The following is a 72,089-nucleotide window of genomic DNA, read 5'->3' as shown; positions in this document are numbered from 1 at the left end:
GACCAAGGATGCCATTGAAGCTCATGGTTGGGAAGTGCTGCCACACCCACCATACTCTCCAGATTTGGCACCAACGGATGTTCACCTCTTTCGATCTCTTTCAAATGCTATGCGGGGAGTTTCGTTCAATACTGATGCAGAATTGAGAGCTTGGTTGGATGACTTTTTCGAGTCTAAACCACGTGATTTCTACCGACGAGGTATTGAAAACCTTGTTGAACGTTGGCAAAACATTGTAAACAACACAGGAGAATACATTATTGATTAACTACTTGTATCTGTTTATTGAAAACTAACCTTTTAACACCTTCCTTAAAAAACGGCGGGAACTTAGTTGCCAATTTATCGTGTAGATGATGGCCTTGTCTCTTCCTCTACTCGACTATTACAAATTATGACAAGTTGCTAAACTATATTCACAAAGTTTCACGGGGAAACACTAATAGAGCAAACGTAATTTGTGGTTTGCTTGAATTCTGAAGAATAAATATTATGAAAATGACAGATTGTTAAAAAAAAAAAGCGAGCATTTTTTGAGAACTCTATATTTGAAACGTAGGTATAAAAACTGGGATGATATTAATTGTGCAAAAGCACTGGACGTTCTTTACATTAATGCTGCTACAAACAACTCCAGCCCTCTGAGAGCCAGGGCCTACCAAGTAACTTTTCTTCGGGTGACTCATGATCTGCGCGTCGAGTCCCATCGCTGATGTTTTTTTACTTTGGAGACCGGAGACCGCCACACGTTTCAAGTAGCTCCTCAATTGTCCTCACGATGCTGGGTCAACCTGAAATTTTGGGGCTTCCCACCGGGAGCAGGACCACTCGCTCCAAAGCTAGAGCGCTAACTACTATGCTACGCGTGGGGCCTCTTCACAGTAATAGGTATGCTTTCTTTTTAACCAAAGTATTTTTTTCTTTTCTAATATCATCTACCATCATAGTCACAATCAGCCCAAAGAACAGAAAAGTGCGTCTTTTTATCATTGTGGTGCCCATTTGCCTAGGAGTTTTAGGAGTTCTTAGTGCCTACAAATCCGCAACCATACTAGTTACTTTCTAAAACGAGAGCGTTATTAATACGTGCTTTGCACTACTTGAAGTACCAAACACTCGAAGACAGTTTCATATTACCAGCAGAGAAACCTTGCCATGGTTGTAAACACGATGGCTTGAAAAGAGCTCAAGCAGTCCTTCAAGACTTTGATGCGGCCTCTTCTTTTCATCTTTTCTCGAATTGGCCAGATCATAAATTCCAAACGCGAGGCGGCACACCCTCAAACTTGTTGTCCCTCAGCTTGAAGAGTAGACAAACAACCATTTTATGGTGCCTGTCCTCTGTCGAGCAATGATACATGACAGGAAATCGAGGAAAGTTGGATTCGCAAATACCTCGCTGTTCCTTGTCGGTGAATTCTGACTGATGGCTTGACAAGAATCGACACAGTTGTCCATTACGAGAAATCAACTTTGTTATGGTGGAATCTTTCATTTCACAGGAATTATGTTTTTCTTCCCTATTCGATTGCAATCTTGCTTGCACAACAATGAATGAACGACTGACTTGAAAGCGCGAGGCCCTGTGCGGTGGCATGCATCGCACACCCCTAACAGTGGCCCTGTATCGAGTGTATTTGCATGCAATATATTAAGTCGATTGCAGTTGGTTCTCCGGCGCAAGGCACAAATGGCTTTGCGTCCCTCTTCCAACTGAAAAAAAGGAGGCCCTCACAGATGGTAGAGACGTTGACGGCATTGTGAGGCTTGGAACAAACATCTACCTGTACCAACCAAGTCGCATTGGGACCGTTTAACCACTGTACCCACTCAAGAATTACGTCAAATTTTTTTTTCATCCACAGAATTCAATGTTTTATGTAATGTAAAAGTGGTTACAGCGTTAGGAAAGCACAAATAACGGAGATATTTAATACCAAAGAATGGCACACGTAAGTTAAAACATGCATTTTCGAAGCTTTTTGTTAGTAAAGACTGTTTGTATGTATACTAAAATAGTGAAAGAACATGCCGAAAATAACAATCAGTACCAAACCTAACCTAACTAAGTAAAATTATAGCTGCTGTTGTGGAAAGTCATTTTTGGTGCTATATTCACTTGCATGAAGCCTTCAGGCTGTTCTGCTTCACAGTAAAGTAACATGCTAAGGTAACAGACGTACTTTACTTCACAATAACACATTTCCGAGAGCCAAAATCACCTGAAAACGTTCATAAACAACAAAATCTTCATAAACCATGCAAGATATTTCACTTTCTCTAGGGAATACAGAGGGTCTTTTCAGGATCTTAAGAGACGTATAGGTATTGCCCAGGAACTCTCGACAGAATTATGGAAGCTATTGCACCGACAGGAAAGATTATCAGATGTCCTAACTTCACGGCATCAAAATCAACACAAGGATGTTCACAGAGACTAATTCTAGGTCCAGAATTGTGGAATCTAAGCTCGGAACAATCTCTAGAATATTAGGAAATATTTCATGATCAAAAGCACAAATAGACTAAGCAGACGATGTAATAATTGTAATATAAGATAATTCAAGAACAGAGTTGGAAAGGAAGTCCAGTATTGCGATAAACTCTTTTGAGGACTTGTGTGATATGGCGAAATTGATGATTGTCACCCAAGAGACCTACTTTATAATCTTGCAGTGTAAACACCCACAGATGAAACTCAAGGAGAAAATTTTTAGAAGAGCAAAGGATGCTAAATATCTAGGTGAGAAATTACGAGAAATGCAACGGTGACATGAATTATGTAACTTCAAAAGCTGAGTCTGTAATAAATAAATTGGTAGCAATAGGTTCAAATACATTCAAACGCCCTATGTCGCTTATAATCGACAACACAATTGTTTCTTTCTACGGACAAATCTGAGTAGACTACCTAAAATATACTAAAATAACCATCTATTTCACTCTGGACCCCTTAAAAAAGCTAATCCATAGAGCACAGCTGTCTCCTGCTAAAATAACCATATATTGTTAATATGAAACAGTGCAATTGTAGGTTCGGTTCTGTACCCGACTGAAATTCGCCCCTCCCAACAGTAATTTCTGGATCCGCCACTGGCCAACCATAGTGAATATGACAAAATTATCATACAGCATAATGGTACAATAGACAAAGAAACTGAGTCTCTACACTGAAGATTCCAGGTTCGAATTCCCATCTTGGCATGACTATTCCTGTGAATGAAGACCAACTGTTGGTACACATCATAAAACTAATTAAAGGATATAAACTACAAAAATAAGATAAAGTATCTCATGGGAAAATAAACTTTGACTCTTTAAACAAATGCACCAAAATAATACTCTAAAAATAACAAAAAAAAAAAAATTGCCATATAATGAAGGAACTAAAGAAGAACTCATTGTTCACAAAATTATCAAAGTATTTTCCAAAAATAATTGAAATCGTAAACTTATATGAATTAAGAAAGGAACTATTTTTTCCAAAATTCTCAGTCAAAATCTTACTGACTTGCAGAAAAAGCAATGAATGTAAAAACACAATTCGAAGAAACTTCCAAAATATTTCAAAAATGTTCAAATCTCAATATGTGTCCATAAATCAAGTATCAATCAACTTTTAGTGGGCATCTATGCAGAGGTGCGAACTTAAGATAAATTTGTGGGTGGCAAGATCGTCATAAACAATACTTTATATATGTAAATATACAAAAAATGTATCCTTCTACATTAATTGGGGGGGGGGGGGGAGAAATTGACTTGCACCCCTAAAGTCGGCACCTATGAATCTATGATAATATGCTAATGAAACCGAGGAATACTAGCGACTTGCTTCATTTTTGCCTGATTTTTTTTAGCACAACAACGACGTTTTGAAATTTGAAAAGAACAGCTTGTTCAAGGGAGATCAATAACATATATGGACGACTGGAGGATTTTTCCCATGGAGAGGGGTCGAGGTACATCCCCCCCCCCCTAATAGTGTTGCTCACTCTCTCTAAAAAAAATCCTTCAGTTTGAAGTTACCATGTCCCTGCAACGCTCTTATAATAATTAACATAAATGACCGTGACTGAAATGTACACTTTTAGATTGACATCCATTGTTTTAAGTCCACTTTATGCACATATAGGCTAATCAGGACTGGACATATGGTTTAAAGTGGGATCTGAACCACTATGTACCTCCACCGGCTATCGAACCCGGAGATCACTTGATTATAAGCCATAATCATTTGAGGTACAAAATTAAGTTATTAATCAAATGTCAAATATGTTGTATAGGTGACAACAATTGGTGAGTGTTCAGTTTGTGTGCATTAGGTAAAAGAAAGAAATCTCTACTATGCAACCTAAAGATCTACAATTTGAAAAGAAAAATAACACAATGAATATGAAATTATGTAGTCACTTTCTTGTAATTATCAATTCATTTTTTGGGACTGCTTCACTTATCTGAAAATATTCCGTTGCTTTCTTACCCCTCTTTTCATATGCGTTCGTTTTAAATAATACATAACCTACCTTCCGTCTGCCCAGATGCTGTGGTATCAAGACAAAACACTTAGTTATAAAATCCCTTGGGCCGCCTGTGCCCAACAACGAACTGTAACATTTCCTAGCGACTTTTTGTCCTCTTCGTAACAGCCTTAAAAAGTCTGAAATGGTATGTTTACTAGAACAAATATAACGAATTAACAAGGAAACTACCGTCACAATACAACTCGCGTTCAATAAATTCCAGAGAACGACCTGATGATACTTGAAAGCAACTGAAATTTTTGTTCCAATGCAACTTGAAGACAAGAGGAAGAACAAGTAGGCGAGCAACAAAACAGTGTATCAACAGTACAAAGGAAAACATATAATAGACTACTTGAAACACGAGAAGAAACAATTCTTGACAACAAATTCTGAAGAAATAAGGACAAGGGCCACTGACTGCCAACAGTATAGGAAAATAATCGCGGAATCTCTCTGAGAGTAGGGTAAATGCTTGCCTGTTATAAATACCAGGTAACCAACAAAGTTCATGCGGTTTTAGTACAAAGAAGAAAAGGTCCAAAACAAATGTGTTTACCTTATATTTATTCTGCAAAATATCCACCATCCGCTTCTACAACCTGCTCCCATCTGTGTACAAGCATGTAGATGCAATGTTTGAAAAAGTCTTTGTGTAGGGCCGCAAAAAACTGCACCACCGCGTTTTCAACCTCCTCGCGAGTTTGGAAATGTCGACTGCGCATATGGTTGTCCATAGACAAAAAAAGATGGTAGTCTGATGGAGCGATGTCCGGTGAATACGCTGGATGTGGCAGAAGTTCCCAGCCGAGAGAAGAAATCACCTCCAGGGTCATCTTTGCTGTATGCAGTTTAGCGTTGTCTTGGTGGAAAAGAACACGCTTCCTATTCACTAATGCAGGTTGTTTTTTTGCAAGCTGTTCGGCCACTCTTTGCAATTGCACGGAGTACACCTCTTTGTTGATGGTTTTACCACTTTCCAAGAACTCATAATGCACAATCCCAGCCGTAGTCCACCAGACACACAGCAGCACTTTCCGCTGATGAAGAGCAGGTTTTGCAGTTAAAGGTATGGTGTCATGTGACGATAGCCAATGGTATGAGCGTTTCTTGTTATCGTACATTACCCACTTTTCATCACACGTCAAAATGCGGTCCAAAATTGGACAGTTGTTGTTCCTAGTGAGCAAGGAAGCGCAAATGTTCAGTCGTTGGAGACGGTTCGCAGCAGTCAGCTCGTGCGGGACCCACTTACTCAGTTTCCATGATTTGCCAAGCTCATGCAAGTGCACACGAATTGTTTCAGCACTTACCGCAAATCGTTGAGCGAGTTCTTGACACGTTTGACTTGAATCCTCTTCAATTGCTGCCTTCAGTTGGTCCACATCGAGAGATTTCGGTCTGCCCGATCGAGGTTTGTCTGCCAGTGTCTCATCGCCACTCGAGAAGGTCTGAAACCACTTTTGCGCTGTCCGTTCACTAATTGTACCTTCTCCAAATGCTGCACATATTTTTCTTGCTGCTTCCGCTCCTTTTGTGCCCAACTTGTACTCATACAGTAAACACGCCCTGATTACTGCATTCGACACAGCCATGGTTCACTGCGAATACTTGCTCCCGAACTATCGACTGCGACCTGTTATCTACGTTAGCCGACGTGCCAAGGAATGAGCTTTCCGCCAATCACACATACATGTACCCCTGGCGGCTGAACTGCGTACTACCCCACGAAAACTACGGGCAGTTGTAACAACCGCATGAACTTTCTTGGTTACCTGGTAGTAACAGCAATCTCACTTCAGTACCTAACATTTGGAGTTCAATATGACAATGACATGACATAATATGACACTGTAAGAGGTAATGTTTTCGGTAGAATATAGGTTTTGGATAGGGGGTGCTGAAGAAAATTAAGGGGTGTGTAAGCACCCCTTCGTGCCCCTGCCCGCCAACACCTCCTGGGGAACTCCACTGAAAGTAGGCTATTTATTTTGGAGGGTCAATGCTGGTATAATATATATATATTTGCTTCCTTTATTTTCCACGTATTATTTTTTTCTCAAGAAAAGACATTGGTTGAAGTAGATGTCAGTCATGCCCAGCAGGAGATTCAGAGACATGTTTTGATAGGATGTGAAGCAAGCCTGGAATTGATCTGTGCATAGACAATCTCTGCTGTCATTCTTTTTTTGCCTATTGTGCCGAGAGTAGTGACTTGTGAATGTTCGTTATCTGTGACTGGAAATGGAGTGTTCTGTAGGACTTTTAACTGGAGAGGACTGACATAAATACACTTTTGGTAAGATTACCAAAGCCTTAATTAATCTTAACAAACTTAGTGTAAATTATAAAACACTTCTTAGGTCAAGACTACAGGTGGATGGCTTAGAGACAATATGCAAATACCCTTGAAAATAGTTTTTTATATGGTAGAATATGTTGTGATCTTCAGAAGTACCACTTTACTTTTTCTTTAAGTAAGGGAACTTTTAAAATCAATTTGCATCATATGGTAAGGCAAAAAAGTGTCAAGTAAGCCTTATACCAGCGTATCGTAGGCAAGGTGTTGGGTAGAAGTGACAAGTCTGCTATTATTATTAACATAGCAGGAAGCAGAGAAAGGAATGCTGAATAAGTAATTAGGCAAACGTCAGGTGATTGACTTGATAGGTGGTGATGGAATGTGAGGTGGAATCGAGAGAAAGTGGAGACAGTTGTCGAGTGAGTAAGATGGAGTGAGGATCGCAGATTGAGAGACAAGGGAAGTTGGGGGGCGATTATTGAACAGTGAATTCTGACAGGGAGGTCAGATGTGTAACAATTACCCTTATTGAAGGACAATCTGTGGGAATAATTATCATCCAAACGTGAGGCAAGTGATATCCTTTTTTTAACAATGTCCATATTGGTTCAGTCGTGGAGAGTACAAAATCCATTTATTATACATGTAAATTCTTTTGCCATTCCTTTGAACGAAACCTCTTGCACATCTCACATTTAGGCCAAGTGAGTGATAACCATCTGAAAGATAAATGATGATAGCTACGCCACCCAATAGAAGATTCTGGGTCTCTGGTTCGATCCCAACGCAGTATTAACATTGCGTTACGCCAGTTAAATCAATATGCCTGACATGTTGGAGTAAAATTTTCAAATCTGGAGAAAGTGACTCACTTAAATGCCAGAATGGAAATGATGTATTTGTGCCAACCCAAGAAAAACTAAAGGAAATGCATGAAGTCTGTTCTGTTTTTGATGTATCTTCTGTTTCAAAACTGAGGCTCATTGCAGAAAAACAGTGCTCAAACTATTCACATCATACAAGGAGTGCAAAGGAAACTGGAAAGTTCCTTTTCACAAAGTATTAAAACTGAAGAAAAGGAAGGCAAGTGTGATAATCCTTTGCATGGCCAGTACAATCATATAATGGAAAAGAAAAGAAAAATGTAACTTAGTGAAAAAAAACTGTACTTGTTTACTATCATTCGGACAGATTTTGTACATAGCCCCCACGAACCATTTCCGGTAAGGTTAGGTAGGGTCACGTATAGGTTACAATAGTTAAAAATTGGTTTCGAAAAAAATGTGTAGCCCCACACACCATTCTCACATAGCCTCACGAACCATTGACGTATAGCCCTACAGGTGTCCGAAGGATAGTAAACATTTACCAAGAAAACTAATGTTAAAAAGGTCCGAATCATCAGTTTGATTGCTACCACTTGGTCAAGAAAAAATATATGTGATGAACTGAAGGTTTCTGATAATTTACTTAAGAACTTAGTGAAAGAACAAAGAATTCTGCCTGATTTGACAAAGAGAATCAATAGGAAACTGGAGGTGACAACACCAACTGGTCATGGGTACCTAATAAATCAAACCTTTTGCCATGAGATTTCGCAGATTTTCAATTGTCATACCTTGTAATTTCAATTTCTGGTAAGTCAAGTATTAAAACCTTATGTTACTATATTTTCTGAGGCTTTATTTAACCCAAATTTAAAAAAGAAAAAGAAAAGACTAATTATTCTAAGTATGAGATGTAGTTTAACCTTACTTTGCAACGTCAGAAATTAGGTGACATACGTTACCTCATATTGACCAAAACGAGTTGAATCTAAAAGTTGAGATTTTTACTGTGAGTTAGGTTCATGCAGGGCTTCCTTTGTGCCAAATTTCAGAATTTTTCAAGAGGATCCATCTGAGATATTTAACCCCGAAAACTGTCAAAATTCAATGAACGGCCATGTTTGAGCCCATGCTGTAAAAAAGGGTTACATTTCTGAGCACTGATATTTTATATACAGACACCCTGCAGGCAGGTCTACACATGAAAATAAAATCAAGCCTTAGACTAAACCCCTTCATTGAAAAAAATCGGGCTTAAAAATCCATCTTTTTAACTATTGTTAGAATTTCCACCATAATTTTCGTACTTATGATGCAATTTTAAGCAAAACATACTTGAATATCATAGAAAGTATACTTCATTAGTTACAAAATGAATTTTGTTTCATGTCTCTAGCTCTAATAGTTTTTTAGATATTAAGGTTTCTGAAAAGTGCTACATGATCAAAAAAAGCCATGCGGCATGTTGGAAAAATGGCTGCCCCAGAAGAACTAAAGACAATATATTTTTTTGAACATTGGTTTTGATATCGAAAAACATGTACAAACCTATGTACTAAAAATGATTTTTTTCTAACATGGTCATGCAACCAATTATTTTAAAATTGGTTCATTTGGCATGGAATGACCCCTTCGCCTCATGAGACACACTTGGAAGCTTGAAAACTATTTTTTTTCAACGGCTGGATAGTGTTCAGTACTACCTTGGCATATCAGCACCTACCACTACATAAGATCCCATCCTAAATTCAATTTCCAAAGCTGTAGCATCTTCTTGGTTCAAATACTGACCGGGACTTGTCCTTTCATAGTAACAGCACTTATCTTTATCATTGTAATTGGTCACATGTGGCAGGAAAGTAATTTTAAAGAACATGTGAACATGTGTGTAAAAAAAAAATGCACTTACATTGGGCTCAGTAAAACTATCCAAGTTGTTTGTCTTCATCACTTGCACAACCACTCCTCAAATTCTGCCAAGATTAACAGCTTAGGTGATCAAAAGGTAGACTGCAGTTTTCAACTGAAAATACGGAAGGCATTTTTATTTTTATTCAAGGACTAATTCCTGGCCCAAGTTCACATTGCTTAATTCCGAACTAATCATGGTACACATGCAATTCTCTTCTTAACATGATATTTATACCTTTTAGTGTGTGTGTGTGCTTTCTGAAGTATAGGGATGGAAAAATCGGTACTATTATCGTATGAGGGAAACACCTACGAATTATATATTTCGGACTTCTTTACATTGCTAACGTGTTCTTTTCGAATGTGGAACATTTCCTAAAGTGAAATAATGCATATCAATGTCTATTTCTTACATTTACGAGTACTTACTGTTACTTGTTTCGAATCTGTAACACATTATGGCCGTGATAGCATACTGGTTTAGGGGGCGTTCTGAGTGTGTTTTGTCGATTTATGCAGTGTTGCAACCTCGTCCACCGGAAAATATCTACTTTCGTGCCCAGATCTGAAATTATCCTAATACGTCGCAAACCATTGATGTTAGCCTCACAAACCATTGACGGTAGCCCCACAAACCATTGACGTTAGCCCCAAAAACCATTCATGTTAGCCCCAAAAACCATTTTCCGTAAGGTTAGGGTAGGTTAGGTTACGCAAGCATAGTTTAAAAAAAAAAATTAAAAATACTCGACACGTCATGTTCTAGTGAAAACACGGCGAGGCTGAAACACTGGCTACGGGGTTGCATCATCTTAACACACGGAACATTGCACTCTTGTGCAGAAAGCAAATGGCGGGAGCAGAAACAGCATGTCGGACAGAGATTTTTTTCAGAAAACAACATGCATTCACATTAAAATGGATCAAATCTACATTCAGGAACTTCCACAACGCTAAAGAAAATGATTTCCGTAAGTACTTTCTCCTGTAAATTTGAAGGAATCCGTTTCCCTCATACGATAATGTTACCGAAAAATCATTAACCCAAAAATAAGCAGTAGGTAATTATCTGAAGTACGTGTTAACAAATAGAAATTGAACCACGTAAAAATTGCATGTGTACCACGATTAGTTCGTAATTAAACAATGCAAGCTTGTACCAGCTCCTATTTATGGAAATATGATTGACAGCACTAGTGTATGTAACGAACATCTTGTAATCCATGCGTAGAAAGAAATTGTAATGGATTTTTCCTTTAAAAGCAAAGAAACCCTGGCATATTCGTACTGTACAAGGATCTTGTTATGTAGACTACCAAGAGTTGACTTCCTGTCCGAATCAGTACATGTGTAAGTGTTGATATGCCACAATTTGCATTTTTGGTTTGCTTGATAACAGCTTGCTATAACATAAGTTTGATGGGTAATCCTGCACAATTGGGTTGTATTAATACGCATGCGCGAGATCCATGCATTTCGCGAGGCGGAAGATGTACAACGTTGCCAGATCTCTTTGCAGCGTCTTCGCTGCCATTAGGGGTGTGTAGGGGGCAGCACGCATATTAATGAGCAATTGCACATTCCAATATCTACCGGTATCGTGGGTATTTCTTGTTGCAGATTTTTGCGAGGTGGAAGATCTCCAACGTTGCCAGTTCTCTTCTTTTTGGCATCTTCGCTGTCATTAGGGGTGTGAGGGGAAGATTTTTTTGGGTCGGGACGGGAATTTTTTAAATCCCGATATTCCCTGCATTCGGGATGTGAAAAATTAGTCATTTCCGGAAAGGAAGGGATAGAAATTTCCCGAACAATTTCCGATAATTTTCACACACTTCATTTTAAAACGACCATTTGGCATTTCTCGACTGCTTATAATAACGAAAAGTCGGGAAATATTTTCCCGAATTCGGGATCGGAACGGGAAATTTTTTCCCCGATATCCGGGTCCCAACTTTTCAGGATCCCGCACACAGCATTTACATCATTTGAGGAATGTGCGGGATTCCGAAAAGTCGGGACTGGGATCGCGAATAAAATATCTCTACAATGTCACTATTCGAATTACGTTAATTCTTTCCAGATATCTCAGGGGAGGAAAGTGCCCCCCCCCTGCGGTCACCCATGCATAATGTGGACTTTAATCAATCAACCATGCATGCTAACGGGTAGATATTAGAATGTGCAATTGCTAATTAATGACGCATTAGCTTGGTGAATGCGAAACGAAAATATGCTGGCAGCACCCCTGTTCAATCCCTACGCTTTTGATGGCCAATTGTTCTCCCATTTAAATACATAGGGAATTTGATGCAGAGCGTGATTCTATTACATTCATCTTAACTTTAGAAATTATGTCAGATCATGATAGACGATTAATCAGTGCTGTGACACTAAGAATTTTAATGAGACAATTGTCAACAGAACAGACATCGGAACTCAAAAAAAGCCTTAAATTTTTCACAATTTAAGGCCGTACTAAAGGCAATTTTGTGGTAATTTTTCGCTTACAGATGGCAGCACCGTTTGCCATGGCTACCGAGAGCCATGTTGCCAGATCTCCGCGTAAATATAACCAAGGTAGATACATACAGGTTGGTCGATTAGGGTACTCGATGTGAGATGACGCCATATTGGTTAGAGGTGAGTTAGTGGATTAAAAAATAGTAGTAAATCAGGGAAATTGATAATCATGATATTTTAGTTATATGTTCTTCTTACAGAAATATGCAATATCATTATTGGAAGGTAGTAATAGTCGAAATATTAAAATAAAATCCGTTGTTTTATATTAAGTATTTGTTTTAATATTTAGAACGCAGAGAAGAAAATGCAATAATAAGTGTAGTTAAATATTAATATAAAATCCGTTGTTTTATGTTCAGTATTTATTTTAATATTCAGAACGCAGAGAAGAAAATACAATAATAAGTGTAGTTAATTCAAACACGAAACGGACCAAGTAAGGACAGTAATTGAAATAACTGAAAACATTTTGTGAACGCGTTTGAAGAGAATGCTGCGTTGACTCAGACACGTATCCAAGGGGGCGTTCAGGCGGCTAGAGCCCCCCCCCCCGAAAGTTTTCGGTTTACACTAGATAAAATGAGGCTTTTTGGTTTCTTGTGTGTGTGACGAAAATTTAAGGAGAGAAATAATTATCGAGGCAAGGTAAATTTTTCTACAACCCTGTAATTGATAATAGCACGTGTCCAAGGTGGGGATAAGGTGGGTCGACCCCCTCCCCAAGAAATGTTTCAGTTTACACTAGATAAAATTAGGTTTTTGGTTTCTTTAAAATGCGACAATTTAAGGAGAGATATAATTATCGGGGCAAGATAGAGAATGTTCCATAGCCATTTTATTGATAATAGCACGTATCCAAGGTGGAGATCAGGGGGTCGAGCCCCCGCAGGAAATCTATCAGTTTACACTGGATAAATTAGTTTTTTTGGCTTCTTGAATAATGTGACGATAATTTAAGGAGAGTAATTATCGAGGCAAGACGGAGAATGTTCTATAACCCTTTCATTGACAATATTGCACGCAAACGTTTCTTGCGCTTTCATTGTTGCCGTCGCAGCGAGAGCGATCATTGTGTAAAGATTTGTCATCATTTGGAAGCTGCACAACAAAGCGTGCCACGAGTAGGACTATTCTTTGTATTACTTATTCTTTGGAAAGCGGGAAAGGAAACGTTCTTAAGTAAGAGGTGGAGTCGAACTACTGGTAATATTAATGAAACGTTTTATCTGCGGAACATTCTAGAATATAATGAAGACATAAATACCTGGCTTCAATTTCTCGGTTGATCAGTACAACAGAATCTGTTAGTAATTCGAAAATGAAGAGGACTAGTGACACAATTTCCCGTAAACTACCGAAGTCTACTTCTAGTTCGTGTCCAAAGTTGAAGATATGGACGTCTGTGTAGTGTTGCCCACGGGACGAGACGGGACAGGCTTTTAAAAATTCGAGACGAGACGAGATGGATCATGTGTCCCGAGAACAAACGAATATTTTCGAGACGAGACAGCATTTCACAGCATTTCCACGAGACGAGACAGGCCAAAGTCTCGTCTCGTGGGCAACACTACGTCTGTGGAACTCTAGGAGACTCAGTGTAGTGCTAGTTCGGGGCATGAGCCGAAGAATTGAATTGAATTGATGTTTTAAGTCCACTTTATGCACAGTAAGGCTAATTGGGACTGGACCTACAGTTTAAAGTGGGATCCGAACCACTACGTGCCTCCACCGGGTATCGAACCCGGGACCATGAGCCGAAGAGATCGAAGGTCTAAAGTGAATATTTCAGGAGTACCGGATGTTGGGGCGGTTTATTAAGACATAAATAAGTTGCACAGATCAACTGTAATTTTATTTGTGCCCCAAAAGGACTTTTATTTAAGCCAACTGGGTTCGACACACACTCAAACACTTAACCACTACAAAGGGACAGCCGAAAATTATATGAATGTCGAGAAGAGAAAGCAGGAAGATGTTGCATATGTAGATATTTTAGCGGAATTTTCAGGCTCTGTCAGGACCCGAACCAGGGTCTCTGGCATTGGCGTAGCTACGAGGTGTGCCGGGTGTGCTTAGGCACACCCTAAAGGGCTGCTTTATCAAAGAGAATTAGAGACAGATATTTCAATAAGAGAGAAAATAAGCGGCAGTTTGTAAGGAGTTGAAAATGTCATTACTTGGTACAAACGTGTGCATTATCGCTGATGAAACTAGTGTCTATAGATTTTCGATTTTTTTATGTCATTGGAGAAAGAAGATATTTACTGCATTCTACTCTGTACTGCAGCGCCATTATTCTATACCTGTCACAAGCTGCACGTGTGAGAGAGAGCTTTCTCCAAGCTTACCCAAGTTAAAACTAAATTAAGAGCAACTCAGAAGCAGGATAGATTGGAAGCCCTGTTCTTGCTATTTGTGGAACAGGAAAAAGCTGTCTTTTATATTGATGTAAATGATGTTATTGAGGAGTTTGAGAACATTGTACCTTTTGACAGACGTCTCTTGTTATAGATGACGTGTATTTTAATGTATTTGTTTGTAACATTTATGAACATTTTGTGTGTGTGTAATTTCTATGCAATTTGATTTTTCTATTACATATATTCAGAAATTTTCAACACTGTCATTTAGTGAATTTATATTCCTTTACAAACATCAGTGCAGTTAAAGAGCAAATGATTGTGTTGCAAAATATGTTATTAGAAAGGTACAAGAACTCATTTTTTTTTTCTTTGTGCACACCCAAATATAAAGTTCTAGCTACGCCTATGGTCTCTGGCATGTCGTGCCGTTGCGCTCTACTGGCATACCTAGGATTTTCGAAAAGGGGGGGGGGTACGTATACTTTTTTCGGTAGTCAGTCCTCATTTTGCCATATTTGTCTGCCTTTGACGTTCATTTTTTTTTAGAAATACTGGGCCAAAGGAGGGTTATGACCCCCGTCACGCCACTGGAGATAAATGAGTGAGCATTTTATCATATTGAAGTCGAAACATTAGATGTGTTGGGAACGGAAGGGTTTTCACTGTGCATTAGCCTAATTGTTTCTCGATGCAGCTGTGTTCGAGAAGACTTCCTTTGTTTCGTGCCGATATATTATGACAAGACTGTGGAAGCTGTGTGACGGACAATTTTGAACACTTGCAAGTGCTTAGGCCTGAATATGAACAATTTGGTGGGTTTCAGCTGTTATAAGAGCTGCATACATGGGAAGACAAGACACATTAGTGGTGTTCAGGCTCGAATCAGGGAGAACTATTCGAGAACTATGTGCGTCCAGTTCGCAGCCCACAGTTTGAATCTCACATCGTCAAGTGGATTGTGTGAAGAGACTTGCTTTCGTTCGCTTGCTCCAGCGAAGTTCTTTTCTTGTGTATGTTGCGACCGTTCAAAATATTCTTGGGTAGAACGCAACGCAACGCACCGTGCTTTCATTGTTAAAATGCCATTTGCAATTCCGCACCCTGTATTAGTAAAATGAAATTAAAGATAAAACAAGTTTTCAATTTTTTTAATTATAAACATTGTTGGAAAATGCTTAAAAGTATTAATGTTAATTTTTCCACAAGGCCGTAAATTTCAGTTTCTTAATGTATTATTCTTGCAGAATTCCAATTGATACAAAAAAGTGTTCCATTTTCTCAGGATGATGATAAGACCAAATAATCTTTGCTTATTGTCAATTTTGAATATTCGTCTGATGAAGACCCTGTTAGAGGGTGGAAACGTTGCATTTTTATGTATATTTTTTATACTATAAAAGCTTTCCTTCAACATTTTAATGACATGGAAACAAGGCTTAACAGTGTTACAATGGAAATTAAAGCTCAAATTACTATACTTTAAGCAAATTATTTTTTTGAAAACCTTGAATTGATGATTTAAGTTCTTTTTATGCACAGATAGGCTAATCAGGACTGGACCTACAGTTTAAAGTGGGATCCGATGTTTCCTTCTTCCAACATTTACTGGGATTCGTTATTCTCTAGTAACTTGGTTTAACTTTCACAATTTCGAAGCACTCGCATTGATCATATCGTTAGAAAGCACGGAGTGAAATCTCGGCAACAGTGTTGGCTAAAATCTGCACCACGAACTAAATTGCGACGAAACGCCACTTCAAAAATTTTGATGATAAGCACTACTCTCTGAAGGTACGAAATGTTTGCATTTTTTCACATAGAATTTCAGATGCTTGGGGGAAGAAAATGTGATCTTTGTTTCACCACGAAATCTTCCATACTAGTCATACAATAAAAAATGCACCGGTATTGACAAAACTACCACTTCAGCGCCATCTGTACGCAGAAGTTTGAACATGACGGAGACTTTTCTGTTATTTTCTTATATACCTTCAATTTTAAAAAAATATAAGGCTCACATTTTTTAGTGAATAAAACAATCTTTTATATCGGAAAATTTCTTCCTTACCGAATCTATATTAGTTGTACGATTATATTTTGAAATTTGGGCCTATGCTTTAACATGGCTTTAGAACCCCCTTAAGTGCTTTATTCTTGTGAATCTGGTAAATAATAATACATAATACTTCCACGCGTCTGTATTCTTATTTTTATAGTTGTTATTTCGTAACTAACTTTTTTTAACGTGATATCATACTTTTCCCTCATGACTAGTAAATATGGTTTTCTATTTTATACATGCACATTTATAGAGAAAAGTTATTGCCAAGAATATTGTATATTCTGTTTCATGTCTCGCAATCTCTACCGCTTTCTTATTTACAGGAACTATAATTTTAAAATTGTTGAAACCAAAGAAATATAGGACGAAAATAGGAGGGGAAAGAATTAATATTATAATATCGGATAGGGTACAGTGTCATAGTGTATAATAATAAAAAATATCATGCGCTTACGCACTTAATACATTTTCGTTTCAATTTTGAGAAGTATATATCAGATTCCTACTTCCGCTGTTGAATTAGTATTCGCAACCAGAAAAAGAAAACATTAGGCGTAGTGTAAAAAGTCTAACTTTTTTTATTTTCGACCCATGGCTGCTAGGCAAGGCCCAATTACATCAAAGACCTATGCATATTCTGCAGAGAGAGAGAGAGAGAGAGGGGTAGGTGGTGGAGGAGGGTTATACCATAGAAAATGGTTATACCAGGCTTGATGACATTGGGAAAGACGCGCGGCTTCTTGAGCCCATTGTGCATTGGGAACTCCAACATGGGTGTCCCATCTGGTGCGGTTTTTGTCAAAGGGGAGGTAACTGAAAACTGGTTACAACTAAATACCAATGTTGCCACCCACACATAGGAACAAGTTTTCCGTTTTATGGTAGTGTTTATTGCAACTCGGATAAAAAGGGAGTCCACATAACGAATGCAGCTAAAGGTTATGGTTACAAAAGCTCTTAGTAAAATGTCGATTGATTGATTTGGTTTATTTTACTTCGCATTTCTGCCACTTTTGGCTAATCGCGAAGACGAGAATGAATGATGATATGATGAAATTGATAAAGAGATAACCGTGCCCAGGCCGAGATTCGATCCCGAGACGGCCGGACCCTGGGGTCGAGTTTTTAGCACATCGCGCTGCGACGCCAAGGGTCCCGGGTTCGAATCCCGCTCGGGCTTGGTTGTTTGTGAATGTCCATTCATCAATTTCATCATTTCATCACTCATCCCCATCGAATTTGCCAAGAAGCACAAAACGCGAAGTAAAATAAACTAAATCAATCAATCAATCAATCTGTGCTAACTACTCAGCCACGGAGGTCGGCTTAGTAAACTGCTGTTGCAGACTTATACCTATGCTTGTACGTCGCAGTCTCTTAACTTAGAAATAATAGTTCATGTTTTTATTTAAGCCATTTCTGAGCGTAACTGATACTACAATTGTTCTTATGTACCTTTATACTCAATCAATACTGTGGCGGTAGAAATTCTCTTTCCCGATTTTATACCAGATAATCCTCGAATGCAAAAGGCGATTTAATTAACATTTACATTGTCTGGAGTGACTGGGAAAAAAGTTGAAGAAAAAACCTGCGACTTGTCTGATACTGGTTTCCGGGTTCGAATCCCGGACTGGCATGGGTGCTCTTTGTGAGTGTCCCTTCATCAATTTCACATCTTTATGATTAGACAAATGTGGCAGATGCGAAGTAAAATAAACCAAATCAATCAATCAATCTGTGTAATACTGGTTGGTTACCTTCCTTGATTGAAAGTAAAATTTTAATTCAAGGATATTTCGGGGGTTCAGGCATGATAGCCCTTCTCCATTACCATCAATGCGAGTATACTTTGAATGTGTTGTTAAAAAAAAACTGTGGGCGTTCTTACATCCTCTAACTTTGTCTAATTTTAAATAAAAGCAAGCTAAGGTGTTATCAGGTAGAGTAATTCAAAAATATATCCCCGAATGCGTAATGGCTGAAGCTCTAGTCTTAGTTAACACAAAAATCACGAAATGTTTCCATAAACTTTTAAACGCCAAGTACATAAATCCATGCACAGTCACAACCATTTATTTTAGAATATTTCTGAGAGATGAACAGAAAATAGAGGTCGGATTTTTTCCAGTACTGTCACTTGCACCCCCTCTGTTTTGGCACTCGATCATCGCCACTGGTTGGGGGAAACTACCTTTACCTTAGGTGAATTAAGGGGGTGGGGTTATCGTACCACTTGAAGTACAAATTCATAATAAAATTTGTAGTAACGTAACAGTATTATCTTTTGACATCTAAAATTAATAACACTGGGGAACAGTGAAATTGCGGCACAGTGTTTGAGAGCTAATTTAGGGTGATTTCATGCTGCTGAATAATGATATAATAATAAATTTCCTGAATTGGCTCTAATTTATGAAATAAATGCAACTAAACCAAAATGGCGGAAACATAAGACATACATATAAATGAACTTCCAACAACAATTTAATATTTCTTTTTGTGATTACAATCATTATTAGAAAAATAAATTTATATAGGCGTATGATCATAATAATTAAGAAAATATGTACACAATGAAGTAACAAACTATGTGAAACGTTTTCTATACGATTTCCTGCTGTATTGCTTTTTAGGACAATCCCTCTGTAAGCTCCAACAGTAGTCGGCCATCATGTGGCGATCCCACCGTCCCTGGTACCTTTCTTCCATTATCCTTATATCCTGATGGAACCTTTCTGCCTGTTCTTCACTAAAATCACCAAGGTTCTGAGGGAATCTGTCAATGTGGCTATGTAGAAAATGTATCATCACACTCTTATTACCTCCCAACTTCTCAAACTTTTTCAACATATTTCCACCTATAACGCGGTAGTTTTCTGCTCTGTGATTCCCCAAAAAGTTTTTGACGACGGACACAAAGCTCAGCCAGGCCTCAGATTCGATGTAGGACATGTAAGTTGTAAAATTGGCATCATTTATAAGTGTACGATTTTGTGGTCCGTCAAAGATTCCTGCCTTCAATTTTTTAATACTTAGTCCTGGAAAAGTGTGGCATATATATTTGAAACAATCACCACTTGTATCTAAGGCCTTGACAAACTGTTTTATCAACCCAAGTTTAATATGCAGTGGGGGGAAGGATGATTTTGTCCCTATCTATCAGCGGTTCATGAATGACATTAGCTTTTCCCACTGTAATATTTTCCCTTGAGGACCAAAATTTTATCGTCCAATGCTTTTCTCTGGCACGACTATCCCACACGCATAGCAAACAGGGATGTTTTGTGTACCCACTTTGCTGTCCTAGTAAAAAAATCACCATCTTCAAATCCACACACACGAGCCACTTATGTTCAGTATATTCATTTTTTTCTAAAACCATTTTTATGATTTGGTATTCTTCCTTAAGCTTTGTTGAGTGTCCGATAGGAACTGAACGATGTTTATTACCATTGTGTAGTAAAACACATTTCAAACTTCTTTTAGAACTGTCCAGAAATAAACGCCAATCCTCTGGGTGATATGTTGATAGACCTAACAGCAGCAAAAGCTCAGGAATATTGTTACAATACACAAGATCATTGTCTTCGCTAAAGTAAGGAAGAATAATGTGTTCTCTAGTTCTATATGATGTTACAGTAACACCAGGCTGAAGACAATGTTTTTCTCTTAGTCGCGATGCTAGAATCTCAGATGATTTTTTTGACAAATGTAGGTCACGAATCAAATCATTCAGTTCGCTTTGGGAGAATGCTTGCGGTGTAGAACTACATCCTTCAAAATCACTTTCGTTTTTATTGTCACTAGCACTTTCATCTGATATCTCAACGTCATCGTCGATATTTTGCGAAAAGATACATACTGGTAAAGGTAAATTTTCACTGTGCAGTATTGACGGCTTTGCTGACTCTACATTAGGGTACACCCAGTTACGCTTTTTGAATCTATTCATGCCTTTAACATTTACAGCACAAAAATAGCAATCATTAACATGATTTTTTGGTTCACTCCATGTCATGGGCACTCCAAATTTGGGTCCACCTTGGCCTCAATAACGAAGTGATTCCAAACAAGTTTCGCAAACTATATGTTGGACCCATTTTTTATTCTGTTGTCCCAGATTTTTGGCAAAAAAAGCCTGATACAAATCTCTCACTACATCCGTGATATTTCTTCTCTGTGATGGTAGACAATAGGCTATATTCCACATATATAGCAAAAAACATTAGGGTTATTGAAACACATACTACGTGAGGAACTCATATTTCCAATGTATTCACATTAAACGCATTTCGCTTAGTTATACTACAAAATTCAACATTAAGAGATATATTGCCTAGCAATGCTTCATAAGTTGGCTAGCAACAATTTACAAATAAATAAATAAGTTTCTTAATGGGAATTTCAGCCAATTATCAAATTTTGATATTACCGAGAAAAGTGTGGAGTAATTTTACCTCCTACATTTTCCATGGTGTGTTTATTTTTGTAACTGGAGTCAATTCAACTGAATCAATCATACAATTGGCAATCACAGCTGTTTTGTGTGCTGAAACTGTTATTAAACTTTATGCCACAAAATAAAATCTTTTTTTTGTTCCCCAGTGTAATTAACGTTCAATAATGATAGTGGGAAGCTTTTCCCACTCAACCCCCCCCCCACCAGAACGTTGATAATACGCTATTATTAGTTCTTCTGATTTTTAAGCAGATCTCCTGATTTTTCAGGGGACGATCTCCCGATTTTTGAAAATATGACCTGGCAACGCTGAGAACAACAAGTTGAAAAATTCGAAGAAATTAGAAAGGCAATCTCGGAGAGGAATATTTCGGCATTATGGGGAGTTCTACGCACATTGAGGGGTCAGAAAAACAACTGGGTGCATATTGAGCCACATATTTGGGAATCTCACTGTCGTTCTTTACTTGGAGGGGAGGGGGAGACATCTCGAACAGAAATTGCACGGGAACGTTACTTCCTAGGGGACTACATACCGATACTTGATGAGGATATACGAGTGGATGAGCTAAGAATGGCGATTGGGAAATTGAAAAAAGGGAAAGCGGCTGGATTGGATAATATCGGAACGGACTTCTTTAAAGCAATTGGGGAAGACATTAATATGTTAGAAAATATCCGTAGACTACTAGATAAGATTTTCAAAGAGGGACATTTCCCGAAGGACTGGGCCACATCAATAATTTGCCCTATATATAAAGGCAAGGGGGATAGGAGCGACGCGGGCAATTTTAGGGGTATCTCTTTGCTTCCAATATGGAGCAAAATATATACGCATATTTTAAACCGTAGAATACAAAAGTGGTCAGAAATATTTGATAAAATTTCCCCTTTACAAGCAGGATTCAGGAAAGGGCATAGTACCCTAGATAATATATTCATATTGCACACATTAGTACTTGAGCGAATTAAAGAGAAACGAAAAAAGTTGTACGCGTGCTTCATTGATTACGAGAAGGCGTTTGACAAAGTTCACAGGGGTATTTTGTGGGGGAAACTGCAAGAAAAAGGAATGTCGGCGCGCATGATAAGGGCGCTACAAGCTATTTATGAAAACGTACAATTTTGTGTGAGATGCGATGGCCACAGAGTATCATCATTACAACCCTCGCATTCCGGGTTAAAACAAGGATGTATCCTGTCGCCAATTTTATTCTCCCTCTTCATTGATTGGGTGGCGAACGAAGTATCATGGGAGCAGGGCGCAACCCCATCTATAGGGGAGCAAGAGATACCTGTACTCTTGTATGCGGACGATATAGTCATCATGTCGGAGACAATAGAGGGGCTACAAAGGGGACTAAATAGCATATACGAGGGGTGCCAAAAATACAAAATGACAGTTAACATTAAAAAAACTAAAATCATGGCTTTCAAAAATGGGTATACTTTCAGCAAACAAGAAAAATGGAATTACGGGGGGGAAGTAATTGAGCCTGTCAAGCGTTTCACGTACTTAGGAGTAACATTATCTATGACTGGAAGTTGGACGCAACATATACAGACACGAAAAAGCAAAGCAAAGCTCGCAATAGACCAAGTAATACGTACCATAAGTAAAGTACCGCAAATGCCGTTCTCAGTGATTCAGGGTTTGTACAAGTCAATAATAACAGGAACTTTGAACTATGGGGTTGAACTGTGGGGGACAAGAGGAGGGAGCACAGTCGCAAGCATTCAAACAGAATACTACAAAAAAGTGTTGTGTGTAAGTAGAAGTACTGCCAATTGTGGGGTACTTAAAGAATTAGGTCTAAGCAAAGAGACAGTACAAGCTAGGATGAGAACTTTAAAGTATTGGCTTCAGCTAGCAAGGGAGGGTAACACGACACTTAAGGGTCAATGTCTGATAATGCAAGTAAGAGAAGAAAATACACGGAACTGGGCGAGGGATATAAAAAACATGTTGAACTCTATTGGGATGGGGTGGGTTTGGGAAGCAGGAGGGAGGGTAGATACATCAGTTGAAAATCAAATTAGAGGGAGACTTATGGACATAGACAGACAAGAAATACTAGCCGACTGTCAGACGAAGACTTCACTAAGAGATCATTTGAAATCAAGGGATTGGGGGAAAGCAAGATACATAAACTTGGTAGGCAAAAAAGAAAGGGGAGGGATAGCATGGTTCAGACTGGGGGGTTGGAAACAAGTAAAAATTAAGAATGAAGCAGGGGAAACTATATGCTCTTTGTGCGGGGAGGGAGAGACGGGCGAGCATCTGCTCTCTGCCTGCCCCTCTACGCGTGATTTACGAGACAAGTGGGTTGAGATCGTAACAGAGAGGGAAATAATGGAAGTGGTAGAAGACAGAAGAGGAATCATAAGTGAGATAGTGCAACGAGTGGGGAGATATTTGTGGGAAGTGAGGGAGCGACGAGGAAAGGCGTTAGCGGACAGCGATAAGAACGAAGAAACCGCACAAAGTGAACCGAGCGTGTAATACGTGTACTGTGGGTCTAGCAGTGTGCAATGTATATGTGTTTTGTTTTGTTCTGTTCTGTTTTGTTTTTCACATTATTCAACAAAGAAATTCAAATTCAAGTAAGTCTCCAGACAGGAGGCCGAATGAACCGGACACACAACTTTATTTGCATGTGCAATATTTCGATTGTTAAAATATACTAATTATGTTTAATTTTTTCTTTTGTATCTGATCAACTGCTAAGAGTTATTTGTATACTAACGTAAAGAAGGTACAATATTAATACATGACTTTGAGGGAAGAGAAAGTGTGTGTAATGTAAAATTAATGTAGTGCGTACAGCGTACAGCTCGCACAAGGAAAATGTAAATAAATACAAAAAAACAAGCGAGACGTGCACCTTCGGTTTGAAGAGTTTGCTGTGAGCAAGATTTCTGCACACCAAAGTTACAGGCGACAAGCGACACGAGTCGTTTGGAAGCGAATTTTCAGTAGTCAATGAAACCTTTCGAACAGAAGACACACGAAAAGCTGCACGTGTCTCTTGTAGCCTCGGTCCGTTGTTCACGGATGCGGGGTGAATGTTTTCCTTCCGACTGAAGAAGATTGTGTCGCTTGTCGCTTAGGTGTGAATTATACGTGTCACTTGTCGCTTCGGTGTGAATTTCCACAAGATAGCTTTCAGGTTGAAGCGACAGGCGACAAGCGACACAGGGTTTTCACACCAAAGCAACAAGCGACAAGCTCCTTTAGGGAGATTTCAGACCGGAGCGATAAGCGACACGCGACACATGTTGCTTTGGAACGAGACAATCAACAGCAACGTTTCACAGCGTAGGAGCATGGCAGGCAGCACAAATCTGCATTCGATTGGTGAAATCCTGAAGCGACACGTGTTACGGGTCGCGTGTCGCTTCGATGTGAAATCTCCCTTAGTCTATAAGCAAGCTTTCGCTGTGAATTCACTACCAACAGACAGAGGCGACACAATGCAAGCTATTAAAAAACTGCCCAGTCCGAACGCCACGCAAGCGACAAAGCAACGCTTGCCGGTCTAGTCGCTTCCGTTCGGAAGGTTGCATTTATTACTGTGGGTTCATTTCCAAGCGACACTTGTTGCTGTCGCATGTCGCTTATTACTCCTATGACTTCAGGCAAATTTTATGTTCGTTACGTCAAAGCAGAGTATCTAATTGCACTAGATTTTTAGAGCCGCGGTGGTGTAGTTGTTAGGGCGTCTGACTGCCGGCGGGAGACCCGGGTTCGAACCCCGGAGTGGGTGAATAAAGGTCGGAATTATTCCGCATTGTCCCCGCATAAAGTAGCTCCGGGGCTCAACAGCCTCATATCAATGGGTGCATGTGGGCAATCCTGGAGGGCAAAAGCGGCCGGAGTGTGATGGTGATCACTTCGCCTCCAAAATGACCTTTCCCCCACATCCCGTAAATATGCCTTCATGGCACTGTGTTATATGCACTTGGAACTTTACCTTTACCTAGGTTTTCAGTGCGAAATCTTTGAAGTTTGCAACCAGCACTCGAGGCTGCTGTGGATTTTGAGAAGAGGGTCACAAATGAAAGAAGGGTCTGTTTGGGCGAGAAATTTTATGACGATTGTCGCCAGTATGGCTGGAACAGGGCCGTAGGAAACAATGGCAGTGACTACCTCCGGATCGTTTTGCGCAAGGATGAATGGAAGAGAGCTCTTGGGGTAGCAGATAGTTGCCAGATTTAAGGTATTCTGAGGAAATTTCAGTAGGAAGATACAGAGACACGAGGCTAAAGTCTGGGCAAATTCGTTCCGGACAACGTGCGACGAATTAGGATTTTTCGAGGGGGAATTTTACAGATCTCTATTCCTGTAATAGAAGCTGTTTTGGGTTTCCAAGGAAAATGCTTTATTCCGAATAAATAAATATTTGCAATTGATTAGTTGTTTTGTTTATATTTTTTCGAGACTTTTCAGGAGACGTCTCGTCCCGTCTAGTATCTCGTCTCGAAAACGAGACGAGACAGGTAGTCAGTCTCGTCCCGTCTCGAATTTTAAAAAGCCGTCCCGTCTCGTGGGCAACACTACAGAAATAAATGCATTTTTTAAAAAACCGAAGCGACACGACAAACTACACGTGTCGCTTGTTGCTCGCGTGTCACTTGGATACAGTCGCTTTTCCAACATCATGCGTAGTGTCGCTTCGTTGTGTTGTTTGCTCAACTGCGGTAAATATTTTGCTTTGGGAAGAATTTACACCGAAGCGACAGGCGGCACGTGTCGCTTGGGTACGAACCAATCAACAGCAACGTTTCACACTGTAAAGGCGTGACAGGTCGCACAAAGCCTGCCTTCGATTGGTGAAATCCTTAAGCTACACATGCCGCGTGTCGCTTCGGTGTAAAATCTCCCTAAAAGCAAGTATTCACCGCGCATGCGCTACAAACAGACCCAGGTGAGACGATATATGTTATTGGGAAAACGGACCAGTCTGAGTGACACATGGAAGCTTGCCGTGTCGTTTCCGATCGAAAAGTTGCATTGATTTCTGAGGGTTTGCTTCCAAGCGGCATGTGTTTGTCGCTTCGGTATGAATAGATACAATTTCATATCGAAACAACAAGTGATAAGTACCGCTTTGAGGATTTCACCAATGCAAGCTTCTGCGGCGTATCTTGCCGCTGAGGCAGGCTGGTGTAAACGTTGCCAGGATCGTCCCCACGTCGCGTCTACATTCGATCTTAAAACACCATTATTAGAGGCGACAAGCGTCACAGGCCACTTCGGTCTGAATAAAAAAAATGACCATGCATGTGCCACAAACAGACCAAGGCGACCCGATGGACTGTTGTTAAGAAAATGGCCCAGTTCGAGCGACACGTGCAGTTTGGCGTGTCACTTCAGTCCGGAAGGTCTCATTTATCTATGATATTTGGTTTCCAAGCGACACGTGTCTCTTTTTTCATGTCTGAAGTCTCTTTGTTGGTTACGAATTTACAATCCACATAGTTCGGAACATGTATAAACATTCGCAATAGTTATCTTTAGGAAACTTGCGAACGATTTTTGCTATTCCAATATGTGGTAATTTTTTAATTTATAATTTTATACATACCGTTAATAATAATATTACTAAAAACATCACAACAGAAATGCGTGTATAATAAAGGTAAATATGTTTTGTAAGCATGTTTATCTGGGAAACGTAATCTTCTTGGACCTCTAAATTCCTTTTAAAAAAAAAGTTCTTGCAACGTCTGTTGTTGCATCCGAAAGCTCCGCAGAGAGGCATAGCTTCTTATTTATTGTTTACTCTCAGTATCATTGAAATGTGCAGATATTAAGCCGCGTCCACATAGGCGTAACAGAATACCGTTCCGTAACCGCATAACGCATCAAGGTTGATACGGGGCAAGGCAATGCACGCGCCGATGTTATGGCATGAATGTTTTTCAATCCGCACCGGAGTCCGTAACTGCAACATTCTCGAGTTTCACCAGTTGAGTGTGTACGAACATGGAAGTCGCTGCAGCGTACATTTACATGCATTACGCATTGAAAAGGAAAGGAAAACAGATATGTTGGTGGGGGACACAATTATACAAACGTAGAACTAAATATGGAGGTTCAAGGTTTTTGCCCCCCCCCCCCCCCAATCAGGGGTCAGCGCACGCCTATGTTCGGCATCCTCGGCCGACTCCCGCAGCCCCCTAGCTATGTATCTGAACTTGACGAGACTGAGAAAAGCAGGTATTGCGAGCGAAGCGAGCAAGAAAATTTTACGAAATGTATTCTTATTTGCATAAAATTTGAAATCGAAGGGGACAATTGTTCCTCTGTGCCTCCCCCTGTAGGTGCCTTTGACCATCAATAATTGCCCCCTTCCTATTTGCCCTTATAAGGGCGCACATAATATCACGGGGCGCCAAGGCATTGTCTCTTTAAAAACATTTTTTTCATTAGATCATTTGGAGTTCATGGCCGCCGCCCTCTAGCTACGGATCTGAACTTGACGAAACTGAGAAACGACATTGGGAGCTATGCGAGCAAGAAAAATGTTACGAAATTTATCTTTACTTGCATAAAATTTGAAAACGAGGGGGGGGTAATTGCTCACCTGTGCCCCCTGCAGGTGTCTTTGACCGTCAATGTTTGCCCCCTAGAATTGACTTCCGTCGAAGGTTGGGGGAGGAGCAATGCCCCCTGTGGTCCCGCCACTGTTCTTGGGTGTCTCTCTTCGACTGTCACGGAATGAGTGTTACACGTCTCTGTTCTATGCACGTCCAGACTTGCTGCAACTTAAACGAACTCAGTGGCGCAGGAACGATGGGGGGGGGGGTTACATTGTATCCCCCTAAATTTTTCAAGGGGGTACATTGTACCCCCTAAATCCGTAAATCTAATTGTACCCACTGTAAACCCTTATATAATTTGACGGACGCAAGGTGCTACTGTTAAAATAACCTATTTTCAATTAGCTCAATAAAAGAAGTTTAAATTGTTTATAACTTATAACCATTATCTTCCTTACCACAGAAATTCAAACCACTGTAAACTTATTTTACTACATTGTGCTTGCTATGATTTAGTTCATTGACCTGTGTTCTTGGAAACTTCTTTAAGGAGATGAAAATTGTTTAAAATGTGTGTGGAACAGTGGAATCAGGTAAAGTTTAGCCTACTCTCAGAAAATCACTCTGCAGGCGAATGCTCTTTTGCTTAAGGGGAGTACACTTTTCTCAAGAAACGGTCGCGTCTATTCGAAGATAAGATATAAATCTTAGTCAGAACTCAGAAGAATATATGACTGACCTCCTTTTCTTTTGAATTTTTCAAATGGAATTTTCCGAAATGAAATACACAAACGAGACTAGAGACGACTGACCAACTTGGGGGGGGGGGGTACAATCTACTCCTGTACCTCACTCATAATTTTCATAACTTTGTAAGAGGGTATTTGGAAAACTATACTTAAACCTATATACCTCGTATTAAGAGATTTGTTGAAAATACAGATGTTACTAAGACAAGAAAAATCTGTTTTTTTCTCAAATTTCAAGACGAGAATGAAATAAATCTCTGCTAAATCAAAGCAATACGGTACTTGATGTAAGAGACGATCTCGTTGGAAACTCTGGTTATCATGTTTGAAGAAATTGCTTAAAATAAATTTAAAATGGTATATCTTTTTCAGACATACCAAGTGTATATCAATATATTTTTGAAATTAGCTGTGTATTTTATTTATTGTAATTGCAAAGTAAATCCAGTAGTGACAATTGTAAGCCTGTGCTGCCCGTTTTAATCTATTCAGGATAAAATTCCATGTTTCGATGGTTCGCAGTGTCGAAACAAGATGTAAAGCAGAAAAACGTTATGAACTAAAGTTTTTGCTTTAATGAGATATTGCAGGTTGTGGGAGTGGTGACACAATGTACATGTTGGTTATACTAAACATTTCGTGGGACAGGACGAGACACCTCGCCTTGTATTTAAGGGGTCCCACACGCACACACACAGTGCTTTGGATTCCACTTTAAACTGTAGATCCAGTCCCGATTAGCCTATCTGAGCATGAAGTGAATCTAGAAAAAGTTTTAATAACTTCTGATCTGAAACCGAGACAAGAATAAGCACAAACAAGAACGACCTCGCCACACAGGAGACGAAATGAGGCTGTGACAATTCTCGACTCGTCTCATCGCGATATCATTCCCATGTACATTGAAATGCTTCCTACACATTAAAACGGTGCGATTTGTGATTTTATCAGATGGAGGAGGACTTATTTTTACCTATGTATTAGGTATACTGAGAATTAGACACTAATTGCTTAAAATCTAATTTGATATACAATGAAACACAAACACAACGCCATTTTAAGTTAAACCCTAAAGTCATACTGTAAGAAAATCAGATGAATGTACGAGAGAAATTGAATCACTGCAGGTTCTATGGTTTGACAGTTGGACTGTCAAAGGCACTGTGATGCTTAGACTTGATCCAACTTCTTGCAAATTTTTCTGCATGAAAACAATGCACTGGGGGTCTATTTATTGAAAGGAAAAGTAGATTTGAAACTTCTAAATGATTTCTCTAATCAGTTAAGTTAGGTTTATTGCATTGAACCCGCTTTCACATTCAGTTGATTTTGGATTCGATTCACAAGGTCTTTGAGTGAGATGGGAATATTTGATTGATTGATTTGGTTTATTTTACTTCGCATTTCTGCTACTTTTGGCTAATTACGAAGATGAGGATGAGTGATGATTATGATGAAATTGATGATGAGACACTCACAAATAACACCCATGTCCAGGCCGGGATTCAAACCCGGAACCTCTGTCATTGTAGCGCGCACTGCTAACCACTCCGCCACGGAGGACGAAGAATTGGCATGTCACCCTAAAACATACGCATGTACGTACATTCTACATTTAATACCACTACATGTGAAAAGAAACCTTGGCTGGCTCTTCATATTGTCCACCAAAGATTGAAATGAAATAAACTTTCGAGCGAATGGTTTTCCTTGCTTGCTCTGAGATCTGAAGGATTTCGGTTTTGTATGTGTAATAATAGTACTTTCAGTGCTTGAACAGCCTCATTAGGTACAGCTAATTATATTACAAATAAATGCTTTGCCATGAATTTTTTAATGATATTTTTATATGTAGACACGGGACATTAAAATGATCTGAACTGAAGTGGAACTTTATAAGTATGATATATTCAATAATATGGTTTCTATATCCAGTAAGTGGGAGATGATTATTCCTGATTGGAATGGCTCAAGATAGGGGTGGGGGCAGGAATCTTCCTCACACCCTTTAAATCGCAACCTGCATTAAAATGAATAGACGTATCTTTATTTTCACATTTCGAACTCCTGATTTTCCGTTCCATTAAATTCAAAATGAGCCCAGAACAAGGTTCAGAGCTTTATATGTTTCGGAATTATTATCTGATCTTAAATTATCATAAATTCTAAGAAAAACAAAGAAATAAAAATTATTTGTTCAAATTTAGCATTAAATAACAGGAATTTCGTGCGTGCTGTTCTAAAATGGAATATTCCCCATGCCTTAACATTATACAGGAATGGAAACCTGTGAAGTAATATATATATATATATATATATATATATATATATATATATATATATATATATATATATATATAGGGGAGTAGGGGAGGCTGAATTTTGTACCCCCCAAATGAAAAACGTTCCTGCGCCACTGATACGAGCTGAACCCTTTGTTGCGACGTGGAAAAACCGACAAGTCATGGAATGGAGCGAACCCCGACTCTTAACATAATTGTTTCGGGCTCAGGTTGCGCGTGCAAGATTCGCAATACCGTCCAAATCCCTACTTCCACCAATGCTTCAGCTGTGTAACTGTGACACATCCCAAGATGACGAAATTTACCTCACCCCCTTCCCCTCGAGCAGAAAACATGCTTAGGCTCTCTCTATTCCTTCTATACTCTTAAGTTTGCAGGGCTGGAAATCGCACGTCGACGTTCTGTTTCACGTTCTGGACTAAGCGGTTCTTTCTAGTTTGCTAGTTTGCTAGTCATTGATTGTTGTTGCCGTTTCGGTTCGTTACTTCACATTTCGAGCAGTGTACGTTCGGCGCGATATTTAGTGTAAATTAAGTAAATTTTATAAGTTTCATTCAGTTCAGTTTGTGTGTATTAAAATGGCTGGCAGAAGAGCCGTTCCTGCACCGACTTCCATAGTAAATCCTTTAGAGATATTGGGGAATGACGTGATCAGGAACGAAATGGTTACCTGGGATGATCTGGCTTTCCGAACATCTTTGGAAACCATCATCTGGCTGACAAAAAGACGTCTGTTGCACAATTCGTATTTGTGCCAGAACTGCCAAATACAGATGTCATTTATTCAGCGAGCTGAGCGAGCTGATGGTTATCGCTGGATGTGTAAGCAGTGTCGCAGTGCTGCTAGTATCAGGAATGACTCTTTTTTTAGTCGAAGTAACCTGACACTAAAGCAGATCATTAAAATAATGTACGGATGGTCCAGAGACTACCCCCAGCGTGACATTGCGTATGAGGCTCGGCTTGGAGTTCATTCCGAACACACTATTGTGGACTGGTGTTCTTTTTGCCGAGATATTTGCGAACAATATTTGACAGACAATCCCACAGTGATTGGTGGGCTGAATGAAGATGGTGAGTCAAAAGTGGTGGAGATCGACGAAAGCAAGTTCTTTCACAGAAAGTACCATAGAGGTCAATGGCGAGAGGGGCACTGGGTCTTCGGAGGTGTTGAAAGAGGTACCGGAAAATGTTTTATGGTTGAGGTTCCGGACAGGACAGCAGAAACCTTATCCAACATAATTGAAAGGTGAGTAAGGTTCAACTTTTGAAATAATGCCTTTGTCTGAAGTTTCTAATAACCTACATGGTGTGTTTTCCTTATGCATGTGCATCTAATTGGAGCATATATTTTTGCTTAGGACACAATTTTTTTATTACAAAATTCCAGTAATATTGTACAATAGGGGCGTAAGAATGCGCATGTGCGAGATACACGCGTTTCGCGAGGCGGAAGACCTACAACGTTGACAGTTCTCTTTTTTAGAGTCTATTATCTAAATACGTTTGCAGGGCTCATGACCTAATGTAACCTAACCTAACTTCCGCCTCGCAACACGCGTGTATCTTGCGCATGTGCATTCTTACGGCCCTATTGTACAGTGGCTCTCAAAAGTTTTAGGACAACGACATTTTATAATAGGCAACCCAACTTACAAAGGCGTTGGTGGGTTGCGTGTAGAGTTAGGCTTAATTTCAGGGTTGCCACATGAAGAAAAGATATGTATGAAATACGCAAAAGGAATAAAACCAAGTATTATGTGCATAAAAATATTTAAAATATCAGTATTATATTGCAAGTGACAAAATACTTTCTGAAATAACGAGAATCGATGAGTCTACACGAATGGAAATAGAGGAGACAGGAAGCGAAAGGAGAAGAGGAAAATTAGAGGAGGGAAGTAATGAGAGCATAGGGGAGTGGAGAAGAGTGGGATGGAGAAAAAAGACGAGAAGAGGAGGGGAGACGATATGAGATAGAAACAGGGGTGAGAAGAAGGAGAGAAGAACATAAGAGATCAAAATTTTCAAATAACTCTGTACTTCTAGAATTACTTTATTGTATTTGAAAGTTAACTGTGAATTTCTTTCTTTGTAATAGTATTAATGTGCCTGTGGATATTTTATTTATAATTTTATAACGGCGCTACGCGAGGTTAGGCCTACGTGAATATCTACGAAATACTTCGTTTAAACTTGCAATTTATTAAATCGCCATTTTCATGTCTTCATATGAATTTCAAACCACTAGATTTTTGGCAAGGGAATTGTGTCATCCTGTTTCCAGTCAAGTGTTCCTGTAGCAAACATTTAAAACTCTATATGGAATTTTCAGTACAAGATAAGTTTCTTTATTTGATACATGTATGCGAATTACACTACGTCTCGGTTATCTATGTAGCAGGCAATTGAAAACAAGTGACTGCGCAAGTACTGACGCGAGACGGCCCCACCAATGAACACGTGAGAAGATCGGGATTGCGTGGAAGGAGCAAAGAGACTGCAGTTTCCAGCAGTACTAGAAAATCTTTCTTTCGGAAATACTTTTGTCATTTGCGATATAATGCTGATATATTTTATAGTTTTATACAATAATACTTGGTTTTATTCCTTTCACGTTTTTTCATAAATATCTATTGTGCATGTGGCAACCCTGAAATTGAGCCTAGCTCTACAGCTCTACAGGCAACCCACCAACACCTTGTGAAAGTTGGGTTGTCTATTATACAATGTCGTTTTCCTAAAACTTTTGAGAGCCACTGTACATGATTACAGAAAAGGGTAAAATTCATAATTGAGTTTTATTTTATTCATTATTTTCAAATATTTAACACTACGACGGGAGGAGTCACTTTTCTCCTTTAATAACTCTCTCGTTTTTCTGATAATTTTCTTGAAATTTTGTGACTTTTCGTAATTTTTTGCTCTTGTATCTAGAAAGTACAATTTATTTCAGTGAAATTTCACGTTATACCCCTAGAACAGCGGGAGGGGTCAATTTGACCCCTATAAAGTTTAATTTATGCATACTGAAATATCGGCGTTACGTAGGTTGCGTTTATAGCATGTTGACATTTAGGTGTATTGAGAAAGGGTCACTAATTACACCCCGCACGATCCTTTGTGATCATACCACAATATTTAGAGTAGCTTTTATGATGAACATAAATAATAATAATAAAAATAGAAAAAATCGCTAATGATGATAATATTAATAATAATATTATAAATAACATTACATTTTTAATACGATTTTATTATTATTATTACTATTATTATTATTATTATTATTATTATTATTATTATTAGTTCCCATGAGCCGGCCACCGTGACGGAGTGGTGGTTAGCACATCGCGCTACGACGCCAGGGGCCCCCTCCCAGGTTCGAATCCCTGAATGGGTGTTTGTGAGAGTCGATTCATCAATTTAATCATATCATCATCACTAATCCCATCTTCGTAATTAGCCAAAAGTGGCAGAAAAGTTAAGTAAAATTAACTAAATCAAATAAAATCAAAGTAGTTCACATGTCCATTCATTTGTGGTTGGCGTTCCGGCTATTGAATGAATTAGTTTTGTATGGACATTGTCTGTGGAAATAAGTGCATGATGATAACAATAATACGTTATATTTTTATCACCTGGAACTAACAACCTTTTCGTTTATCTCGTCGTCGCCTTGTTATCATGTGGTCTCGAATTCGATACCCGGTGTAGGCACATAGTGGTTCGGATCCCACTTTAAACTGTAGGTCCAGTCCCGATTAGTCTATGTGTGCACAAATTGGACTTCAAACAACAAATCAATCAATCTTTTTGTTAATTTATAAATTTCTCATTTCATTATTTATTTATTTACATTAATTTTCTAAGTAGAACACATATCTCTGATAAAAATAATGAAGGTAGATAATGAATGTGTTTTGTTACGTATTCTTTCACCATCTCTTTACTGTTCATATAGGTAAGGTAAAGTTCCCATTCCACATTACACCGTGCCCTTAACCACACATATTCGATCCCATCACGCTCCCGCTGACTTAGCCCACCCCAAGGGTTGTCCCCAAGAACCCAATTATTTGAGGCTGGATGAACCCCAAAGTCGCTTCATGCAGGGACAAAGCCGGAAAATTTCCGACCTTAGATCACACACATAAGGGATCGAACTCTGTCTCGTAGCAGTCAGACGCCCTCCCGGCCTCTATTCACATAGCTAATCCATAATTATTTCTACCACTTTTGGTTAATCGCAACGATGAGTGATAATTGGATGAAATTGGTGAAGAACAAGCATGTCCAGGCCAAGACACGGGAACTTCGGTGGTGAGATCGAAAGTCGACCATTTAACGCTTTTGGTCTTATAGTATTATTGGCAGATATTGTAATATCAAGACAATTTTGCGAGTATTATTACATGTGATATAATTGAGCAGCGTCCAAGAACTCTTCCCGAAATATATTTCTATCTATGCCATGCCCCAGAAATAAAGTAATAATAATAATAATAATAATAATAAATTTTCTTTATTCAGCGGGCGAGGTTCAGCCAAGGGCTGCTCTGCCACCTAACCCTTGTCAATATGATAATACATATGAGATGATATAAACTTATGGAGCAGTAAGCTAAACGTAATAAAAAAATAACATACAAAAAAATTAAGAAAAAATACATAGGAATTAGTTGCATACAAAAAAAGTGTAACTAGAAATACAAAAGACAATAGTAATAATAATACAATAATACAATTCCTTATAGTGAGTAAACGATATAATGAGTCAAAAATTAGTTGTAACTATTGGAAAATATTGACAACTCATCGTTGTTTTCAAATGAGTTTTTCAAGGCAGAGGGAAAGCTTGCGTCCGCGATGACGTCACAAATTTACAATCCAAGCCTCTCGCGAAAAAGAGGCTGTTAAGAACAGACCTCTTCAAGGGGGGTAGGAGAAAGTCTTCATGGACATTGGCATCAAGTAGCAGTTTCCCGTAGTGAAATGTTGCGTATTCTGGAGTATTCAGTTGTTGACGATTATCATTTTTATTTGATATCAAAATATATCATAAACCCACCTAAACACTGTGATTATAATACCTAAAGCGCAGAAAATAATACAAAATAAAAATATGTTCCCATTGTAAAATAATTATAATTTTAAATGCATTCCTTATGAGGGGTCAAAATGGTCCCTTTCCGCTGTTCTACGGGCTATCAAATCCTTCGCCGTTCTAGTGTTAAAAACATTTTATACCTCTTTCAGGTTTATACTACCTGGCACTATCATTGTGTCAGATGCCTGGAGAGCCTACAACCGTATAAACGAAATTGGAGGCGGCGTCTACGAACATCAGGTTGTGGTCCACCAAGAAAACTTTGTAGACCCCAATGATGCACAGGTCCATACACAAAATGTTGAGAACATGTGGATGAGAGCAAAAAGGAAAATTAGACGCCAGTTTGGTACATCTGAAGCCCTGTTTCCCTCATACTTGCATGAATTCATCTGGAGAAACCAGTTCCCCCACACTACCATTTTCAGTGAATTTTTAATATGTGTTAGTAATCAGTACCCAGTGTAACGCAGGGGGTGCTCGTTGCTATGTGAAGTACGTATGCATTACGTCATCTGGGAGGATCGGGTTTGACCAAGACCATCTTGAGAGAAGGTAATGGTTTGACGGTGCTCGTTGCTATGTGCAGTAAGTTTGGTGTGGGGTACATTTAGCTACTAACACGTCGCAAAAATCGGAACAAGCAGGTTGTTGATTATGTAGCGTTCAATTTATTTTTATTGTATTTTTGTACTTGTAGACTGCAATCATGTCTAATTGTGCTGTAGCACGCTATGAAAACTATAACCAGAAAACTAAAGGAACTGACATAAAATATCATAGATTTCCAGTCGATAATTGCATAAGTAAACAGTGGATTCATGCTTGTAGACGAAATGTAAAAAAAATGCAAGTGTGCAGTGCCAATTATTGTGAAGAAGACTATGTGCGAGATCGAAAATCAGAATTTCTGTATTTTCCACCAAAGAACGTGCTGAAGCCAACTGCAGTGCCATCGCTAAAATTACACCCAATTACTTTAGTACCAAATAATCGAGGAAATGGTGTAGTTCTCCTAAACACTTATCTTCACAATATGATTCGCTTGTAGGACGTGTTGATAAGGTTTACAGAGATGTACGCTACGAAAGATATGCAATAAGGAGACGTGCCCTAAACAAGCTAAAGACTGTGCTGCCAGAAAAGAGAAAAATATATAGACAAAGGTATATGCACAAATTGCAAGCAATGGTTCGTTGTTGGAAAACATATTCAATCGTTTACAAAGGAGGAACACACATCTGCATAATGAAGGAAATAAATTAAATATTACAAACAACCTCTATCAACCTGCTATAACTGAATAAAGAAGTTCAAAATCTACAACGTAACCTAACCGACAGTACCACAAGAAAAGTCATCAATATCTTGAAAATGTGTTCAACTAGTGCGAAGTACGTAGTGAGCCTAATTGATTTGTTATGTACATTTTATGTAAGTCGGATTTATAATTATTAACAATTTCATTTAACACAGACCGATGTTGATTGTGATTTGTATGTTCACATTATTGTGAAAAACGTTGTCGGAAATGGGCATTTCTCGAAATGAAATTCACTTAGTACATCTTCAATTCGAGTTACATAGCGTTGTATGCACGATGGTAAATATTGCATGAGTGAATATTACACCCATCATTGAAATTTTTGCAACTTTGTTCAATTTTGGTATTTCACAAATATATTGTGAATAATTTTGTACTCTTGTACTCAATATAAACCAATGGATGTTACATTATTTCTTTGTAGTACATTTCTGTCAAAAAGAGCAAGATCTAAGATTAGTGTAATGCAAGTTACTTCGTTAATGTACAAATGTGTGTCGCATATCAGCCTTGGAGTATATTTTCCGGTTATACAACTCAGACATGGAAATGGAAATGGAAAATCTGCGGACAAAGTCCTTTAACGAATAATGATTCGTACAGTTGCACGGTCAATCATTGTGAGTTCATGTAACTTTTCTCCTTTATTGTTTAATTAAACTAAGATATTTTCATAGATATTCTCAAAGCGTTTCATTTACCGTGTGAGCAGAAATCTATTTCTATAGGCTTGAATTTAATAGGTTAAGACATTTAAGTTTGATGTTCCTTATTTTTTAGCACTCATCAAGTATTTAGAGTAGGTTAAGTTAGTTAAATTAGTACTTGTACACTTTGGCTCGTCTTCTGCACGCGTTTGTATGTAAAGTTCTTAATACGAAAAAATACTTTTTAGAACTATGACAACGATAACTTGCAGCCAAATTTGAACCAGAGAAATTAAAAATATCTGCAAATTACAAACTGGAATTGCGTTTTCAAAGTCTGGAACTACTATCTTACAAACTATTTCATCATTCTTCCTCCACATAAAACTTCCCAAAAAATGTTTGCATGTGGAACTTTGATCCGTACGTAAATTATTGTACAGTAAATAAATATATGAACAAGGTTGGGAATTCTTTCGAATTTAGAGTAAGTTTCAAATGCAGAGTAAAATTTTATCTAGCTCGTATATTGCTTCTTTCACTTGATAATGTCAAAAATAAAGTTACATTATGGAGAATGGTAAAGATTGGATTTTAAGTATATCAGTATAATTTCAATACTTTCTGATGTTATGTAAAATTTGAAATGTTCCTGGAAATGATTGCAACGTTCTGAATGAATAAGAAGGAATTATTCAGTCAGAAAACTATATATTAGGCTTTTTACTGCGTTGTGTTAAATGTTGTAAATAGATTATACCAGAGTACTATCGGATTAAAAATTACGGATATTCAAGTTTGGACTCCAATTAAAAGTTAATCAGTAGAACAACATAAAAAAGAGTTACATCAAAATTAAGCTTATTCAATTCTGTGTCAATCTATAGTTACCAATTTATTTTTGATTATGCCTTCTATTTTTATCATCGTGAGAACAAAATAGGATTATTTTTTAGTTTAGCAAACTATCGCTCTCTTTGAGATTCTATAAATAAAGAACGGGTGTTTTTTTATTTATAGATTATATAATTTATTTATTTATTATCCAAACTCTAATATCCATAATTTATAATCCGATAGTACTCCTGTGACGTTCGGTGAGGCCCGTAGAGTCTCGGAGGCCTCTGTCGATATCCTTGGCGTAGTGGTTAGCACATCGCGCTTCGACGCCAGGGGTCCCGGATTCGAATCCAATCGGGTAAGACATTGATTTTTCCTTAATGAGAAAATTGAGAATTTAGTAAATGTGATAGTATATGTGAAAACAAATATTGATTGATTGATTTGCTTCATTTTACTTCGCTTCTTGTGCCACTTTTGGCTAATTTGCGAAGATAGGGATGAGTGATGAAATGATGAATGAACACTCACAAACATCCATGCCCAAGTCAGGATTCGAACTCAAACCTCTGGCGTTGAAGTGCGATGTGCTAACTACTACGCCAAGGAGGCCTGCTTGTGGAAACAAAGAAAGAGATCGAAGGGGGGGACTACCTCTTATGGGTTTTCCTTTCACATTTAAAACAAGACAGAAAAGCAAAAATAAACCAAATCTGTCAATCAATTCTTTCTTTGTAACTATTTCACTATGCAATTCTTCTTTAGCATGCAACGTTTCTTATTAAAATCATAATACGATTTATGAAATGATGAAATCTGAAATTCTAATGAGAACACGGACAACCTTCTTTGTAATATATCGATCAGGAAACATGAATTTTTACAATACGTTTCCATGTGCAATTTTCCCTCTTTTAAAAGTAGCATGTTTTAATTATGTTACTAATCATTAAAGGAATACCTCAATACCGTCCCGAAGTATGATAATTAATATTTACCCCTCAAAGTAATGAAACACTTTCCCTCTCTGAAACTCGCATAGAAATGATAGCGGCCGTTTGCTTCGGCCAAGCCTCGAACGAACATAACCGAAGGGGCACCGAGCATAACCGATCCTCCCACATGACGTCACGCGCTCGTGCATGATCGGCAATTTTCGGATGGCGCTACCTTATATATTAAGTTACCTTGAGTGTAACGCCCGATTGTATAAAACAGTTGATACTCGATTAGCCAGTAAAATTGATTTGCAGTCACGCTGAACTCTGATTTTGTGTTGTATAAAAGTTGAACTGAGATTCAGTCCCTGCGATCAAAGTTGATCCGCGATTTTTCTCCGATCAGCAGACATTGACCGTAGTTCAGCTGTTGTAACATGGCTCTACTAACGAATATTTGCTTGTAAAATGTGTTGCAAGTGAACGTATGCGGCAAGACGGGAGAATCAATACGTAAAATCCTGTTTCCATAATAATAAAGAAGAAGCATGCACAACGAGGTGAACAATGATAAATATTTCTTCCATTCTTCTTTGTTTCCATATATCGTGTGTCATTGTTATTTACTGTTTAAAATACCATGTATTTTTTTCTTTAAATTTGCCTTAAATGACTGCAATAGCATATTGTAACATTGTTTAATTGTACGATCAGAGAAAAGTAACTTGAGAACAATCGAGTGTTGATACAAACCGAAAATAGACCCGCGTACATTTTCTTGTTGATATCTTTGTAAAACTTGCGTTGGGATGAAGAGGGAGTATAAAAATATTACCATTTCGCTTTACTGCATCCAGCCAAGTGTTATTGCAATTCAATGTTATCCGCAGAATGGAACAGATCATGTAACTTTTGTTGTAGTGTATATATTATTATTATTATTATTTATTTATTTGTTCAGCACAGGATACATTTCCCAATTATGTTGAACATAATACACTGTGAATAAATAACAAGAGAGAAGAGAAAAAAATAATACATGAAACTATGACCGTCTATGTACACAATATTTACATAAATTTATGAACATATTGTTTTGATTATCTTTTTTTTCAGCACACTACGTGAGTCTGTGAACATGTCGAAGCTTTATGAGCCGAGCACGTTGCATTTTACTTGGTAAAGCTTTCTCTCCTCCCGATATATAAATGACACATATTTTACTTCGAATATTATTTGTTTTGTGCAAAATTTACATCCAAGAGGACAAGCGCCACTGTTGTTTCAATATTTCTTTCCATTCGGGAAAATGCAAACAAATTTTACATTTCATAACGTAGGCTATTCAAGTGCAAGGAAAATTCCGTATATTACTTAGAGGAACTAATGGTCCACCTGTAACATGTTGTCGTGTAATCACAAAATAAATATAATAAACATTTCCTTACATGAACAATAGCTCCAAATCCGAGTATAAGAAAGTTGTTATATCTCTTTTAGTAATTAAAATAAATACATATTTATTCAAAAATTCTATTTATGCAAGCTTATTTTCTCCTCTTTCTGCATTCGTAGAAACATTAAGCAACGTGAAACTGAAAATTGGAAGACAATATATTTTACGATTCCAGGTGACATTTGTTCAATGTGTATATAATAATGTAATGCTGTTTAAATGCAGATGTATAATTTGAAAATTGGAAGACAATAAATTTTAAGATTCCAGGTAAAAGAAAAAATCTTTATATAATAATTAGGGGTGTGCGGGACCAAATTTTCTGGGTCGGGACGGGATGGGGACGGGAAATGTTTGAAATTTCCCGAATATCTGAAAATCTCGAAATGTACACATCATTTTCACCTTAGTTGATTGTTTTCTCATTTCTTGTACACAAAGAACGACTATTTAAAATGACCATTCGGTATTTCTCGACTGCTCGGGATCCCGAAAAGTCTGGATCGGGACAGGAATTTTTTTTTCGCGATCCCAGTCCCGACTTTTCGGAATCCCGCACATCCCTCAAATGATGTAAATGCTGTGTGCGGGATCCCGAAAAGTTGGGACCCGGATATGGGGGAAAAAATTTCCCGTTCCGATCCCGAATTCGGGAAAATATTTCCCGACTTTTCGTTATTATAAGCAGTCGAGAAATGCCAAATGGTCGTTTTAAAATGAAGTGTGTGAAAATTATCGGAAATTGTTCGGGAAATTTCTATCCCTTCCTTTCCGGAAAATTTCCCGACTTAGTCCGGAAATGGCTAATTTTTCACATCCCGAATGCAGGGAATATCGGGATTTAAAAAATTCCCGTCCCGACCCAAAAAAATCTTCCCCTCACACCCCTAATGACAGCGAAGATGCCAAAAAGAAGAGAACTGGCAACGATGGAGATCTTCCACCTCGCAAAAATCTGCAAAGGCAGTGTCTGCTGCCACGTTCTTTTTGTGCTGGAACCTCAAAAAAGATGCGCGTGGCAGTAGACTCGTTCTTTGTTTTATCGTGATTTCATCATGCTATGTATGCAATTACGTCTGTAACACATACTGTAAAGTTGTAGCGATTACTTTCACAAAAATGTTTTAAGATTAGCTCCCTCAGCATTCTTCTAATAATAAACCTAAATGCTCTCGTAGTTAGGTTAAGATCTATTAGCATTAAAATAATATCGCTAAATGCTTTCTAAAGAAAAAGGTTCTAAATTACCTGTAAATTCATTCCCACTAATCATAAACTTGCATTTCTCTCGTCTTAATATGTTCTTAAGATTTGTAACATCCTCTTAGCAGACGAATTACGTGGCAGCAGCAAATTTGATGCTTATTCTTACTGCTGACACGTGCGTGGCAGCAGACTCGGCCAACAAGAAATACCCACGATACCGGTAGATATTGGAATGTGCAATTGCTCATTAATGTGCGTGCTGCCCCCTACACACCCCTAATGGAAGCGAAGACGCTGCAAAGAGATCTGGCAACGTTGTACATCTTCCGTCTCGTGAAATGCATGGATCTCGCGCATGCGTATTAATACAACCCAATTGTGCAGGATTACCCAAGCCTGTACTGATGTATGAAATGAACGGAATTTGGTTCGCGTTTGGCGATACTTCTTTATCACTATTTGAAAAAAAGCTTTGATACGTATTACGCAGTGATTTCATACAATGTTAAATTACGATTTCATTAACTACAATAGGCAACACTTACCGCATCCCCAAAATAATATTCTAATGACAAGAATTAAGCAGATCAGCGTTGCCAACCCCTCAGCTACGAAAAGTGCTGTTCGAACTGTGAAATTATGCTAGAATGCAACCCAATTGTGCTAGGACAGTATTATTATTATTATTATTATTATTATTATTATTATTAACAATATATTTTATTACTATTTTCAAATGTTATATTTTATCCCACCCTAAGATCTATTTATTTTAAGTCACATTTTTGCCTTAGGGTCTCTGGGAGTAAGTACAACAATGAGGGTGAATGAAGAACTGATGAAATGGTCTATGGACTATGGGATGAAAAAATCATGAATACATGTCCATACCTTACCAAGGGTCGAACTAGGGCATGTGGCTTAGTAAATTTGTAAAAATACTTCACATATTTTTTCTAGCAAATGGGGAGAGGGACAAGTACTGCAGGGGTGGGGGTCGGTGTATAACTCACAAATATCTTTCATATACTACTGCATTTTTTGCGTTATATGGAAGGACGTATTAACCCATTTCCACCTCCGACAACACCTTGCTAGAGACACACACTTTTGTGCTAGTTCTTTACAACTTTCAAATGCTCATACAATGCATTTCTATGTAAAGTAACATTTTTCCAAATAAAAAAAGGGAAAGGAAAGGAAAAAAGGTACTCACCAAACTAAAAAATAAAAACGGCCTCTTTCCCACTCCTTTCTATATTTCTGAGCATACGACTCCCATTTCTGGTTTAAATCCCCACGGTCTTCTTTTATTCTTTTCGGCAGTTTCAAAGTTACTTCTTTTGTTATTAGTACTCATTTTTCGAAATTGTTCCAAATATATTTTAAGTAAAAATAATTAAAAAGCAGAAAAAAAACACTCATAGATACACTCAAAGACACCACGCTCAAAAATACACTGAAAGACGCACACACGAAGAATTAAAATCATGCACAGGAACAACGCTTTTTTCGCCGCGGTAGACGGCTTCCGAAATGGTAAGATGTCGAGTCGACTGAACCGAACCAAACACAAGCTGAAGACAAAGATGGTCAAAATTTGCCGACAAAGGAGTGTGCCACATGAGCTTTATTTGTCCATGAAATTTTCTACTAAACATTCCTCACGAAAATACAGGCACTGGAAATGGCTGACCCCTTGTGTCGGTGCTATGAATGGACAAACTTTTGAGGGTGGGCCGCCCCAACCCTCGTCTTCGATTTTATGGTAGGAAGATGCGGAAGAGATGAAATGCGTTGGTGGGGGATGGGATCCCTGGGCCGGTTTACTCTCTTTTGTTGGAAACATGTCCACTCCTGAAATAGAGATGTGAAGTTACTTTTATTTTTACTTCTTCAGAGCACTTTCCTTTGAGTTCAATATCTATCGACGGTTGCAGATTATGCTAGATTTGGCTGTTATGCCAAACACAGGGTGCTAGGTGCCAAAGACGGTTAAATTATGCTAGGTTTAGCACCATTATGCTAGGGTTGGCATCGCTGAAGCAGATTGGTCGGCCGGATGAAGCTACTTATCCAAATTAGAAACTAAATATTGTGTAAATGAAAGAGTTGTAGAATACGTACATTGCTGGTACTATTTGTAAATATTACACGTATTCTACTCACATTCTCGAAATAAAATTTAGTAGAAAAAAAGGTTCGTGAATATGGACACGAATTTGACTTCAGCCGGTTCGCGAGGAACAGTAGAAACACAGAATACTGGAGAGGCAATTAGATCCATAGAACACATGATGTTTGAATGCATCTTTCATCAACACCAGGGTTGGCATGTTTAAAACAAAAGTGTTTAAAACACTTTGTTTTAAACGTTTAAAACACACGGCTTTGTTTTTTTACAAATGTTTTAAACGTTTAAAACAATGTGTTTTAAACATGTTTTTTTTACAAGTGTTTAAAACACATTTTTGTTATATATATTTTGTAGTCTGTGATAATTTTTTGTTAGGAAACCCTGTTTTTCATTGAATCTGTGTCAATTAATCCGGCCTTTACAGGTCTCACTTATCGCACAACACTTGAGCAACCTTATGTTCTGACGTCACAGGAGAAAGCTTTTTAATTTTAGGCTAAATGCCTATGTTGTTAGGTTAGGCAGGCTAGCTATGTATGCACAAGGTAGCAAAATTGTTGTGCGACAAGAAAGACCCGTGCTTTACTGTAGAAATCGGAACCTCTCAGTTTCTTGTTTCGTATCGTCCTGTAAGTTTGAGACTGGTGGAAGCTGGAAATGGAAACTAATATCTGAATACACAATGCGTGATTTTGATCATGACGTGTTTTTTTTTCATTTGCGATACGATTCATTGGTCTGTATAACTGAATGAAGCGCAGATGCTTACTTTTGGTAACATAATTTTGTACTTTGAAAGATAAATTGACCTGGAGAATCTATTATGACACTGCAGGTTGTTTTCTGCTATATAAATTGTTCAGGCAGCATGAAATATTTCACCGTGATTTTTTTCAGGACGAGGATAGTAATTCTATAATATTTAGTTTCTTGAAATTTAGATGGATATAAATCCTAACCTACTTCAGTAGTGGCGGAAAAAGTGGGGCTATTGGGATCCCCAAAAGCCGGGACCGGGATCGGGAAAGAAAATTTCCGGCCCGATCCCGACTTCCGGAAATGACTTCCCGACTTTTTGTGATCCCAAGCAGTCTGGAAATTCCGAATGGTCATTTTAAAACGTTGTCAATTCTAGAGGTTCTCTGCATTGTAAATGTCTGGAAATTGTTAGGTTTTGTACCAGAAGTGCAAAAACAAGCACTTAAGATGGAAATCACGGGTAGAATTCGAGATTTCAAGAGCTTTGGGAAATTTCGAACACATCCCGTCCCGAAAATTTTCCGACATTTTCGGGAAATTGAGAATTTTTCCCGTCCCGAATGTCGGGATTTAAAGAATATCCCGTCCCGACCCAAAAAATTCTGTCCCGCACACCCCTACCCTGCAGTATGGTAAACCCATAGGGTAAACCTTATCTCCAAAGGTAAATAAACTGTCCTTGTCCCCACTGTACTCATAAAAATGAGTATTTTTTTCTGTTTAACGACTTTAACTATAATTTACTGGGAAAAGGTTGAATTTGTTTTGTTTAAAACATGTTTAAAACATGTTTTTTTAACTCATGTTTAAAACTATGTATAAAACAAAAAAAAACATGTTTTAAACAAAAAAAAAAACAGTTTGTTTTGTTCTTTTTAAAAAAAACACAAATTTTGCCAACCCTGATCAACACGAAAAAGACATACTCGTTGCAAGATTAACTCAACTGAAAATTCCAACACCCACGGAACTAAATACACTTATTTTTACACAAAACCCACACATACTAAACAGCATTAGTAAGTTTATAAAGAAATCCCAAATCACTATATAATAAGGAAAAAAAACAAAAAAACAAACAACAACATGGACATCTAGGTAATAAAATGTAACCCTGTGTATATAATTTGTCTACATTTTTTGTTTTTTTTATCCCTACCAGGGCACAAGATACCCAGTAAGAAGACTCCTCGGTGTGCCTCGAAGGAGTGAAGAATAGTAAATGTTTAACTATACTAACATTCCCAAACTGTGTGATCGTCTAGAATCAACTAACAGAACTACCCAACACACAATTTAGATCGAAAAAAAAGAAAGAAAAAAAAACGTAATAAGAAAAGTGAGAGTCTGAACTTGGCCAAAAGTCACCAAAACAGGTGAAGGCCATTAATGAAACCAAGCAAGCAACACAGAATACTAACTACGGTCAACCAATCTCCCATAAGACTGAAACAGCCAGTTCAGCTAGTTTGCTTTTTGCTTCACTGTTGTTGAGCTTAAAGTACTGTAAAATAGTAAGTTTGTTTTTATTTCTTCTATTTTTTAAAAATTTAATGGTCTAAATTATTAAACTCATAAAGCGTATTGCGTATTAACTTAATAATTAATACATACTAACTTATAAGGGTAAAAATTGACGTTGTTTAGAGTAGGCTTACGAGTACCCCAGCTTTTTCAACACGTCTTTCGTTCAGTACCCAGATGTAGTCTTTTGCTATAGGAAAATAATGCTGACTTGGTAAAAATTTACTATCCTTCGGACACCTCTATTTTTTTGGTTTCGTCAATTTTTGACATTGATACTTACGTATCTGCTTCGCGGAACATTCCTGAAGGTGTATTAACGTTGTTTTGATTAAATTAATTGCAATTTTTCACATTACCAGAACGTCTTTCTGGTAGGTGTTTTTCCTTGCCTGAGACACAATATCGCGAGTACACCTTCCTACATAATTGCGCGTCCGGCTTCTCTTTTGCCAAATTTTTGACATTCGAACTTACGTATCTGCTTCGCGGAACATTCCTGAACGTGTATTGACGTTGTTTTGATGAAAGTAAGAGCAATTTTTCACCTTACGACTACTTCTTCCTCCTACATTTCCGTTTGCCTCACACACAACATGGCGCGGACACCTTCGTAAATAATAACGCGTAGGAATGACGCATCGGCCTTGTTTTTTCTCGATTTTCAATTGTTATGCAGTGTTTCAACCTTCGGAACCCAAGAAATGCCCGTTGACAAACTTAATCAGATCTATTTCTTTTTAACTTTATTTTTCGCGTTCTGACACCAAATTTTAACTATGTATCCCAACCTAACTGAACTAACCTATCCACGCACCAATGGTTCATGGGGCTAGCGCCAATGGTTCGTTGGACTATCCGAGAATGGTGTGTGGGGGCTACGAATATGTTTTTCGAAACCAATTTTTAACTATTGAAACCTTTGCGTGGCCCTACTAACCTATCCACGCGCCAATGGTTCATGGGGCTAGCGCCAATAGTTCGTGGGGCTATCTTTTTCACTATTGAAACCTTTGCGTGGCCCTACTAACCTATCCACGTGCCAATGGTTTTTGGGGCTAGCGCCAATGGTTCGTGGGCTATCTTTTTCACTATTGAAACCTTTGCGTGGCCCTACTAACCTATCCATGCACCAATGGTTCGTGGGGCTAGCGCCAATGGTTTGTCCACACCCGGCACAAACTTTACAACACACCCACCACACGTCATTCTCCAAACCCTCGATCCACAGTTCTAACTCTCGTCGCAAACGCAGGCAGTTCGAAGCACTGGATACCAACAAAACACAATCACGACACGTCATGATAGTCACGACGGTGTATGAAGGTGATGGTGTATGAAGGTGTACGAACTTCATGGTATACGCAGATGTACGCGCCAAACGCTATCTCCGTCGGAGAATTAATTTTCAACGAACAACATGAATTTCAGCTATGAAACATTGCAACATCACACAAAACACCTTCTCGATGTTCGACAATGCTACAGGAACTTATTACGGTTGTAGTCTCTTCTGTACAAATAAATAAATGTGTCCGAAGGATAGTCAACTAGTACCAAATAGGTCTATATAGAAGGAGAGAGAACCACCCTTTCTTCTATAACTTATGCTTTTGTGTAGTCTTCCAATACCAAAGCCAACATATTCGGGTCTTTGTTGCCGGTCCATTAAAATAAATTAAAAGGTACCTTACAGAGGGTTACAGAGCAAGCAAAAAGAGCGTTTAAGTAAACAGTAGCCTAGCCAGCATTTAAATATAGAGAAAAATGACACTGATGCTTAGCCATTGTTTGGCTCTCCCCCTACAAAGCAATCAACACAAAATGAACAAATTACTGTCAACAATATAGGTACCATACAGTACATCATATCATATGATATGATATGATTTATTTCATTCATTTGACCATTGTACAGTGGTTGTTTTCCACACATGGTATGGAACATGTCAGCACATTACAGTTAATAATTATTTTCAAATAGGTACAAGTGTGAAGATATTATACATAACATTTAAAAAACATTGATTACATTATAATTGATTCTCCTTGTTCTTGCTGTTAGCTGCAAGGTTTACAGTAATTTACATACATATAATAGATAAGAAATCAATACATACATATACATGTCCTAGGAGTTCATTTAGGATGTTACAATTTGCAATTTATTGTCAGGTACTCTTTAACAGAATAAAAACAATGATCTAATAGGTATTTTTTTACATGCTTTTTATATGAGGTAGCTGATTGTATTATTTTTATGTCACTTGGAAGGTTATTGAAACAGTGAACAGCCATGTATTTAGGTCCTTTCTCAAATCACAAAACATTTTAGTGAGCTCGTGTCCAACATTATACTGTATTATAGCTATTATGTTAATTATTGTGATTCGCTCTAAGTACCAGCGCTTCATAATCATGTACCATTAGCATTGTCATTGACTTACTGTGGTACTAGCACATGTCCATGCGCCAGCGTATCTGTACTACCAGGAATTAGAGATCTTTTATCATCTTTCCAACTGAGTGACTTCTTATTTAACTCTTCTGTATAAATTTCATGTTTATGACTCCTAATAACATGCTGTTTATGCAAGCACTCTTTTTGATTGAATAAGCAATTTTTATAGTCCTCAAATTGGATTTCTTTCTTTAATACAGCTTTTTTTAATTCCTTTCAATCGTTTGTCTACCTTATCGTCAGTTCTATATGCATACATTTTACTCCTTAACCCAATAAATTCTAACATTGGTTTGCCATTTAATTCGTCTTTCATTTTTCCAATTACTTTTTTATTTTTTTCACTATATAATTCGCTATCCTTAGGATAATCACTCGTATCAAATAAATCAGAATTATTTTTCATAAAAGTATAATAATCGTGATTTTTGAGTTCAAATATGTATGCGTCGGTGTCTACGTATAATAATTTTATATCAGTATCAAATTCATTCTTTAATATATTATAGTAAAAATCATACATTAGAGCTTTAGATAAATCTAGCACAGCCTGCCCAATATAAATAGGTTTATCAAATTTAACTGATGTTTTATAATTATGAACTGCAACCAAGTATTTACTAAAAATGGTTCTAGACTTAAAATTAGGTTTATTTATTGCTTTCTGGACTTTATTGTCATCACAGTATAATTTAATATTTTGTTGTTTTCTAACTGACTGCATAGATTTACCAAATACACTATTAGACATTAATTTCCAAAAATCTTTTTCAAAGTCATTTTTTGCTTTCTGTCGCTGTTCAGTATTAAATTTAATATATGGGGCAATAAAATCAGATTGAGTAAATTTAATTCCTCTGTGAATTTTTGTTATTTTCATTCCCAATTCTGTATATAGTTTTAATATTTTATAGTGAACAACATAATTCTTTTTATCATAGAAGTGACATAGCAACTTTGGTACTTTACCACCTGGGGGTATTGCATTCTCGGGTGCAAGTGGAAGGTCATTGAACTTATTTTGAAGATCTTTTGGTAAAGATAAATCTACTTCTAATAGATAACCAGTTTTATCATCAGAATTTAAAATATGCGCAGCAGAGCGCCCAGTAGGGCTAGCACTTCGTGTGCTGCTTGTTAGTGACTTTTCTAAATTATTTAATTCTTCTTCAGTCATCCATTTAAAATTCTTTTGTGGTAATTTCTGTGATAATGAGTGACCATATAAATTATTCATATCATTATAGTGAATTTGTGTGTTCGTGTCTGCTTTAGAATATCTGTTGGAGCACTGACTTATTCCACCTCTTATTCCTTTTTCGAAAAACAGATACATTTCATAATCAGTTAATTGTTTTAATTGAACCTTGGTATATTTAAGCATACAATCCCAAGCTAAAGCTGGTGTTGTATAGTACCAAACAGGATCTAACCCATATGAACTATTTAATCCTAAGTCTCTAAAATTTTCAAATACATCTGCTAATAATAAAACGTCTAATTTTAAATATAAATCATGCCATTCGCCTAAATATTTAATTTTTAATTTATTCCATACTTTTTGAGCATGGTCATAGTCACTCCAAGAAATATTTTCTTTGGTTAAATTAGAATAAAATTTTTCAATTGCTGGTAATTTTGTATCATTAAACTTAGCGAAGCTGTCCATATATTCGTAAGCATAAATTCCTTTTCTTATAGTTCGATTATCTTGCTTCCTAAATATTATATTTAATTCTTCATTTGAAAAGTATTTTATTATTTCTCTTAGCTGTTCCGGTACTAAATTCGATGAGAGATTATCTAAACTGCTGGCTAAAAATCTAAAAGAATCAATAAATCTTAGTTCAATTAAACCTTCATTTGTCCTCAATACTTTACTAAACGAGATATATTTTTCTTCATTATTTGGAATTAGTTTTAGTTTTGATTTAGACGACCACCCAGCGTCCTTTGGACTTAGCCCTCCGGGGGCCTCCTCTCCCAGATTTTTTATAAACAGATGGCAATCATATGAGGACAAGTTATGAAATAAAATTGGAATAAAAAGTGGTTGTTTGTATTTTAAATTACAATTATTACAAGCAGCCCCTCTGTATTTTCCAGTATAATGATCATGATCTCTTACTTTTGGATTATCTTTGGTAAATTCATTATTACACAAATAACATACTGTAGCTGTTAAATGTTTAATTTTTATTTTGTTTGTGAATTTCATATCTTCATTTTTCTTTAATAATTTTTGTATTGTTATTGCATTTTCAGTTATCTTATTTATAAAGCATTTATCAGCAGTTTCACACTTATGTATGTGTAAAGGATTTTCTATGTTTCCGTAAACGCTTTTTACATATCCATAACTACAAGGAATATGAAGTTGTATCTTATTGGTATATGATTCACTAGGGTTTGGTTCACATGTCTGAATTGGCTTTAAGATTGATTCAAAATCACAGTAAATTACATATGGGTGTCTAAGCATTCTTTGAAAATTTTTAAATGATATTGTAGGTTTATTTTCTGTTCCATTTTCTATAATTTTAGATTTTGGCATAACAGGCAAGCAGGTTTCATTGTTATTACATATTACTTGATGTTTCTTAACAGCTTCTTCAGTTCTAGCACTATAATTTAAACATCTTCTGCAGAAATATTTTTTATTATTATTAATTTTTAATTGGTTATTTAATAAACAACTTAAATTTTTATCCAACAGTAATGGTTTTTGGTGCTGTTACCAAAATAAAGCAGGTCAATATTATTTTCAAACTCTTGTTTTTTATTATGATATAATGGGTATATGCTACCATTTTCATACCCAAATACAGTTACATTAATTTTATTCTTTGCTTCAAATTTAGGTATCTGATCAATAGTAACCGGATATTTTACACAATCAAAATCTAAGTTATGATTAATGTTTTTATATTTAGATGGCCTTTCTTTATTTTTTACTGGTTCCTATAAACAAGATAACACACTATATTTAAAGCACTCATTATCAACATTTTTAACATTAATACAAGCTTGCTTAGCTTCTATCAATTCAGGTAATTTTATATATGAACTTCCACTTAATGGTTTATATTTATTAATATTAATTCTTAAATTGTTTATTCTGCTTATAGCCCAGCCTGCGCCTTTCGCTTCTAATTCATCACATCTGGCTATAAATAAATCTCTTTGTGTATCCCAGAAATTATTAAGTTCTTCCAACGATCTGATTATTACATTAGGTAGTTGAAACTTATGAACCATTTCATGTTCTAAATTTTTAAAATCACATTCTAACTCTAAATTAATTTTAATATTTTTATGAATTTCTAAAGCATTTTTAATAAGATTATTCGCTTTATTCTTAATTGAGTCCATATAGTAAAACAAATCAGAATCTCCTTCTTTATTGTTATGTTGATAAGTTAATAACCTACCTTTAAAAGCAACTTCAACTAAAATAAAATCAGGTTCAGGATTATGTTTAGCTTTATGAAGCTGTAGCCTAGTTTCTTTAATATACTTACCACAAACATCACATTTTATTTGTTTTATTCTTTTTTCTTTGGAGGTGCTATTATGTCTTGATCAAATGGAAATAAATCATTAATTTTTTTGTTTTCTTTTTCTCTTTTCCTTCTTTCATATTGCCTGATTATCTGTATAATCAGATCAGCTTTTTTATATCTTGTAATATATTGTATTTTTAAAAGTTTTGCAATGTTATATAATTCTGGTAGTTTAAGTTTATTTAAACGTTCTTCCATTTTAAGACAACCAATTTATTATAAAAAAAAATATTCAATAAACACCTACCCCCTTATTATGCAATTTAGTTTTTAAGTGTCTTTGATAGTGTGTTTTGGTATAATATCTTCCACATTCACATAACAAACGTTCATAATTTGAAAGTATTTTGCATTGTTTACATCTTCTATCAACATATTTACCGTTGTAATATTCATCTGGATGTTTAAATAGTAAACAAACAGAACAACGAAGCGCAGCGAGACTACTTGAAGGATCAAGGTTGTCCATTTATTTCGGAAAAGATATTTTCAATAAAACGCACCGAAGGTGCTAAGCGGGCAGCCGCAGCTTGACCGCGCCTAATCTAGCTAAAGTTATTATTTTATTCTCGTGTTCTTTAAATTGTGCGTTCATATTTCTAATCATAATTCTTTCAAACTCATTGGTTGCAGAATCTTCTGATCTGTATAAACCTTTCACTCTTCTTTGAAATTCAGCGATCTGTGTTGTGTCAACTTGATTCATTTATTTATACCCAATATTTTTTCAATTTAGAAATTTATTGCAAATTAGGTTTACAAATAAAATTGTATTAAATACCTTGACATTTTGTTGTACAATTATTTATGTATGCTATAAAATAAACTTAGATAATAAGTAATATATGTAAATCTTAGAAATTATCTCTTATTTTATTTTCCCATTGATAAGATTTTTTTATAAAAATCTTTTAACTTTACCGTTAATTATATTTTTCCCTTCAGGAATATTAACTATTTGGATTTTTTCAATATCTTTAAATGTTGGACCTTTTTTTACTAGTTTTCATTTCTAATAATTCTTTTTTAGAATATTCATTAATACCTTTCTTCTCAAATATAGGTTTAAAATCATCTTGAAACTTTATATCTTTTAAAGTTTTATTCATATATCTACTTATCTTCTTATTGTCTTTTGTTTCTATTATCATCATACTAAACATTTTGTTCATTTCGTCTATACCACTTTCGTCATTGTGTTTAGATGCTTGTTTTGTTATAATTTTTTTATATTCCTGTTCTCGGGCTAATAATTTATCAATTATTTCTTGATTTCTAAAATTGGAGTATCTATATATTTCTTTAGTAATATGTGTGTTACTCAATGCTTTAAAAAATTTTATTATCATTTCTTTATATGAATCTGGAAGACGTTTTAGGTTTTTAACACCATTATTGATAGTTTGAATATTATAACCCGATTCTTCAATTAATTCTTGTAATTCAGGTACATTGGTTATTAAATTATCTAAACCTATTAATTCACTCTCACTGGGGGTAAATAATTTGATTTGTTTTTCCATTTATATATAGATTTTATTTTAGAATATTTACCTTACCACATTTCTTTACCTTACTATATTACGGGATTTCTTTACCTTACTATATTACTGTATTACCTTACTATTTTGCAATACCATACCTTACAGTATTACTATACTATAATACTACAATACGATACTGAATTACACTACTTTACAATAATACCATACTTTAACAAATATAAAAAATAATATACATAAATAAAAGATGTCAAGACCGATTACTCAAGATGAATTTGTTAAACTTTTAAAATCTTATAATTTCTTAAATAATTCAATTAATTCTTTTTGCAACAAGTATAAAGTTAATTCTAAAACTGTAGTAAAATATTTAAAAGCCAATAATATATCCTATAATCAAAAAGGAGTTGTTAATTTACCACCCCGAGATAATTATGGGCGTTTTATGTTAAATTTAAAGGTTAAATCACAAATTATAGTAAAACCTAAATCTAATACAAATAATGAAGCTGGGTTAAATAATGTAAAATGCAAGGAAGTTAGATTTCAAGAACCATTGAAAAAATGTCTATCACTAAAAGACTTGAATAATCTTTAATTAGTTTAAATATTCAGTTTCATAATTACAATTTCTCATTTGTGTAATTTTTGAATTTCTTATACTAGCCAGAAAAAGGGAAAGGCTGTGATTTAGATGTGGTGTAGTGACATTTTGTTAAAATTTAAGATTCTAAATTTTAGACATGGTGCTATGGTTTTTGTCATTGCAATAACTTTTAGGTATCATATTTTAGATCGTAAGACTTTAGTTTTAGAGATAAATCCCCTTCTACCAGTGAAATTGATATCTCCATATTATACTGCCTGTTTTTCCTGAAGTAGTTTATAATTTTTTCTTTCTCAGGTCCAACCTAGGCAAGATGGGTTTTTTTGATGACGTAGTTGCCAACTACAAGAAAGACAACTTCAGGATTCTAGAGTTTCTACAGTCTAGACCACCGAGTACTCCACAAGAGGCTGTGGCCCCCATGAAGGACTTTAATGTGGTTCTTTTCCGTGACTGTGTCATTCACAATATTTTAGAGCAACGCCTGGAGCTAGAGCCTAGCACTACACAAAAGTTGATTGAATTTTTGAGAGGGGACTTCAATGACATCACCAAACAAATCACACTTCAAGTGATGATACACTACACTAAGATGGATGTAGAACTCCAATATCGTAAATATCTTATTCGCGGTGACATGGATAAGTTACCAGAAGCTGAAAGATTAACAAAGGCCAACTTTTTTGATGAGTGTATAGAGTCATTTGTGACTCATGCAAATATGGATTGCGGAGTTGATGGAGTAGTGTGGTTATTGCCCGAATATACAAAGAAGGACATTCAGAATGCTCTCTGTAGCAAAGCAATGATAAGTGCATTTGAGGAAGCCATGAAAAAGCTGGGCAGCACACCCATTCCAGATTTTGGCAAAGAAATTGCTAATCTGAAGATATACGGTGTTAAGAATTTTGCTCCCTTGAGGAACTTGCGTGGAGCCTGCTTAGTAGATGGGATCCTGCTTTGCATCAACAATTTGGCGGGATATGAAGGAACTGCTATTAATAAGGCTGACATGATAACACTTTCCGCGCATGAATGTACCCATTTTTTAGGACGTCTTATGTTCAATGATTTTAACTTTTCAAGCCCAAGCAAATGTTTGAGTGATGATTGTCAAAAACGACTTGATCAAGTTCTTCCAGATACATCCTTAGAAATGGGATGGCATACAGAGCTACTTTTATTTGAAGGGGTCCAACCAAACTGGGATGCATCCACAGAAGAAGTCGCTACAATATTTAACACCCGTTTGCATACCTATACAACCTATCCAATTATTAGGTCAACTGAGCGGAAGACACTAGGCTTAAGAATCCGTACACCTGCTTCTCCACCATTTGGAATCGATATTGAAGACAAAGACTACTTTTGCTAGTTTTATTGTTAAGTGGGACAACACAGCTCCTGTTGGAGACTTTAATATTGTTTGAAACGAAAGCATTCAACAAGCGTTGCAAATCGCCAAGCAGTTTGATTAATGGTTTGCAAATAATGAGTATGTGTACATTAGGTATAAATGAAATATCTCTATGGGTTCTGGAATACAATACTATATGTACAAAATTATGAAACTCCTTGTGTGGGATTTGTGTGATCCTTGAAAAAGTCTTCTGCACTTACATAATTAATATTTTTTGTAACCGGGTTTGTGTGTGCATAAATTCCTGATTGGGATTTGTCTTGAAAGATAGGGGTGGCAAACCCTACAATTGTTTTGGTTTTCTTGTATGTTGTGTTACGTTGAATGAAGGACCATTGCACCATGTTTCAGTACATTATATCATTTTGAAACTCATGTAATATATCTTCAAATGATTTGGTAGAGTAAACAGAACATTTGAGTTGGAAGAAGCTATTTGAAAATAATTATGAACTATGGAAGTGAAAGATATGGATGTATAAGATATTCCAAAAACACATTTCCAATGCATGGTATATCCGGAGCATTTTTTGTTGTTGTTTTGATGTCTACTTTCTTGATGATTCTAAATATAATATTGTTGAGCTAAGTTAGTCTGTTTATTCATTTTTGTACCTGACGAATTTGTAAATGGATTCTGGATGTACAGGTGGTAGACCAGCAACAGCTGAACCTCGCCCAGCAATAAAGTCAATTCAATTCAATTCAATTCAATTCATAGTAATTCTGAAAATTCAGCTCTTTTCATGTCCATTATAAGAATATTGCGATAAGCAAAGTATATAATTGCGATTTAGAGAAAGTCGAGACGAAGGGTGAGAAAAAAAATATCCTGGCCAGCATGGGGGTCGAACCCACGACCTCCGCGTTATCAGCATTCAGCATGGCTCTAACCAACTGAGCTAACGTGCCTACTTGACGGCAACACTGGATTTTAGCATTGATGCAAGCGGCAAGCGCCATAATGAAATTAATCTTTATTGAAACAACGTTCTGAAGAAATATCGCTTTTTTCGATTTTCGTAATTTAAGTTTTACGTTATAATCGTTGTTATCGTTTTTACGTTATTTTCGTTTTACTCGATTTTCGTTATTTTTAGTTTTCTATCGTTTTGACAGTTGGCAACTATGCTTGGAGAAGATGGCTGCCTTTTTGTTTACGCTGTCAGAAATGATCGTGGTTGTTTTTTAGGTTACAAATAAATATTTAAGTAATGTGCAGAATAGAATTTTATTTCACACGGTAAGGGAAGGTATAAATTATACAGTTTTATTCACGGGTTAGTTACATTTTCCTTGTTTATAAAAACATTTGCTCACAGAGGTGAGAGAGATTGAAGTTGTGTCGGCCTTATCTGCGTTTTGCCGTTTGCAAACACTTGAGCTGAGATAAAAATTTTCTTTGTGATTCATAACACAGTTACAAATCATATCACCATCAAGCCCAAAGTTCATGTGGCATGTGGCATTGACAAAAAAGTAAACTTTCTTAATAATGGTATTAAGACTATTTTCGATAAGCATGCCCCTACACGTACTGCACGAATAGCCAAGAAAAAAGTACCGTGGGTAACCGACAATACCAAACTATTAATGAAACTTAGAGATAATGCTCTCAGAAAATATAAACTGACGAACAATCCGTCACATTGGGATTATTATAAAGAACTGCGGAATTTCACCACGTCGGTTATAAGACAGGAGAAGAAAGCCTACCTCTCGTTCCACATCAATAGAAACGTTCATGATTCGAAATTAATGTGGAAAGAGATAAAGAAATGTGGCATTTACGGAAAGGTGGAGCCGAGTGTCCCACACTTTTTAAATGATCCGCATCTGTTAAACACCCACTTTATTGACAGCGCCAGTCCCTCTAACCAAGAAACCGATCTCATCCTCGAAGAGTGCGAACTTTTCCTTACAACTACATTTACTGAAAACGGTGACACCTTCTTCTTTTGACCCGTCAAAGAAGTAGAAATTGCACAACTCGTGTCCAAAATCCATTCCAATTCCTGTGGCACAGACGGCATAAACCTAAAAATGATAATTCTTCCACACATTCTTTCACCTCTGACTCACTTGATAAATTTCTCGTTAGATAAGAACACCTTTCCCCTTGCATGGAAGGAGGCTAGAATCCTGCCCTTACCGAAGAAACGACACGTGACCGACATGAACGACTTACGACCAATTAGTATATTACCTGTCTTATCAAAAGTTATCGAGAAAGCAGTGTACAAGCAGATAGAAAGTTTTGTTACCAAAAATCAAATATTGCCTGCAGTACAGTCTGGTTTCCGACCTTCCCACAGCACCGCAACGGCGCTCATGAAAGTAACAGACGACATTTTACAAACACTAAACGAAAGTAAGGCTGCAGTCTTGGTGTTGCTTGACTTGTCCAAGGCGTTTAATCTTGTATCTCATCAGCTACTCCTTTCAAAAATGAGTTACTACGGTTTATCGCCGGGAGCAATAAAATGGTTCCAGTCTTACCTTACTGGGCGAGTGCAATCGGTGACGCTTCCCTCAGGAGCTACATCGACTCCCATTACGATACCCTCAGGGGTTGCGCAAGGAAGTATTCTAGGCCCTTTTCTATATTCCCTCTTCACCGCCGACCTACCCCTAAATGTACGACACAATGTACCTCATTGTTATGCAGATGACACGCAGCTGATGATGCCAGTAGACCCCAAAAATGCAAAACCAGCAATTGGTCTCCTGAACCGTGACCTTCATGCTATTTACAAATGGTGTAAACGTAATGGTCTTGTAATGAACCCCTCTAAATGCTGCTTTACATTAATTGGTTCTAGCGCTGCCTTAAATAAAATTCAAATAAATGGGTTATCAATTAATATTAATGATGAGAGGGTCCCACACTGCACAACTGTTAAGAACTTAGGTGTGATATTTAATGAGAAACTTGACTGGCAAAACCACGTAACGTCTCAGAGTTCAAAAGCTTATGGTATACTTAGATCACTATATAAATCATCGCACTTACTTTCGACTGATGTTAAATTGCGCCTTATGCAAGCTCTAGTTCTTCCAATTTTCGATTACTGTGACGTTGTTTACGGTGTTAATTTAACAAAAAAGAATGCTAAAATTGCACAAAAAGTACAGAATTCTTGTATACGTTTTGCATTTAGCTTGAAACGAAGGGATCACATACTGCCTTATTTAAATGACGTTAATTGGCTGAATATGACACGACGCAGAAAACTACATCTGGCCTGCACAATATTCAAAATTCTGCAAACAAAAACACCCACATACTTATACGACAGACTCCAATTTAGACACGACATACACAACTACACGACTCGACACTCTAAGAAACTTAATCTGGACAGATTCTCAAAATCCATATTCCTGTCATCCTTCAAAGCTGCTTCTGCATATTGTTGGAATGCGCTGCCACCAGATGTTACCTCGTGTGCGACATATAACAGCTTTAAAAGGGCAGTAACAAAAGTACTTCTACATGAGCAAGGACAAATCCTCAGTACACATGATTAGATTCAGCATGCTTACGTTGAAATCAAAACAAAAAATGATCAGATTCGAACCCAAGATGAACATTTTGATGTGTGTGAATGAGAAAAATTGTTTTTTATCTTTTTAGTGTGTTAATTACTGAAAAGTGAAAATGTAATGGAATTCGTATGTTATAGTGGTAATTGTATTTTGTTTGTTTTATTGTAGTAGATTTTGCGGGTTAAGTGGTAGAGCAGCCACAGGCTGAACTTCGCCCATGAATAAAGAAATTCTAAATTCTAAAAATACACTAAATAAGTCTTAACTTTGTATTTTGCTAATATGTTCTATTGAAGCAAGCTGTGTAATTGCATGTTGTTGCCCCCTTCTAGTTTTACATGTGTAACACTGTTGTACTTATAATATGAAAGCTATGTATGTAGTTTTTAAAGTTATCTAGTTGTATGGGGTAATCCTGTAAGTTTATTAACCCAATTTGAAAACTTAATAGCATGTTGAAGATTGAGGCATTGATGAGAAATACCAATATCTGTGAAATGAAGTTAGGAATAAATAAGGTTTAAAGGGCATTGTTAATGTGCATTGATTTCAAGTTTATTTGCATGAATATTGTATATTATTTGGAATTTTGTCATTATTCATACCAATTTTGTGGATTCATGATAATGTGCATACAGCTTTATTATTTTTCGCTGTGAACAAGGCTGCTTATTTTTGTAATTGAGGCTTAATTTTCCCTGTTAATTTACTAATTTCTCTTATGCTGTATATTCATCCAGTCTTCTATGCTGACGATTTTCATTTATTCAAAAATATATTTACTAGCTGCTAATTTTGCTGAAATAACTAGAACTAGTCCAGAATTTCTGATATAGAGTTGGGCTAATCCATAATGTTTGAAGTAAGCTGCTTGGCTAGTTATGAGGATTAGGTTGAAGATGTCATTTGTACCTCCATACAGGATGTTTGATTCTTGACAGTTACCTAGGTTTAGTGAAATATAGATTCCAAGAAATATTTTCCACAATGAAATAGATACGAACATAGTTCAAAATTAATTATTCTTTTATACAGGGTTTCTATAAATTACTTACACAAAAGTAACAGTTAATTGTGAAGAATGTGTATTTGTAACAGAAATGTTTTATACATCAATGAATACAGCATATCTTCATATTTTCTCTACAAGTGTTCAATATGTGATCCTTTCATCACACTGCAAATGTCCCAGCGGTATTAGATTTCCTGCCAAACCTTTTGAAGCATGTCTGCGTCGATGGTCGCAGCTGCCTGCGTTATTCGGACCCATAGCTCATCGACGTTGCTGGGAAGATGGTGGGAACAAATACACTTTCTTTATGTAACCCCAGATAGATGAATCCATGGGGTCAAATCAGGCGAACAAGGTGGCCATGGAATCGTTCCTCGACCAATCCAAGTCTGTACTTCACGATTGAGGTAGGCGGTTACTTCTTTAAAAAATGAAAATCAGCACCCACATCTTCACGCAATTGTGACATTAGATAATTCTCAAGCATGTCCAGGTATGATATGCCTCTGACAGATAAGCAAAGGCTCACACCTCCAGTGGCAGCGTCTGAAACTAGCAACTGGAAGCAAATGACGTGCGACAATAAACTTGAAGGTATATTGTATTCATTGATGTATAAACCATTTCTGTTGCACATAAATTTCTTCACAATTAACGGTTACTTTTGTATAACTAATTTAGAGAGACCCTGTACATTGTGTATCGAAAAACCTGCAAAAGCTCTTCTCTCAAATATATTACGATAGAATTCTCCATTAAAATTCTAATGTTTGTGATTACTTGCATATTATGACCTGTAATTACCAAATGTCCCCATTTCTTATTCGTAAATACCCATTTCATGGACGTTTAAAATGTTATTGTCTCATTTGAGTTATGCATTAAAGTTGTTTCCCACTTTGGGAGTGGTGTTATCATGTGAAAGAGGCCATGGAAGCATCACTTGGGTTTTAGCAGAAAGCTCATTTTAAATTGAGGAAAATTAGAATATGCTTTCCAAAAAATGTCGCTTTAAGTCTCCATATGTTGAAAGCAGATCACGTGTACTGCCACAATTCTAATTATCCACATTGGTATTATAGGTTGTGTAGGTACATGTTTTTATCTAATGTTTCAATTTTCCATGCATAAGTCCTTAGGGTACAAAAGTGCAGTTAAAAATATTTTAGTTAAAGGAAAGAATGAAGGTGATTGATGTGGCACCACTATGCCAGCCTTCTTTATATTCTTTCTTATGTATATATTACTTGAAAGTTTAAATGTTGTGTGCAAGGTGAATAACAGATACAATTGTTTAGAAAGAATTTTCACTTAACTGACAGGAAAGTTATAACATACTGTTGTATTCATGATTGGGAAAAGAGAGACGCGGTAGTATATAAATACGGAGAAACTAGTACTCACTTTTATCCGCAAAGCTGTTTTTTCTTTTTCGATTAATTTCAGTGGCCACTGCCACCATCCTCGTTGGAACTTGCTGCACTGTTGCTTGGCGTGCGTCTTTTGTTCGTAGTTCTCTGGCTGCCGTTAGGTGCGCTGTGCGTCTTGGTGCGTCGTCTGCTATTTCCGGGCGATAACTGCTGCAGTAGTGGAATCCAAGTATGGTGCGCTTGCCCGCTAACGATGTTTAGTTCGTGCGGGAAGTGCATTATGGCGTGCGTTTCCTTGATTTTGGTGTCTATGAGCGTGTGGGTAGTGTGTTTGACTCGAACCTTTTGAATTTTATGGCTATTGTATTTGATATGTCTAGCAAGACCAGCACCTAGCAGATGCGAAAAAAGCCCAACCCACTACTGGTCTTGCTAGACATAGCCTGGTTTGCCCAAGTAGGTGGTGACTCAAATCTAACAAAACACTGTGATTTTTACTCTGACCAGTGTTCAGCATTTGCAAGCCAACAACGGTTTAAAGAAAATTTGGTTAACATATAGTTGACATGGGTCTGGGTCATTCCTATTGTCAGAGCATAGCTTTTCTTTGTTTATCTGTAATAGAAACTAGGTTGTGCAAGAATTCAAATTTTCTTCTCGCTTGCCTTGTTTCTACGTCTGTATATGTGATCACAACATTCTTTTGTTTACGGAAAAGTGAATCTGCTGTGCTACATTTTGATTCCTATTTAATGGCAAGCTTTAAGACAATATTATCTCAAGTTGCTGCATTTCGTCTTGGAAATTGGGCTCATTTGATATGGAATAATGAAAGTTCCAATAGAACTTAAAGTTGGCCATTTCATGTTGTGAACATGCTTAATGGAACAGTTTATTTCCTTTGGTCATGTGAACTATAATATTCCCATGGATTAATACTCAATTTACCTTCACAAATTATATATTTTGATTTGTTATTTCGGGAATCTAACTAAAGCTCATATTACATGAAATTAGTTTTATCTTGGTCACACCCATGGTTTAATTTATTGAAATTATCATTCAACGCAAAATTTCTATGTACCCACAACGTTACAGCATTGCCCTAGATTGAATTTTTGCATTGTACAAAATATGATGTAACTTTTAGGATCATGCTCCTAATGACATCCCCATTGATAAAATATGCAATTAGATTCACAAAACAATATGAAATGCCTGTGTTTTCCATGAAGTGCACATCTTTTTGCAAAATATTTGCCACATCTCACATGCACATAACATGGCAATTGAGGTTGTGTGTTTGCCTTGCATTTTTGCGTATCACTGTTGTCTGTTACATCCTTGCTTTAAAGAAATTCATGCAAACTATGTACACACACACATTCTTCTGTTCTCATTTATCACACAGAACAGTCTGAAACATTTTTCCCACCACTGTTTTGTACCACAATTATAGCATTTTTAAATCTTATTTCTCAATAAAACATTGCCACCCCACACCCCCATCACCCTTACGTCCTTTCCATGACAACAGACTGTATAGGCTGGACCTCTTTCCATAACAAGCACATTATACAGAGATGAAATTCCGGTAGTTCTATGTAATGCCACAGCACACTAAGAAAGGAGGCTCTGGAACATGAAAACACAGCCAGTACATGGGATTTGTTTTCTGCATTGTATCCTTTCATCAGTTTTGTCTAGTCTAATATCCCTATTGTTTCGGTGAGCCAAAACTGACAAATTTACTTTTAAATTCAAGTATACCAACAGAAATCAGTTACTGTCCTATGAAATGTTCCTTCTTGATCTGTAGCTGAACGAGCTGCTAATGCGTGGCAATACCATTTCAAAATGCCAAATTACATCCTTCCGTGTGTCAATTTAAAATTTTGCAGACAACCTCGTGGAGGGAGTGGCATCAGTCTACTTCAGACAATACCTAGTTCCTTCTCTATTCCCTTGATTTCTGATGTACTAGGTTCGTTCAAGGTTGACCAGATTTCTATTGCGAGGGGAAATAATGGAAAGTCCTACAAGCACCATACTAAGCTGGTTTTTCAAGTATTTCCACAGAGCATCCAACCACAGTTGTCGTTCCCTGAATCCTTGGGCGTAGAAGGAAGTTGACTGCTGTCTTAACCACTGCAGGACATCTTTTGTGTCAGTGCTTCATCGTTCTTCAATTTCTACCCTCTTGTTTGCCTTTCCAAGGAGCTCAAGGAAAACTGATAATCTAATCACTGAGGGCTAAGTCCGGAGTGTACGAACATAACATCAAAACCTCCCAGTGCATTTCAGTGAGCGTTGTTGCATTCAAATTGACTGTGTGGGGCTGTGCATTGTCATGATGAAGAATGACATTTTCAGATAACATTCTCAGTATTTTTGTGAATTGCATTCCATATGTCATCCTTGATCAATGTGCAGTAGTACTGGGCATTAATTCTGACCCTTACTCCAAAAAAAATCCACATGAATAACATCTTGTTTGTACCAAACATGTCCATGTGGTTCATTCATCAGCAATTATCATTCTTTGCCAAACTACTGCAGTTCTTTTCCTTTTTACATTACTGATGCTATCTATATAGCAATCTTTGAATTTTTTAAAAAGTGTCTATTGAAACTCCAAATTAGCCCTCCTTTATAAGGAGAACCCATTTATTTCGGCAGGAAGTGAAGCAATTGCAACCATCCTCATTCATTTAGGATGTGATTTTTTATGTAAATTTTCACCCCCTTCCAAAATTGTGTTGATGTATGTGTGTGTTGTCAACAGTGTGGGCACTCAGATTTAAAGGAACACAAGCATATAAGTTCTCGGACGAAAGTAAGCAACCTGCTACGTAAAAGAAAAGTACTTTAGAAGATCTGATTCTTTAAATCGATCGCTCAAAATTTTTTAATTCAATTTTCAATACTATTAATTCTGAATTTAGTAGGAACTTAGGGCAGCAGCTTAATTGCTTATTTGCTGTTTTCCTTTAAGAACCTGAAGCCAAGAAGGTAGCAGCAGTGAATGACCCTTGTGGTGCTCAATTGGCTGTGTTAAGGCAGCAGCAACAACAGCAACAGCAGCAGCAACAACAACAGTCACAGTCACAAGGTGCAACAACGCCGCAACCAACGCAAAACCAACAGACACCACCACAGGCTGTGCAGGCTGCCCAACCTCGTGTACCGGGTGCAGCAGTCCCACATGCCGGCCTTGGTGGTGTCCAGTCAGAAGACATTCGGGTCCCGGACAAGATGGTTGGCTTGAGTGAGTATGCAAATGAATTTTTTTTTAATCCTCTCCAATTTCAGGGTAGCTTTGCAATTTCTGCCTTGATTTTTTTTTTTTTTTTGCAAAGAAAAGGACAAGTGATTAGTACCTGATAATTTGAGCACCGTTGTTTGTTGTCCAAATTTGTTAGCTCAAATCGTGGCTTCATAAAAGGAATATATGCTGTTCTATACATAAGATTGGTTTGATTTACATGCTTGACAGATCTGTTAGTAGTTTTCCTCTTATTTTTGTTACTTTTGAATATGAAAAGTATTACTGCTGTTTAATTAGCTGCACAGGCTGTTTTTCTTTAACTCTGGATGAGCATATGAAGACCAAAATATTATAACTTCCAGCAAACTTAAGAAATTCGCTGTTGAATTTCTTGTGAATATACAGAGCAGATGTTCCATTCATATACCATAAGCTCGTCAAACAAAAGGTAAATTTTGGTATTTCCTCAAACTGTCGATCTTAATGTGGCTTTTTCTACTTCTCATAGTGCTAAGAATGTTAACTCACTCATAAATACTAATATTTCAGTCGTGCTCGGGAGCTTATAATGAATATTGTACATCAACGGAGTAGAACGGAAGGTCCAGGAGGAGGTGGTGGCGGTGGCGGAGGAGGAGGAGGAATGTCTGATATGGGAGGAATGGGCAATCATGCTCAGGTAAGCACACTGGTAAGTTGTAGCATTCCTCTGGGATAAGATGTCTGCTGTATGTAATTTAATTTTAGTACGTAAGATAAGTGTTTGTCAAAGGGCGTCCCTTTTATGATTTCTTGCTGCTGTATGACCAATAATTTATGCATATGTTTTTGGTGATAATCATTAATACTATCATTACTCGGATATTTCTTGAAAATAGAGATGGGATGGATTGGCACTTTATCTCTCTTCTGTCATCGGTAACATTGCTAATAATTTTATCTGCCAGATATATCTTGTACATCGCCTATAACTGCGAAATTCTAATTTTAAAATTATTATGGATATAAAGGTTTTTGAAAGTAAAAGGGACAAACTTTGGCAAGCCTTTATAGATTATAGTTAGCACATTAAAAAAATATTACATTTATCCTTAATTCAGTACAAATAAGACCAGAAAAAAGTTTTCTCAGGTTTACCAGCAATCTTCAGTTTTCATCTATAATTGATATGACATGGAAAGTACACATCTAACCAGGATCAAATTATTTTCGAAAAGGCTACTCCTAGTGTGTCCCATTTGAGCTGCACGAAATTTGCTGTCCGCCATTGGATCAAGTTGAATTGAAAGGTCTGGGCAATTTTGAAAAGATATCCAAAAACCTGAAAGTCTTGGCAAAATGAGGGGGAACCTTGTTCATAAGCATAATTGAAACAGTAATACATTTAATTAAAACATTTTTTACTTGTTTTGTTGGAATTGAGAATTAGTGATATTATGAACAAATTTTGCCATCAATAAGAATTATCACATGCCTTTCAACATGGAGCCACAGTAGTCTAGTCAGTTGGAATTTCTCTGGCCTTGTCCCAGCAGAAAGTAGCTCTGTAGCTCACCCAGCCTCAATAAATGGGTACCCCGGGGGACGTAAAGGTGGTTGGAGCACTGTGCTGATCACCTCCAAAATCGCAAGAGGTCAATGTGTGGGGCCCTATTGCCACATCCGCTAAATGTTCCTTCATGGCACAGTACAATATGCACAGGCAACTTTGTACTACCTTTCAACATAATGAAGCTAATACTTATTCACGTGTGTACATGCTAGAGGACACACTCTCCAAATGCTGAATTTTTCATTATCTTGTTTTCTGTTTCCTGGTAGACCGAATAGCAGGTAGTGCCTAATAGTGTCTTCAAACCTGTAAGTACAGTTTCATGAGCTGAACGTACACATGTAACCTCTAAAAATATGAGAGGGTGTTTTATTTCACCTCATTTCTTGCTCAAAATTTTCTTTTACACTTCATGTATATCAACACTTTTTAATATGAATGTCCACATAACAGCATAAGATAATTTGAAAAGTATGAAAAACGTTTGTGCTTCAAAGTCTTTTGTCGTTTAACGTCCTCTTCTGTCCAATGTTTTGAACTTGTTTTCCACATTCTTCCTCAGGAGCCCCGGGTGTTATTGGGCTACTTTAATTCCTGGAACCTGGAAATAGGTCCAAATAAGTATGTATGTACATCCTTAGATTAGGTTTAGAATTCTGATGGACAGATTACATTAGGCACAGTTCATTACACTCTCGCAACAGAGAACAGGAACAATTATGAAGTCACCATCTTCCAAAGAACATCATTTTTTTTTTATTTAGCCATGAATCAAAAAGGATTTTAATTGTTTTCTCCTCACCCAGGTTGAAATTATGGTACCAGGACCCAAAGTTGGACTGATAATTGGCAAAGGAGGTGAAACAATAAAGACTCTTCAAGAGAAGTCTGGTGCAAATATGGTCGTGATCCAGGATGGTCCACAGCAAGAACAAGAGAAACCTCTGAGAATTAGTGGAGATCTTCAAAAAGTAGAGGTAAGGATACACCATGTGATTCTTTAATGATCGGTCTAGTATGGTTGACATCATATTTTAGTCTCGTTGTTCAACTGTGTGTAAGCCGGTTTTCCCACTAACCTGCAATGTCAATTAAAGGCTGTACACTTATGGATATGGAACTTTTTACAAGTTGAACAGTGATTTGCGACTAAAGTGTTAAAAATATGCTTTATGTAGTAACTAGGGCTAATGTCTTATTTCCACTTAACCTTTTGACGCCCAAGCCCTTTTTCAATAGTAAGCCTCGGTTGCCCAAGCCGATTTTGAGCAAAATGCAGAGTTTCAATTAAATGAGTGTAGTTCGGAAGCTAATTGCACTAGAGAGATGAGTGATATACCGTTGTACGCGCAATGAACCAGAGATTCAGACTATATGAAATTTTTGCAAATTCGGCGTATATGTGGCAGGGGGGGGGAGGGGGCTAACTCTCAAAACGACCTGGACTCAGCATCTCGATCGAGATGCTTGGGCACCTAAAGGTTAAAGCTTATCACAGAATTATATGTGGGGGAAGGGGGTAGGATACATTGTCTTCAGCCTGTAAATTGTAACAATTCAAAATACTTAAAAATTTAATAAATTATCATTTTCTGGGGAAAGAAACTTGAGATAGCAAATTATTATACTGAAATGAAGTACACGCTTACCTGTGAAACTGTTGGAATTACATGATAGAAATCTACCAGCTTTGGTTGGGAATAGTCCTAGTTTCACATACTTCCAATGTATTACAAGTTCCATGTCTTCCCACAACGATGTTAGAAAAATAATGAAAAATATGAAATTTGCAGTTTCCATAACATTGACACACTATGGAAGTGTTGCAGGACATTTCTCTGGACCAAGATTCTCAGATTTGGGGAAAGTATTAGCCTATGTTGGTGTCACTTTCGGATCCTAATACTCGGCCTTCTAAAATTAAATTAAATTCTACATAGTTTTTCGGAATTAATTCTATGAAGTATTGTGTGCCATTTTTTTTTAACTTGGAAAAGTGTTTACAGATATCAGTGGTTAAATTTTAAGTAATACATCACCATTGGCTCAGACTTAATTTTAAATTTCTTCACCCCGGTCCCTTGAGAAACGTAAAATTAAGGTGTAAACAGAGTTGGGGTAAGTGAAAACACTACAGAATTATCTGGAAATTTGATATATCTAAGAAAATGTTTTTACATAAAAAGCAGGAACTCTGTTATAGTTGTTAAACTGATAGGATGTGTTAGATAAGTACACTGCCCTCCAGAAATTAAGCAACAACAAGAAAATTCGAGATAAAAGAGAAAACAGTTGGAGAAAAGAGAAGAAGAGTGGTGGGCACGCTGAAAGAAAGCAACGAATGCGTTAGGGAAAACAGGTGAGTCATAAATTGCGATCATCGTGCCCTCGCACGGATTTCTGGCGTACCAGGTATTGGAGTCGAAGACGCGCGTTCACGGAAGAGGTGTGTGTCTCTATCTGGAGAGTGCAGAGGTGAATCAAGTGTGCGGAAAGGGTCGAATATGGCAACCAGGCATCATTTGGCTGATGCGTGGCGTGCCATCGGTAGACTAGAAGCAGGGCAGCGTCAGGACGAAGTGGCCAGATGGCTCAATGTCGATCGTTCAGTTGTCAGTAGGTTATGGAACAAGTTCCAGAGAACGCAAAATGCATCGCGGAGTTTCAGTGGAGGTCGACCGCGTGTGACATCGGTCAGGGATGACCGATATATCCGTTTGACAAGTCGGCGTAACAGGTCCGCAACAGCTACCCAAGTGCGTGCAGCGGCTATTGCTGCCACAGGACGGCCTATGTCAACGAGTACAGTATGCAGACGGCTACGCGAGGGTGGGTTGTATGCCAGGAGACCAGTGTTGTGTATACCACTCACCCAGCGTCAGAAGACAGCCCGCTTACGTTGGGCACGAGAACATGTGAACTGGACACTGGACCAGTGGCAGTCCGTTCTCTTCACTGATGAGTCCAGATTCTCACTGGACAGTGATTCGCGACGCCGATTGGTCTGGAGAGAGGCAGGAACTCGTTTCCATCCCTCCAATATTGTTGAAAGGGACAGATATGGTGGTGGAGGTGTGCTTGTATGGGGTGGCATTTCTATTGGTGGACGTACTGACCTCTATATCCTCCCACGTGGCACCATGACAGGTCAGACAACCTCGTGGAGGGAGTGGCATCAGTCTACTTCAGACAATACCTAGTTCCTTCTCTATTCCCTTGATTTCTGATGTACTAGGTTCGTTCAAGGTTGACCAGATTTCTATTGCGAGGGGAAATAATGGAAAGTCCTACAAGCACCATACTAAGCTGGTTTTTCAAGTATTTCCACAGAGCATCCAACCACAGTTGTCGTTCCCTGAATCCTTGGGCGTAGAAGGAAGTTGACTGCTGTCTTAACCACTGCAGGACATCTTTTGTGTCAGTGCTTCATCGTTCTTCAATTTCTACCCTCTTGTTTGCCTTTCCAAGGAGCTCAAGGAAAACTGATAATCTAATCACTGAGGGCTAAGTCCGGAGTGTACGAACATAACATCAAAACCTCCCAGTGCATTTCAGTGAGCGTTGTTGCATTCAAATTGACTGTGTGGGGCTGTGCATTGTCATGATGAAGAATGACATTTTCAGATAACATTCTCAGTATTTTTGTGAATTGCATTCCATATGTCATCCTTGATCAATGTGCAGTAGTACTGGGCATTAATTCTGACCCTTACTCCAAAAAAATCCATATGAATAACATCTTGTTTGTACCAAACATGTCCATGAGGTTCATTCATCAGCAATTATCATTCTTTGCCAAACTACTGCAGTTCTTTTCCTTTTTACATTACTGATGCTATCTATATAGCAATCTTTGAATTTTTTAAAAAGTGTCTATTGAAACTCCAAATTAGCCCTCCTTTATAAGGAGAACCCATTTATTTCGGCAGGAAGTGAAGCAATTGCAACCATCCTCATTCATTTAGGATGTGATTTTTTATGTAAATTTTCACCCTCTTCCAAAATTGTGTTGATGTATGTGTGTGTTGTCAACAGTGTGGGCACTCAGATTTAAAGGAACACAAGCATATAAGTTCTCGGACGAAAGTAAGCAACCTGCTACGTAAAAGAAAAGTACTTTAGAAGATCTGATTCTTTAAATCGATCACTCGAAATTTTTTAATTCAATTTTCAATACTATTAATTCTGAATTTAGTAGGTACTTAGGGCAGCAGCTTAATTGCTTATTTGCTGTTTTCCTTTAAGAACCTGAAGCCAAGAAGGTAGCAGCAGTGAATGACCCTTGTGGTGCTCAATTGGCTACGTTAAGGCAGCAGCAACAACAGCAACAGCAGCAGCAACAACAACAGTCACAGTCACAAGGTGCAACAACGCCGCAACCAACGCAAAACCAACAGACACCACCACAGGCTGTGCAGGCTGCCCAACCTCATGTACCGGGTGCAGCAGTCCCACATGCCGGCCTTGGTGGTGTCCAGTCAGAAGACATTCAGGTCCCGGACAAGATGGTTGGCTTGAGTGAGTATGCAAATGAATTTTTTTTTTAATCCTCTCCAATTTCAGGGTAGCTTTGCAATTTCTGCCTTGTTTTTTTTTTTTTTTTGCAAAGAAAAGGACAAGTGATTAGTACCTGATAATTTGAGCACCGTTGTTTGTTGTCCAAATTTGTTAGCTCAAATCGTGGCTTCATAAAAGGAATATATGCTGTTCTATACATAAGATTGGTTTGATTTACATGCTTGACAGATCTGTTAGTAGTTTTCCTCTTATTTTTGTTACTTTTGAATATGAAAAGTATTACTGCTGTTTAATTAGCTGCACAGGCTGTTTTTCTTTAACTCTGGATGAGCATATGAAGACCAAAATATTATAACTTCCAGCACACTTAAGAAATTCCCTGTTGAATTTATTGTGAATATACAGAGCAGATGTTCCATTCATATACCATAAGCTCGTCAAACAAAAGGTAAATTTTGGTATTTCCTCAAACTGTCGATCTTAATGTGGCTTTTTCTACTTCTCATAGTGCTAAGAATGTTAACTCACTCATAAATACTAATATTTCAGTCGTGCTCGGGAGCTTATAATGAATATTGTACATCAACGGAGTAGAACGGAAGGTCCAGGAGGAGGTGGCGGCGGTGGCGGAGGAGGAGGAGGAGGAATGTCTGATATGGGAGGAATGGGCAATCATGCTCAGGTAAGCACACTGGTAAGTTGTAGCATTCCTCTGGGATAAGATGTCTGCTGTATGTAATTTAATTTTAGTACGTAAG

General features: G+C 37.3%; 2 protein-coding genes and 1 long non-coding RNA gene across 5 annotated transcripts in view; 2 read left to right on the top strand and 1 right to left on the bottom strand.

Annotated features, from left to right (window-relative positions):
* The window catches only part of LOC145989993 (uncharacterized), a 44,175-nt gene extending 33,185 nt beyond the window's left edge, over positions 1-10,990 (bottom strand). For both annotated transcript variants that reach the window (XR_014441911.1, XR_014441914.1), the window contains exons 1-3: positions 10,877-10,990; positions 9,559-9,672; positions 8,612-8,781 (exon numbers count right to left, since the gene is read on the bottom strand). This is a non-coding gene — a long non-coding RNA (uncharacterized LOC145989993). The remainder of the gene's footprint in view (positions 1-8,611; positions 8,782-9,558; positions 9,673-10,876) is intronic.
* Positions 10,991-31,146: 20,156 nt separating this feature from the next.
* On the top strand, positions 31,147-36,146 carry LOC145987065 (uncharacterized). Its single transcript, XM_083121524.1, has 2 exons — positions 31,147-31,817; positions 35,828-36,146. The coding sequence occupies exons 1-2, from the start codon at positions 31,147-31,149 to the stop codon at positions 36,144-36,146; spliced, it is 990 nt and encodes a 329-aa protein (XP_082977650.1).
* Positions 36,147-46,150: 10,004 nt separating this feature from the next.
* Positions 46,151-60,073, top strand: LOC146003824 (uncharacterized). Of its 2 annotated transcripts, none has more exons than XM_083142259.1 (2): positions 46,151-46,499; positions 54,940-60,073. In XM_083142259.1, the coding sequence occupies exon 2, from the start codon at positions 54,956-54,958 to the stop codon at positions 56,015-56,017; it is 1,062 nt and encodes a 353-aa protein (XP_082998385.1). In that variant the 5' UTR covers positions 46,151-46,499; positions 54,940-54,955; the 3' UTR covers positions 56,018-60,073. The 2 variants fall into 2 exon arrangements, with proteins under 2 accessions (XP_082998385.1, XP_082998378.1); XM_083142252.1 differs by lacking the exon at positions 46,151-46,499 and adding an exon at positions 47,847-48,009.
* The last annotated feature ends 12,016 nt before the right edge of the window (positions 60,074-72,089 follow it).

This window comes from Lepisma saccharinum, chromosome 1 (genome assembly GCF_977018435.1).
Source record: "Lepisma saccharinum chromosome 1, izLepSacc3.1, whole genome shotgun sequence".
Classification (NCBI taxonomy): domain Eukaryota; kingdom Metazoa; phylum Arthropoda; class Insecta; order Zygentoma; family Lepismatidae; genus Lepisma; species Lepisma saccharinum.
This window is presented reverse-complemented; position numbering and strand designations above follow the sequence as displayed.

Excerpts from the sequence above, each read along its gene's own strand:
- LOC145987065 (XM_083121524.1), top strand. The coding sequence starts at position 31,147 with ATGGCTGGCAGAAGAGCCGTTCCTGCACCGACTTCCATAGTAAATCCT. Across the intron at positions 31,818-35,827 it reads TTATCCAACATAATTGAAAG|GTTTATACTACCTGGCACTA; the intron begins GTGAGTAAGGTT and ends TACCTCTTTCAG.
- LOC146003824 (XM_083142252.1), top strand. The coding sequence starts at position 47,930 with ATGAATTTCAGCTATGAAACATTGCAACATCACACAAAACACCTTCTC. Across the intron at positions 48,010-54,939 it reads TGCTACAGGAACTTATTACG|GTCCAACCTAGGCAAGATGG; the intron begins GTTGTAGTCTCT and ends TTTCTTTCTCAG.